General features: G+C 36.4%; 2 protein-coding genes and 1 long non-coding RNA gene across 6 annotated transcripts; 2 read left to right on the top strand and 1 right to left on the bottom strand.

The window, feature by feature from the left end:
• Window positions 1-14,663: 14,663 nt before the first annotated feature.
• LOC105042143 (probable DNA primase large subunit) lies at window positions 14,664-33,083 on the bottom strand. The gene is made up of 20 exons (XM_019849014.3): window positions 32,908-33,083; window positions 32,668-32,729; window positions 32,461-32,564; window positions 32,288-32,369; window positions 32,144-32,203; window positions 31,958-32,012; window positions 31,164-31,183; window positions 30,990-31,073; window positions 30,845-30,909; window positions 27,646-27,694; window positions 27,480-27,527; window positions 27,296-27,385; window positions 27,141-27,200; window positions 19,140-19,199; window positions 18,026-18,100; window positions 17,860-17,945; window positions 16,284-16,377; window positions 16,073-16,180; window positions 15,845-15,910; window positions 14,664-15,059 (listed from the first exon to the last, which is right to left on the bottom strand). The coding sequence occupies exons 1-19, from the start codon at window positions 33,035-33,037 to the stop codon at window positions 15,893-15,895; spliced, it is 1,350 nt and encodes a 449-aa protein (XP_019704573.1). The 5' UTR covers window positions 33,038-33,083; the 3' UTR covers window positions 14,664-15,059; window positions 15,845-15,892.
• A 910-nt stretch (window positions 33,084-33,993) lies between these two features.
• LOC105042142 (SUMO-activating enzyme subunit 1B-1) lies at window positions 33,994-49,277 on the top strand. Of its 4 annotated transcripts, XM_073243161.1 has the most exons (12): window positions 33,994-34,042; window positions 34,132-34,227; window positions 34,348-34,399; window positions 35,334-35,529; window positions 36,531-36,610; window positions 36,824-36,940; window positions 37,841-37,924; window positions 38,884-38,934; window positions 40,405-40,471; window positions 42,352-42,455; window positions 42,548-42,655; window positions 48,957-49,277. In XM_073243161.1, exons 2-12 carry the CDS (start codon window positions 34,145-34,147, stop codon window positions 49,068-49,070), a joined length of 1,056 nt encoding a protein of 351 aa, XP_073099262.1. In that variant the 5' UTR covers window positions 33,994-34,042; window positions 34,132-34,144; the 3' UTR covers window positions 49,071-49,277. The 4 variants fall into 4 exon arrangements, with proteins under 4 accessions (XP_073099262.1, XP_073099263.1, XP_010917552.1 ...); XM_073243162.1 differs by lacking the exon at window positions 37,841-37,924 and having other exon boundaries at window positions 33,998-34,042; XM_010919250.3 differs by lacking the exon at window positions 37,841-37,924 and having other exon boundaries at window positions 34,009-34,227.
• LOC140851540 (uncharacterized) lies at window positions 42,663-45,393 on the top strand. Its single transcript, XR_012134258.1, has 2 exons — window positions 42,663-43,087; window positions 43,183-45,393. It is a non-coding gene; the product is annotated as an uncharacterized lncRNA (long non-coding RNA).
• Window positions 49,278-56,460: the final 7,183 nt, after the last annotated feature.

Genomic DNA, 56,460 nt, shown 5'->3' with positions numbered 1-56,460 from the left:
AATAAAAATATTCTTTACTCATATTGAATGAATCACCGATAAGAAAGAAATAAAAATGGAAAGAGTTGTCGTGAAGGAAGAGAGTGGGATCACGGAGGTCGGCGTAGAAGGAGAGAACGGCATCAAAAGTCTCGTAGGCAAGATTAGAGAAAGAGGAAGAGAAGAAAGAGAAGGGATTAGGAGGAAGAGGAGAGGGAAGGAGGGAGAGCACTCATTGATGGATTTAGAGGAAAAAGAAGGTGATGAGGAAAAGTGAGTGAGGAGGAAAGAATAGAAGGAGAAAGAAGAGCTACCGATAAGAAAGGATAAAGGTGAAGAGAGCCACCATAAGGAGGAGGGATTAGAGCAGGCTTGGAAGAAGAGAAGGAAGAGAAGTAGATAAAGAGAAAGAGGAGGGAGAAGGAGGGGTCGTGGTGAGCTTGGAAGAAGAGGAGGACAATGAGGGAAAAAATGTGGATGAGGAGAAAGAGTGGAGAGAATAAGAGGTCACTGTAAAGAAGGGACAGAGGTGGCAAAAGCCATTGTGAAGATAGACATAGGTGGGCTTAGAAGACGAGAAGAAGTGGGAGAGAAGGAGGGGAGGAAAGAGGATTTATCAGCAAGGTTGGTGGAGGTAGAGGGAGCCACTATGAAGAGAGAAGGCTTACAAGTAGGCTTGAACGAGGAGGAAGAAAAATAGATGAGGAGAAAAAAAAAAAGGAGAGAAAATACAAGATTACTGACGAAGAATGGGCGTAGGTAGATGGAGTAACTATGGAGGAAGAAGGTTTATAGGCAGACTTTGAGAAAGAGGATGATGAGTAGAAGAAGGGGATGAGAAGGAGAAGGAGAATGGAGAAGGAGGAAGGAGAGACATCGTCATCGAAGGTAGAGAAGAAGAGCAATCATAGAGGAATGAGGAGGAAGGAGATGGAGATAATGATAGTTTGGTCATTCTATAAAATAATAGTATCATTTCGTTAACGAAAATAAATGATAGGATTATATGGGAATATCTCAAAAATTTGAAGACTAGGTTGATATATTTTAAAGTCGAGAAGGTGTAAATAAAATTAGGCTAAAATTGAAGATGTGTTCTTTTAATTTATCCATAAAAAATTACATAAATCCTACTAGAATGATTGTGTATATCTATAACCTTGTCTAATATCCACCAACAAATAAAGAATACTTGACTTTCACATGTACTGAATCCTAATGTTTATAAAGTTAGAAGTAGACCGAGGAATGACTCTTCCATTGAATTTTGATAGCATTGTTTTAGAGCAATGCTATCTTTTTGTCTTATTTTTTTTCTCTTCTTTTGCACCATGAAAAATATCTTCAACCTACGCACCAATTGCAAAATGCAAATTAGGAGTAAATAGGCTAGCTAGCTTCTAATTATCTTGATTTCAAAATAAATGACTTTAGTACTTCACCATCTAGAATAGAGTAACTTATTCTAGATTTTTTTTTTTTTAAATCTTACTTACTCTGCAAAAAAAAAAAAAAAAAAAAACATTCCAAGTGTAATAATAACTTGTCATTCAACCTTTTTAGTTCTTGAACCAGAGGATAACTGCCTAAGGGAAAAGGATTTTATGTGACTGCATGCTACACATCAATATTCCTTTTTTCTTTTCACACATTATACATAAATCACTTCTAAGCATGCACACCAACTAAATCCCCTGAATCTACAACCTTCTTCACAATGATTTAGGCATAATGATTCACACATCATTATGCATAAACCATTGCTCAATTCTTGGAAGAGTAGTTAGCAGGGGCACCAATTCTTGCTCATTTGCCAAGGTAAAAATGGTATGATATCTACCTTTGCAATCCATTTATCGTTCGAACTTTATGCTCTTCATTTTCAATAAAAAGGAGATTTTGCATGCGGCGACCATTTAAATTTGCATGAACTAATTAAAGTTCATAATACTGTGCCTAACTGTTGTCTTATAAGAGAAAAATTGCCACCTTGTTTAGGGCTGAGATTTTCCATGTCATAATTGGAGATGTGTTAATTAATGTAAGAGATCTTGCAATTAAGTAAAAGATGTGCCTTGTACTTTCAACTTTATTAACAAGTAGTGTTACAAATTGCCTTTTACCTAAATGTTAAAGAGATGTATATCTATCAAATGTTCTCCAAATCATCCCCATGGATGAGATCATAAAGTTCTTCCCAACACTTCTACCTGTTGAATAGACTGCCAATGCTACTCATAAACTGAAGTCTTTCTAACAAGATTGAGCCGATCAAATCATAACCACCCATGCTTCTCTCCAAATGCATTAAATGCCTCGAATTATAGCATACCATTAATCAATCAAAGTGAATCTTCTGAGTCTTGACCCACAAAATGTTTGTTGGACTTCGGAGCCACATCTTTTGCATGATGCCATTATTTTATGAAGTCTCGAGCTAAGGGGCTCCAATCATCATCTCGGGATTTCTATGGTGTGTGTTTTGCAATGCAGAGGGCTGTACATCAAGGATCTCGATCGTTACCACATCATCCTATCATGGAGATAGATAGCTTTTAAATATCAAAGATATTTCTCGCCATGCATCATATTTGGCATGCAACGTGCCGACCCATGCTTGATGCGATTCTTTGAGGTGATAAGATGATGTTGCAGCGATTGAGGAGGCTTATACAGCTGTCCCTGGCCTTAAGAAGATCCAAATTCTTAGTTGTTAAACTGGACCCATTCAAGCATTATTCAGTAGAAATGTGTCGCATTCTAAAGTAGTTTTTGTAGCATAAATGTTTTGGTGTTAGTTGGGCTCCTGCCTTGAGAATTTTAGGAAGAAACCAACAAGCACTAATTAGCAATGAACAAGGCCAAGAAGTCGAGTGGACCATGCTGGGACCATCTTTGCTTCTTATTTACAACAAAGAAGCATGTGCTTCGGCATTTGTTAGGTATGATGATGGTGATGGAAATCGAGATAAAAACAAAGATTACTCTCTTATAGATGACAAAGGAAGAAACAAGGACAAAAATTGGGGCGAGAGAGAGAGCAGGTTATCAAATTTTAACATCCTATTTGATTGGAGGTAATCTAACATGAAAAAATAAATATCATATCAGATTATCATGTTTAACATGAAAATTGGACGGGAAAGATAATAAAATAGATTATGGGCCTAGTGGTATTTATTTTATTACACTAGATTACTGAGCAGAGATAATCTAAAAATATCATTTCTCGATGGAAATACCCTAGATCAATATTGTATTGATTATATTATATAATTAGTATTAATTATATTAATATATTATAAATATATTAATACATTGATTAATAATATTTATAAATAATATAAATAATATATTTATTAATAAATATTAATTATTAATAAATAATTAAAAATATTTATTAATTATCAATAGATCTAATATAGGATTTACTAATAATTAATATATTTATTTATATACCAAAACATATTAAGGGCTCATTTGGTTCGTAGGAAGTAAAGGAAGGTGGCAATTCCTCATAAGTAGAGAAGAGTCCTCTTATTTGGTTGGAGTTTTAAGAGGAGAGTAAATAAAAAGGTTCTTTCCATAGGAAGATAATTTTTATATTTCATTGAAAGTAAAACATATAGGGAAGATGGATTTTGAAATTTTTCATGAGATAGAAATTAATGATCTTTTTTTTTCAAAAATATCCTTTTAAGATTATAAATCAAAAATAATAATAATGATGATGATTTTACAAATATGTAATTATGGGGCATAAAAGTTATTAAAAATATCACTTAAATGTTATCCTTAAAAATATTAATATAATATTATCTTAATATTTAAATTAATATAATATAATATTTATATTAATATAAATATAATAATATTTATAATATATTAATATTATTTTAATATTTATATTAATATAATATTTTTTACTAATATTTATATAGTATTTATATGAATACGTTAATATTATATTTAATATATATCTTTATTAATAAATTTATTTTATTAAAATATTGATATTATATTAATATAATATTAATATGTATGTATTAATATTATATTAATATAATAAATTATCGGATCTATATTATATTATAGTATATTAATATTATATTTATATTAATATAAATATAATATTATTATTATTTATAAAGTTTTGGAGCAAAAATGTATGGTCTTATATCTATCTAGGGTATAATAGAGTTACTTTTTAGGAAGAAAATTTTTTTTCTGTAAACAAAATGATTCCTAAAATTATTGTAATACGAAATATATTTTCTAATATATGTATAATTAATTTAAAAATATGTATTGACTTATATAAATATATTTCAATATTTAAAATAGTCAATATTGAGAATGTTTATAGAACTAGATCATAAATGGCCAACAAATGAATTGAGAAAAGTTATTATCTAAATTATATATTTAAGGGTATCATTGGAAATTTAATAATATTCACATATAAGATTAGCACCAACCAAATATAGTAATTCTTTTCCCATGTTCATTTTTAGAGTAACTTTTTCACTAGCCAAATATGATAAAATTTATTTTTTTCTGAATCATTTTTTCAAATGAATGATTCTCATAAATCTTCCGTTATCCTATAACCTAACATATCTCAACCAAACGATCTTTAAGAGGAAAAGAAGCCCTGGTTTGGTGTTAATTAATCTTACAGATGATTGGGGGAATGAATGAAAAGATAGAAGCAAATTATGTTGTTGGTAAGCTAATCATGAGATAACATGAGATTACCTCATCTTATTAACCCTACAAACTATAAGTAGGCAAATCAATGGCAAATTTTTAAAGGTGGATGGCAAAACTGAATATAAGATTGGTAAATGGAATGTACATGCTCCAAATCCGACAAGGATTATTGGATACCACCATGCATGCCCCAACAAGCTGGGTGAGGATATTGGGCATTGTTTTTTGTTATTTAAAATTGGTGCCATAAAAAATTTGGATTTATGGGGCAGGTTCAGCCAATTCTGTCACTGTTCTCTTGATGCTCATCTTGGGTCCAAGGAAAGAATATTAAAATCCTTTAAAACATGTATCATGCCATTCCAAGTTTCCCATTTGAAAGGTGTAGTTCCAATGTGCATCAAATATTATTAATGGCAACATCATATTACAAAATCAAAAATGTATTCAATCGTTCTTAGAATCCATATCCTCTCATCACATTTTTTTTTTTTTTGATGCAATATCCTCTCATCACATTTTGTTTTTTATATGGCCAACGTGCCAGTCAAGTCAATGAGTTGCCAGGTTCTGGTTCCATTGGCATCTCCTTAGTGCATGCACTAGAAAAAGGCTACATGTTTGGATACAAAATGCTTTCTGCTCTCACCATTATTCCCATATCATATTCATCACTTGAAATATTATACTAATTAATCCATTGTTTTGCCACTTTAGCCTAATAAAAAATGGATCAACAATATATATATCAGACTTAACACATCATAAGAAATAAGAAAAAGAAAAAAAAAAAAAAGGTCGATATAGTTAATATATTATTATTTGGAGTCACGCCATTCCATTTTTCACACCTTATGTGCTTGTATTACTTATTTTATTTTATTCTTTTATTCTAAGGGAACAATAAGCCTAACTCCACTTAACTTTCTAACATTATATACTAAATTAAATGCAATTGCGAAGCTTCTAGAAGGCATACTGCAATATAAATAGCTAGTCCTAGCCAATGGGGGCACTAGGCAAGATTTCTCTTGTCACAAGCTGGTGAGGTGACTAATGGGTCCCTATGAAGGTATGCTTAACTTTCAAAGCAAGTTTCTTGGGCACCATTGTGCCCAAAGATCTTATTATCTAGGTTTTTTTATTAGGTTTCTTCTTAAGTTTATGGAATAAGGTCCAAGTTTCCTTAGTTAAGACCAAGAATCAATCAATTGCCACTACCAACGATCCCTATGATGTCCTCCAAAACTAAAAGCAAGCAACCTACAATATAGTTTTGCAAATAGGAGAACATGTGGCAACATTTTGTCTAAAGATGATTACTTAGGTCTTCAGTAGGTCTTACATAGGATTCACTCTAATCAAAAAGAGAAATATTGGAAAACTGGAGCTGCACTCTCTCTAGCTTCTCTTTGGCAAAAGCTATTGTCACAATCTGTGGTGGGTACTGGCAGCTTCTTTTAAGCAACAAAACTGCACTCTCATCCACCAAATATATAATCATACTTTTTAAATTAGAAATCCACATCTACCCCATACCTCTCTTTTCCCCCAAAGACATGGAATGAAAGACACAAGTGGTCACTTGTGCTCTTGCCAAGATCCCTTCCCTTTTCAGAGCTTATCTTTCTCGTGAGCAGGGGATAGGGATGGTCTTATATGGTGGTTCCCTACTTGCCTTTTAACAGCCTTTCATGCGTCCTTCCTTACCATGCTTTTCACTTCTTTTTTTTTTCTAATTCTCTCTTTGCTTTTGGTTGGTGAGAAATGGTAGTTGGCATCTCCAAGAAAGGAGCCCCTACCTTGTTTTCACCTTCTTCCCATGTTTTACTTTTGGGACTCGTCTAATTTGCAGCAAGAGAAGTGGGAAAAGTGTGGTCAATCTCTCTTATTTGGATGAAGTTTTTAAAGAAAAGAGATTGAAAAATACCATTCCCGTGGGAATAAAAATTTTCATGTTTCATGAAAAAAAACTCATGTGGGACATGAGATTTTTGCTTTCCCATGGACTGAAAATTAAAGTTTTTTTTTTCCAAAAGTACCCTTAAAGTAATGAATAGAATGAGCTAAGATTTTTTTCTTTTGTGAAGAATATAGTAGATATTTTATATAATTTTTTTATAAAAGTAGATGCTTACAAATATAAGTTATTGTAGAATGTGCCACTTTCTTCCGGTCAAATCAAACATCCCAAAATCACCTTCCCACACATCATATTTTCAAGAATCTACTTTCTAGGTAAATATTTCAGTGAAAAAATATTTTTTCTATGAACTAAATGAGTCTTTGAAGTAGGAAGATAGTATAGTATAGAGAGCAATCGGATTCGAGTGAGTTACTTATGCCGTGACATTATAAAAGATTTTAGTAGGAGTTTGCTATCTTGTTTTTAGTACTTTAATTTTAGCTAGGCTACCATAGAATAGCATTAGTCTCAAAGTCCAAAATCACATTATTTAACTAAAAATGAATAAATAGAAGTGAGGGTAATTATTCTTTTATCTTTTTCCCATCAATGTCCATAAATATGTGATACCTCTATTTATGCTAGCAAGATTCCTTTTTCAAAATCTACATTAGATAAAACATTTCTAAAAAAGAAAAATTTACATTGAGATAAAATTCATTTTGGAGCTAAATTCATCTTCTATGTCAACTTTGTTTCCTATATTATCATATAATTCCTTACAATTGGAAACTATTGGTTTTATAAATTTCATTTCACACTTGAGTTTTGGATGTGATGTATATTCCTTCTGAACTCCATCCAACCCTACTAAGTGGTCAAATTGGTCTGTAATAAGTTTGTGATCCTCTCAAATTAGGGCTCTCTTTGTTTAGGGAATTTAACACCTTCAAACTAAAATTGAATATAGGAGAATTCCTGCTTTCCCATATAAATTTTGAGTACTTGTAGACCGATTCTTTTCTCTACTATCATTATCTTTAGATACAAGAGTACCAAGTGCTAAAGCCAAAAGCATTAATAAAGTCTTCGATTCTAGTAAATCATGCAATATTCTACTTAAGTTGAGTGAAACATTATTTCACATCATCATTTGGTGAGATAGAAGCTATTGTTGTCTTCCTCCTTGATTCAGGAGAATCATTAGATTTGATATGGACTGTTGCCACTACGAATATTCAAAAGGATCATCAGACTTGAAACAGATCACTTTAGTCACTACAAGTATCCAAAAAAATCATCGAACTCGATGTGGATTACTTTGGCCATCAAGAGACAAGACTAGATAGGGTCCACAAGCAAGATCTATCGCATTAAGAAATCAAATCACATGCCAAATTCTAGTAAACTATAACTTGGTCATACTACGTTTGATTGGTCATACTACAACTTTGGGCTAATCTCCCCAAATTAAAGGTTGACTCAAGTCAAGATTTCATCTATTGGACTCCAAAATGGGCTGGTCAATTAGAATTTTTCTTTTTGAAAAAACTTTGACATAATGTATCAGTGAAAAATTAGGTAGAGTGATGAAGATACAATTAATGTAGAAGTCAAGATCTACCTTTTATAAAATTTTTATATTTTTTCATTATTATTTTTGTTAGTTATATTTATTTTACGATACTTGGTTCTATTCGAATAGGAGATGAATTCAATCTAAATTTTATAAGGGAGGATCTCACTACTATTATAAAAAGGGCTATATATCTCAATTTATCATGTATGGAGAATTACTAAAAGAATAGGAGCCTTAAGCCCTACTTTCGAGATTCTTCTTTCTTCTTCTAGTTTACTTTTGCGAGATTCAAATTAAGCAGGTTAAAAAAAATCTTCCTTCTTCCTAATCAGATCACTCCTTTGATATACTTTAAACATAAATCTTTTCTCCCATCTGGTTATCCTGATAGTTGGTTTGGATTATTAACCAAGATCTTAATTGATGAGAGGTCCAAAGCTTTGATATCAGTCTAATCTGATTAGAGAGAAAGGGAGCGATTCTCTTAATCTGCTGAACATGAATCACTAAGAATAACATAATAGAGAATATGATGTACTCAAGAGACTCCATACCTATCATATATCTGAACCAAAATTGCAACCTAAGACAAAAGGAGCTCAAATACCTAGAAAGAGGTCTTCTAGAAAGTTTTAAAAAAAGAAAAAGAAAAAAAAAAATCAAGACCATCAAAGTTCAAAAGGATATAATGCCTACACTGAAAGTTATGCTTGGACAAGCTTGTAGGCCAATTCTTTTTTTTTCTTTCTTTTTTTTGGTACATGGAGGCCAATTCTTTAAGAACCATGACAAGAACTAATTGTGAGACGAAATGTGCACTCCAAAGCCATCAAACCACCATTGTGACTTTATGCAAAGTTACAAAGTAACACTGGACTCTCAAATATCCAATAAATATAAATTCTAATTTTTGTATGAAACCATTCTAGAAGATCAATCCACACACATCAGTCTAAGATAAAGCTTCATCAGCATCAACATTAATGAAATTTATATAAAGAGCCACTTGCACTACATCGGATTGAGTTATCTTTTTTTGCAATCTCGAATCACCTAAAATGGAGATTGGATTAGGACTATGAGAGACCAATTCATCAAATATATGTAAGTGTTAACAAAGTTCCCAATATTTTCAAAAATACTATTCTATTGCTTAAAAAATCATCAATAATTTTTCCTTTATTTTTTACTCCAATTATCTTTTTTCTTTCTTCTAGAAACTAATATTAGATAAGCTGGAGATTCACAAAATCTTAAAAGATATATTTTTTTATTGTTTTTTGACATTATCGCTTCATTTTTAGAGAATTTCTCCTATAAACATGTCCAACAGTAAATCCTAGAACATTCCAATAAAGGCTTTTTGTTTTTGAGATTTCTCTCAAATTTTATATGTTGTAAGGTTGTTTAAGAGGTAATGATGCAACATTCGAGTAGAGATGCTAGTGATAGGCCGGGATTGCTCTGCTGAGGCCATGTGAAGACCTAAGGTGCAAGGCTGAAGGATTAAAAGGAAGGAAACAAGCAAAGCTTTAATTGTCCCCAGATCTAGTTTAGGTTCTGATTCTAAAATTTCTCTCAGTTCTAATTTCTAGTTTTTTCATAATTTTTGCCTCCAACTTAATCATATGTACTTGGAGTTTGTGCTTAATTTGTGCTCCGCTACTTTAATTTCATGTGAACTAAAGATTCCATTGCATTCTTTATCTGCATTAGAATATTAAGAACTTTTGAAAACAGAGTCTTAAATCCATTAGTTTCTTTAGAGATCATAATATCATTACACAAGTCCTTTGTTTATCATTTTTTTTTTTAACAGACTGTATATAATTTTCTCAAGCTTCTTTAATTTTTAATATTCAACAACCTCTTTTACTTCTCTTTTCTCAATCTCATACAACTTATTATCAAGCGTTTCTTATCCTAAAGAGAGTTATCTAAATAAAACTTAAGATATATATATATATATGCTCTAAGAATAGGTAAAAAATTATCAAGAAGCTTCTTTGTTGTGAAACTTAAGAACAAGATTTGTTATTATTGGTTTAGGGCCATGGGAGCATCATTGTCTTTAAAGAACAAGACATGTGTGGGCCAAAAGTCCACGGATTTCCAATCATGGGAGCATCGAGATCTCCATCTTTCAAACCAAATCTAAGGACTTTGTCCTCTGACAGACAAGGCTGATGGGGCACCGGAATCCATGGTAGTGCTGCGCTCCCAGAGGGGGGATAAAGAGAAGAGATCCTGGTACAACATGGGATGCTTTAGAGACGAGAAGCTTGTTGGCTTCTTTTCTGACGTAAGGGGACAAGTGAGAAGTTGGCAGCCACGAGGAACCTTACATGCAGAAATCTCAGCATGGGGTCCTTCCGGGATTCACCATGGATGTTATCTCTCTCTCTCTCTGAAAAGTTACACCCGTCAAAGAAAATGACCAATATGCACTTAAGACCTCTAAGCATCATGGAAGAGGCATGGAGGTTTTCCCTATAGTACTCCGAAGGTCCTTTATGTCCTTTTATCTTGGCACATCTCTGGCCATTCGATTTAGTATGGACGGTTTCGATCTATCCACCGACAACCGTTCATATTTACACCTACAACATGAATTGCATGTAATATCCTCAATCAAGGTAAAAAGTAATATGGTGTTTACCTAAAATGATCTCATGCATGTGTAATATTTTCTCTAAAAAAAAAAAAAAAAAGCCTATATATAATTGGAAGGGTGTCGTTTCCACCTACTAAGCCTTGAACAGGTTTAATAGTCTTTAGCATGTTAATCAGCAAATTTGGTGATTTTTTTTACTAGCTTGCTTGCTTGTGTTAACTAATGTCTTCTTGGAGAGACTTGTTCTTCTTTGCATGAGAATAATATGTGATATGGAACTATTCAAGATGACAAAGAAAGCATATAAGGTGGTATATTGTTTATACAAAAAAATGAGACAAAAGTACCTGTGTGATGTTGATACTCCAAAAGGTGATTTACCCAAAAAAAGGACCACCTTGGAAAGTAAAAAATAAAACAAAGTAAGTGCACATTATAGGTTTCACTCTAGGTAAACTTTAAAGAGACAAGCTTTTTTTTTTTTTTTTTATAATTTACTGAAGTAATTGAGTGTAATTGTCTAAGACCACTTTGATCAAGATGGCTGTCACACCAGCAGCTTTGAGCTTTCTTGTTACATCTAAATTTTTATTCACTTGTATCCAAAATGTCAAGTAGTAGACAGTCAAATTTATGCAAACAAATATGACCCAGTTTCAAAGTTGTTACTGTTGATGATGGAGGCAGGAGTAGAAAAGCTGTCCAACTCCTCCATTGATTGGTGGCAATGACATTGCAGTTTCAACGTGATAACTACTTGTGGTCATGAAAGGTAAAGAGTAGCATCTTTTACTTGCCACAAAAAGCTGCAAGCCAAACTCGACATGGTTTTTAACGGGGAGTAGGTGGGATAGATTTAGTGCATCATTACTGTGGTAGATACACGGGAATTGACGGCGCGAGTGACCACGTTATATGTGTCGTATGCTTACGTGGCCCACTGGGCTTCATATTGGAGGACTTCTTTTGTTGTTCGTCTTTTTCTTTTTAAAATTTAGGATGAGAGAAAGTTTAGTCCATATTACTGTTTAAGAAAAATTATAGTAACATCCATTCTTCTTCGATCCATTTTCACTCGCTCCCTCTCCCCTCTCCCTTTTAAAAATTTTTAATTGAGCCCTTTGAGTTACTGTACTGATTCAATCTGATTCACCCCCCAATGTCATTAGTGCACTATCTTGAAAGATGAAAATACCTGCTTCCTCTTCGGCCTTCTTCCCCTCAATTATCATATTCCAAAGAGAAATGCTTTGCGCACCGCAGGCGGTACCTTTTCAATCTTTTTCTCCTCAATTATCGTATTCCAAAGAGAAATATTTTGTGCATCATGGATGATGCAATACCGTGCGCATCATCCATGGTGATTGACTCACATGTAGGGTTAGAAAAAAAAAAAAATTGGATATCTTGTCTCGGTTCCGTACGTGAGCCAATCATCACAGACGGTGAATGCAGTGCATACCGCAATTGATCCTCCACTCATAAAATGAGATTGGGATGGTGGGTGCGTGCACCACCCGCGGTGCACAAAACACGTGCACTGCCTGCGGTGCATAAAACATCTACCTATTCTAAATTGATCCTCCGCTCATGAGATGGAATTGGGATGGTGGCATATTATCTGGTCCAGCCACTATGTGCTCTCAAGCCCACCTGAGTAAAATCCATCACCATCTTTAAGGCCATCACGATCTTTAAGGTCATCACTATTATTGCTTAATACCGGCAACCACAGGTCTCTCACTAATTAAGGTATGGATTGTGCTGCTTCTTTTCTTTATCCAATTGGAGCTATTGATCTAGTTATTAAGTGGAGGATAGTTTTTTTTTTTTTTTTTTTTTTTAAGTTTTGGAAGCATTGGATCCATGATGTTGATTTTTGATTTATAAATTTCTTTCATTCATATCTCCTCTATTGGAATTTTTGATTTATAAGCATCGGGTCTCTTAGGGCAATGTGAATATTTTCATCTTTCTTTGTGTTTTTCCAAAACATAGCCGATCTTAGATTGAGAAGAAAAGTGTTGCAATTGATTGTGAAAAATATTAATTATATGAAAGACTATAGGATATATACTTAGCTGTTAATTTTTTTTAGCTTTTTAAATTTTTTTTAGTTTAAGAAACATTGGATTTTTCTAAAGAAAAATATTTCTATTTGTCATTTTTATTATCGTTGAAAGTTTGGTTTGCCGTTTTATAAATATATATATATATATATTTGACTTTTAGTTTGTTTAACGATATATGTGTTATTAAGATTTAATTTTATATTTTTTATTTATTTGATTTATATACTAAAAAAATAGTTTGTTTTGCAGATTTACTCGTCTCATACCATCCTAGCGTCCACGTGCTAAGATACGTCTAGAGATGTCTCATCCCTCACCCATCCAACTCTGCTGGTCCTGCCCTACCTCAATGAGGTGGATGCATGCATGTAATTGTCCCACGGACATAGATAAAGACATGCCCGCCCCACATCCCATTTCATTGCCATCCCCGTTGCCTAAGTCAATTGGTATCCTCCAAGACTACTACTGTTTTAGCAGCCTCAATGCACCTGTGATTCATGGGAACATTAGTTGAGAGATGAAATTTTCTTCGGAAGAAAAATATCAACCTAGGGCAACAGCAACGAGAAGAAGAAGACGACAAGGGACGACACGTTTGGGACGTCAGTGTGAAATTTCTGACACAAAAATAGCTTCCTGGCAGGATGGTACAGTAGTAGTTGGCTTGGCACACTAGCTAAAAATCACCAACAGCCTTACTAAAGTTAGTACGATTAAGACATCCACCACCAAGCTTGTAGCCATTATTTGACATCAGCTTTGATTAGATGAGGCCAAGATTGTCGATGTCATTCCTCGTTTTTGTGAAATTTAAGGGATGACTTAACATGTGAGAAGTGATGGATCAACAAATTATTGGCAACCTCAGTTGTTGTCTCCTTTAATCGCTGCTTTGATCTGAATTCACTTTGCTCAATGGTAACAATTGATTTTTATTTTAAAAGAAACTAAGATTTTTTTTGTTATTTAAAACAAAGATGATGATGATGATGATTATTAAATTGTGTCCGACTAGGTGATTTATGTTGGATTCGTATCCCACAAAACTGGACTTTGGGACTCAGTTTTAAAACCATGCCCAACTCCACATTCTTCAGGAATGGATCAGATTTAAATCACAATAACGAGTCTAATCTAGTCATATCCACATTGACAGATCACAATTTGCTCACAGGGTGGTGGTTTTGGATCAGACTTCTTGGTCCATCCTGATATCAAACAGATCAATACAAGTTGGATCTTTGATCTACCTCAGCGTGGTTACGATTTTCGTCTTTGTTGTTTGCTTTATTTTTTTTTATATATATTTTTCGGAAAGGAAGATCCACACAAATTATTATTATAAAGGGTCAGATTCTCTCTCTCTCTCTCTCTTTGCTTGGAGATTCCAAGAATCAAATCCAACACCTCCAATTACCAAGGGGGTGCGACCACTGGAACTAGTCCAAATTTGCAGTCGTTCAGTTCCATTCAAAAGCAGATGGTAGGCAAGAGTCAGGTTGGATTAGGTCAAATTAACCATGCATGGTAGGAAAAAAGCCAGTTGGGTCATGCAAAATACATACAGGTCAGTTATCTTGATAGAATCAAGACATGGACAAGCAGATAGTAAGCATCACATCACAACTTTGCCATTTCTTAAACAATTCATTTGCTTTTAAAGCTCAAGCAACCAAAACAAAATCCTGACGTGTGACTTACGAATCATAGCAAATTGTAATCCACAATAGTTGTCATTACTGAGAAGACAAAACTATCACTCAAAATATTACAGCACATTCACTACATAAAGATTCATGAGAAGCAATGATAATCAGATTAAAAGCTGATGCAGTCATCATCTCGAAACATGGTAACTCTCAACTGTTGATACTCCACCATATAATAAATTTAAAGTTTTAAGTCCTAAACAAAGTATGCTAGGCGATCCCAAAAACAAAATAGACAATCAACTATTAAACATTGTGATGTTTCTTGCCGAAAATAATGTATTCAACATTCCTTCAATAACATGCTGGACCACAAAAAGCATATCAAATGAACGACAAGCAGTGGTTAATTGCATGTACGATATCACACTACAGCTTGGTGTCTGTTATACTCCTACTGACAGACAGATGTCATTTACATCAGCACTTGATCCCAACAGAATGATCGGCAGGATGAGTCCATATTTCTTCAAGATGCTGAGTACTGAAAAAACGAGGTGGAAAAGAATATTGAAGCATCCGTCTTCAGTTTAGCACATATACTTGATAGATAAAGAAGCAATTATACATTATGGGGGCACCGAGAAGGGTTTTGTTTTCATTGACCGAGTCAGAGGGAGTGATAAAATTGGGACCAGTCTGGGCAGCCAAGGCAGGTTGGTTTCCAAAGCAATCAAATTAACTTATTAATGCAGCAGAAACTTAAGCTGATGCATGCTGCAGCCAACTAAGTCTGGTGGGGTAGTGAGAAAACAACAATATTTATTAGCACACAGAGAATGATAGGTCCCCTCAACGCACATTCATAAAGCTCAGTAGTACGGTGACCATCATTACACAGCGAGCCAGTTCGAACAGAAGTTGAGCCCACCACCCATGTGATGAAACAAACAGATGGCGCCTTGCTGAGAGCAACTCATTAAAGCATTCATCAGCCTTTTGATGCATTTTATGAAGCCAGATCTTGCAGCAGAGGATTTCACTCTGTTTTATCCACTTGCAGTAATTTGTAAAACTCACAAGGTCAACTGACCGGCCGTGAAGTATGCAGTTACTTCTAAAGATTTTTGAGTTCAAGAATGGATTGACTGATTTGGCAATAGGCTTTTGATGAAATGCATGGCTTACAAAACATGCACTTGACATATGCAGCAATAAATTAACCAATTTGGCAAAACATTTTCAAGGGAAAGCATGGATCATAAAACATCAGCCTGACATATGCATGAAGGCTAGTAGCAAAAGGTTTTGAGGGCCCAGAATTAGAACCTGGAATATTATGACATTTACTCTTCCTTTATACCTGCAAGAGATAAATTAGGTTGTGGGCTGGATCTGCAAATCAAGGATTCAGAAACAAGAGGAAATAAGTTCAGCAGTTGCTAGCATGTATTAAATATTTAAACAAACGGTGCCAGTATGATGGGATGCACCACCGACTGCCTCTGTGAAAGTAACCATTACAAGGTTGAAAATGTAAAGTTGCTATGCACTTACCCTGGATTTCAGAATTTTTTGACTTTCACTGAAGTAGTGATTTGGATGGTTAATCCCAGTATCACATGAGGCCGCATGAATAGCTTCAAAGGTCAATGTGCAAGCTAGCTGGCAATTTTCTCATTATCATTTGATGTGAGAGGATGGTAATAAAATAAAAAAAATAAAGCAAGTTACAAAAAGAACATTACAAACGTATGAACATTTTTACCTGGTAGTGCCGATTCCTAACTTTATCCATTACATCATCCAATGCACGACTGCCAACCCCTATTTTACCCAGAGCAGCTCTCAGATTTTCCTCACTAAAAAAAAATAAAACACAATGAGAGACACCAATTTCAGTCTCTGTCAATTATTATTTTTGTGAAGACTCGCATTCTCACACTCATCGGGCATCCGTAAGTCAATGTACATCAATGAAGCTAGGTGGAGAACTCCAAGAACTAAAACAAAGTGAGCTTTGAATTGGACATTCTACCTTTTTCAGACTATTCACATTTTCACACTCCAACCATACCATTCTCTAATATATGCAGAATACATCTATGTGCATACATACATGTAAGATGCAAGAGATTATATGGCAATCTACTCTCCCCATTTTCTTCTTTTTCTTCTCATTATCATTACTTTTTAATCGGGATAGCTTTCCTCATTTCTGCTGATCAAGAAGACTTGATTGATAATAAATAACTGTTGTTTTCAGAAAACCAGTTATCCCTTTCCTCTATACTCCATTGTAGTTATCCACTTGCCACCATTTAAGGAATATGATATGCATTTAATATTTTTCATTCTGGATCAGGTCTGCTGTACAAAGCATTAATATGCCGAAAAATATATCAAATTCATTAATCTATCTTGCCAGCACATTATGAACTGCCATTGATTGATGTCGAATCCATCAAAAAATATGTCCACTTAATTAACCAAATGTCCTGCATTAAATAGTGAAATCTGGAAAGAAAATGGATAGAATGTCTCATGACAAACTGTTGTTCAACCAACACTTGAAGCATAGCATAGGAAGGATCAACACTATCATGCACAATGTCTATCAAGATTTTGTTGCTCAGAAACATATAGCACAGGAAATGATTTCCCACTAACGGCAAGCACTACATTTGACAACACAGGCAGCAAATTTTCTAAACTAATTATTATAACATCTGTCAATTTTAACTGTAATTGAATTTCAACTTAATCAATTTTTTGAAACAAATGGAACAATATCGGTCAAGAAGGTTAGAAAATTGAACACCTAAAAACTAGATTTTCACAACATATTGACTGTTCTTACCACCAAAATCCAACATATTAAAAACACATAGTCAAGTTCCATCAAAAACTAGCAAAGAAGATCGGCAGTCCATTGTTACTGCTTATCAGCTGTTTGTCTGACAAAGCATGTCATCCTTGATTGCTGGTCAAAAAAAGAATGCTAAGCATCATCATCATCCGAACCAACAATGTCTGAGTAGACACAGAAGTATTAGGAACTCAAATGCCCGACAATGCACAAAGAAAATATACTCGTGCCATTAATGCGGACATTGGGAATATAGATGATGCAAGAATGACAAATAATTGATAACAGCAGCCTCCTAAAGGAATTAACGAGACAATAAAACCTACTTAACAAAATCAGATATCATACATTATCATTATATTGTTCTCATATCTAATGATCAAAATTTCCAAAACAAAACATATTTATGATGATAATATGAAGATATTTCCGCATGTTCTGCCAATAGATTAAACAAACTGAGCATGAGATGAACCTGAAATGTCGATAAGGGCAGCCATGGTGATCACCAACACCAGGAGTTGAAGAAATAATCTTGTGACATGAGTAGGGTGTATAATCCTAGAAAGGCCAGGTTAAATGGCAATCAGATATACCGTTTAAACCACATACAATAACACTTATTGAGCAAGGGGGCTTACAGTCCTCTTTCCTTCTTTTCCATAGTTATGGCGTATGGTGTATGCATATTCTTTGTCGAACCGCTCAGTGCCAACCTAAGCCACGTTTTATCCAGTCATGATGAATGAATGGGAAAAGAAAAATGAATAAATATAAAATCTTCTGAACCTAACATCTACGAGGCACACATCTTGGCATAATTAAAAAAACTCTTGGGTGTTTAAACTAGCTGTTGCTGTTGCAAATATATTCATGAGCAGATGGCTCCTCCATTATTCTTGCATGTTTGATCAGCAAACAATGACTAAACAGAATGAAAGTTCACTTCCACAACATGTTTTTTCTTGTGTTTGTTAAGGCTTGACATGACCTCTTCCACATAGCTTAAGCTTTTGCAGTCTCATAGTAAGTTAACATGGTATCAGAGCTGGAGATCATGGGTTCAAATCCCCCTTCAGATCAATTTTAATTTACTTCACCTTGATAAGTTCCTTTTTTTTTTCCAAGTAATTCTTGACCTGTTTATGAGTTCATGTGCATGGTCTAGGCCATACATCTGGGTAGGGGGAGGGGGTGTTAATGCCTAACATCCGTTGTTGACCGCTTCCCTGAGAGCATAAGGTTTTTGGGTCTAGTTAACAGTATTGCTGTTTTTTCCTTCCCATAGACAACAATCAATGAGAAGGATTCATAACCCCAGCACTCAAGAGGTAATACTGTTTGTTTGATTTGCGAAACCTGGGATTTGCCAACCCTTGGTAGCCCATTCTGTACATTCTACAGTTATTTTTTTGTAGTCCGGAAGGACATGATAATTAAGAGCATGCTGCCCCAATAACACCAGTCCATTTTATGGTTAATTTTTGAAAACAATCATTGCTAGAAATCTCCTCTATCTAAGTGAGTTTTCATCCTTGTAAGTCTGATATTGCTATTCATTAATACATAAACCCTTCTTTTTATCTCAAGGAGTCCACAAATTTTAGATGCATGCTGTTAAAAATGTGATTACCAGAGTTTCTTTATTTCAAGACTTTTCATCATCATAAAGATCCAGTCATAAATGTAAAATGCAAGGAAAGGTAATCAAACAGAACAAAGTGCATATTTCTAAGACAGTTAAATGCAATAAACCTTCTGAGAGAACTCCATTTTCCAGAATGCAAGAGCATCATCTAATTTTAGTCCCACACCCTGCAAAGAATAACAGATTTGTAAGAGAACGATTGAGATTAGAACAATAGACTTCCTGAAATGGATAAATAACAAATTGCAATGTCTATTATAGTTCCTACAATATGGAATACAATATCAAGGCATCAGTTAGCAAACTTCAGGGAAAAAAACCTATAGCATCTCCTCTTCATTGACAGATGAACCCTAATATACATGACTTGGGAAGACTTCAAAAAGTGCTCATAACTTAGTGTATTTTTTATAATCAACCAGTAAAAAGTAAAAACATTACTAGGGAATAAAACATATGAATTTCATAAAAATATAAAAGCAAGCAAGCATAAATCAGTGGCCACAAGTCACTCTTGAATTTGAATGTAAAGGATTGCAAATTTTTGTGGATATGCACAAAAAAAAAAGCAAGGCGTCAGTCAAATTTGATAGCAAGAGAAGTTAGGGTGATTATATTCATAATGTCCAGTGAGTTATGCAGAAACACTAAAATATGTATGAGCACATTTCCCTTGGAATTAACATGGCATAATTCAAGTGAAAACATGGAATAAGAGTTAACATGTGAGTTAACAAGGCATAATTCCAGTGAAAACTGGAATATTAAGATTTGACATCTGATTAACCATGACCCTTTTTAATCATGTGCTGTTGGCATAGGAATATTTGAGATTGGCTAAAACCTCACATGTGATTAACCAATAGCTATCAGATTATTCTAGGATGTATTGACATTTGTTGTACTTAGAAGCAGCCTAAGAAATGTGGACAAAGGCAATGCTAGGGTGCTATCTTAGATGATCTCCCGTGACTTAAAATACAATGGCTTCCAATAATTCAAAGTATCCTCATTGTCCTCTTACATCCATTACTGGTGACCAATGTTTTAAATCACGATACTAGAGCCACTACCTTGACAGTATGGGTTGGTATGTTAGAGTAGGTCCCTATACTGATGAATGGCATGTTGTTGGAGTCAGCAACACCCATAACGGACATTGGTACAGGGGTGTACGAACTGCCATACTGTACCGGCATCATACCAGATTGGTACAGTATGCTCCTTAGTGGCTAGTATGGGTTAGCATTTAAAAATCCTGCCCTACACACACACACACACGACCCATTCTATTCATTTTGAATAGCTAAACTATCAAAAATTGCATTATGGTGACCAATTGGAGCTAAAAATAATGACTTATCCAAGTCAAGAGCTTTTAGCCATTAAGAGGCTCTCTGCAGAAGATTTGCAATTTCAAACTGAGCACAAATGTGTTTAATATTGACCCTTGATAATATAAGCTGCAAATATCACCTCATATCCACATAGGTGGCACATGGAAGTGCAATAACCAGAAAGAACAAAGCCAAGTGAAAAAAAATAGAAAAATATACAGCAATAAATACAAGAGACTAAAGATTGTCGTTTGAGCCATTAATTTCACTGGAAATTTATGGTCATAGGTTTATTTCTTCTACTCACCTCTTACCAACTAAGACAACAGTCAAATTCAACTTGCCTAAGGCATCCAAGAGGTTTGAGTACAAGTCGATATGAGTTGGGGACACAGCTAGTCATCCTTTTTTTCATTTTATTGTTTAGGCTTCGACAAATCCATTTGATGCAAAATTGAGCACGTTTTGAACCTACATGTGTCGTTGCCTTCAAAATTCGAGCACCTTGCTTGATGATGGGCTCGCACCCATTACCCCTAGTTGAGTCCATCCATATTCAATGAATGTGACCAGATCCATTGTTGTTGGGATTTGTTTCAAGTTGTTATTTTGAACTTGTTTAGTTGTTTTAAGATATCTTAGAATTTGTTTAGTTGTGATCTAGTTAGTTTCATAAATTTGTTAAGCTAATAGTCTATAAACAAGGATGCATTGTATTCATGAAAAGAAGAAAAAAAAGAAAATTTTCCTTTTAAATGTTTGCCTTCGCACTTTGCGTCGAATGGTGTGAGGCCGTATGGAAGTGATTCCTAAATTCCTTTCAACTATTCTGTTCACTTCATTCTCCCCTCAGCCAAGTTGCAACTACCACCCAACCCGACGCTGACCTACTGCTGCGCCATCCCGATCATAGCGCAATAACTTTTGCCGTGCCAACTTCTCCGATTCTAATCACCAACTCCAGAAATATTGAACCCTCCCACCTTCAGATTTGACATCTAATGGAAAAATGGAGGCTTGAACCTTACAAGAATTTAAGTAAACTCCATATTTGAGCAGAATTGACAATAATCCTTGCGAGCCTCAGTAAATTTTCAGCCTTTTCAATTCTTTTCCCATTTAATTCTATTTCTCTGGTTCTTGCTATTAGTGTTTTTATAAGATTGCATTGTTAAGATTAACCTGCGTCAAATTCAGATTTCAATTTTGCATTTGTGCATTTAGGATTTGTATTGCACTAGTTCTAATTTTAGATCTATCATCCCTAGGCTTTTACCTTGCATCAGGTTTGGTATCAGAGCCCAGTTTCAATTATGACAACTAGAGCGGGAACAAAGTTTAGATATGACACTCCTAAAGATCCCGAAGATCCATTTAGTAAAATTTTGTTAAAATTGAATGAATTATCTACCGATGTACAAGACATCAAAGATAGGGTCACCATTCTAGAAGCAACTCAGGAATGCGAAAATAAACTGACCTTAAATAACGTAGCGTAAGGAATTGCCAATAGGGCCATAGGTCATAATGAAAATAATTTTAGGGGACAACTTATGCGAACTCCTCCATGAAATAACCCACTCTTCCAAGAAAATTTAGGCCCTCGAGATGACATCATGAATAAGGTTAAAATAGATGCACCTACTTTTGATGGAAAATTAGATCCCAAAATTTTTACCAATTGGCTCGTTGACATGGACCAATTTTTTGATTGGTATGAAATGTTCGACGAATGCAAGTTCGATTCACGAAAAGGAAATTAATCGATACCGCCAAGCACTTTGGGATTGGCATCAAACGGCATTTAGAGCGAATTGGTCAAGAGCCCATCACCTTGTGGGCTGAAATGAAGACAAAACTAAGAGAAAAGTACTTTTTCCCAACTTATAAACAAAATCTGTTTGATCAACTTGCAATGCGAAATTGCACCACATAGGGCTGAGAACGTCGAGCAGGCTTTCCAACTTGCGCTGAAATACGAAAAAATTTTCCGAACACATGCTAGAAGGTCCACTTCGCAAATTAGGGAGTTGAATCCCAAGAAATGGTCTGATAGGGACATAAGAAATTTGGGCACCACACAAACTAAATCAAACACGGACTTTAAAGGGAAGGGGGTAGCCTTTGATAAACAAGAAAATATACCGAGCAAATGCTACAAATGTCATCGAGTAGGACATTATGCTTACGAGTGTCCTAAATAGAACCTTGTAGTTCAACAAGACGTTGAGGATGCTGAAAACATAGAAGCAGTTGAACACACGGCAGTAGATGTCCCTAGTGACGAAGAGGCATTCGATCAGGTCGATCAAGTTGCACATATGCTATTAGGACGACCTTGGCTCTATGATCAGTCTGTCACGCACTATGGTCGACCAAACATGTATGTTTTCATCCATCAGGATAAAAAGGTTATTTTGAATCCTACCAAATCAATTTCATCAAAATCAGCACCCTGAGCTCCAACTAACCCGAGTTCAAGCTCATAAAAAACATTCAGAACCGTGTTGAAAGCACCAAATCATTGCATATTTTAAATAAAAAAAATTATAGAAATTGACACTGATGTTGTTTACACCTTAGGAGCTAGGGAGGTACCTATTTTCCCTGATTTGACTGAGCCGCCTTTAGCTATTAAGAACCTACTCTCCAAATTTGATGACCTGACATCTGAAGAATTACCTGATGAACTCCCATCTCTTAGAGATGTACAACATGTGATTGACCTTATCCCTGATTTGTCCTTACCTAATTTACCACATTATAAGATGAATCTGAAGGAACATGCAGAGTTAAAGTGTCAAGTTGAGGATTTGATTAGAAAAGAGTTTGTGAGAGAAAGCATAAGCCCTTGTGCGGTCCCGGCACTTCTCACTCCCAAAAAGGATGGTAGTTGGCACATGTGCATTGACAGTCATGTAATTAACAAAATCACAATGAAGTATCAATTTCCCATTCCATGCTTAGATGACATGCTAGACATGATGTCCGGGTCATCCATCTTCACAAAAATTGACCTTCGTAGCGATTACCATCAAGTTCAGCTTAGGCTTGGGGATAAGTGGAAAACTGCTTTCAAAACAGAAGAAGAATTATACGAATGGCTAGTCATGCCTTTTGGCGTGATGAATGCCCCAAGCACCTTCATGAGGGTCATGAACTAGGTCTTTCAATCCTTCATTGGAAAATTCTTGGTTGCCTATTTCGACAACATTTTGACTTATAATCGTGCCAAAGAGTAACACATTGACCACATTAGGCAAGTTTTCAAAATTTCGAGAAAAGAAAAATTTTTCATCCATTTAAAGAAATGCACTTTTACGCAACCCCAAGTCATCTGTCTAGGATTCGTTGTGTCCGTGGATGGTATTTCGACAGACCCAGAAAAAGTGAGAGCCATTAAGGAATGGCCTAACCCCAAGGATATCCATGAAATTAGGAGCTTTCATGGCCTAGCTACGTTTTATCATAGGTTGATTAAAGGATTTAGCACCATGATGGCTCCAATAAAAAATTGTTTAATAAAAGGAGAATTCAAGTGGTCAAATCTGCGATCAAGGCTTTTAAAGACATAAAAGAAAAGATGACAGAAGCACCAGTTTTAAAATTGCCTGATTTTGAAAAAACTTTTGAAGTTTCATACGATGCTTCGAATGAAGGAATAGGTGGAGTCTTAAGTCAAAAAAATCATCCAGTAGCCTATTTTAGTGAAAATTGAATGAAACTAGACAAAAATATTCCATCTATGATAAAGAATGATATGCGATAGTTCAGACATTAAAATATTGGCAACATTACTTACTACCTAAAAAGTTTATTTCATTTTCTGATCACAAGCTCTTAAGTACCTGAACTCATAGAAAAAATTGAACCTTAGGCACACGAAGTGGGTCAAATTCCTTCAAGAATACACTTTCGTGTTAAAACAAAAAGTGGGGATAGAAAACAGAGCCACTGATGCCTTAAGTCAAGTTGTGGCCACCTTAAACGATGTAGGCATTAGTGTAGTTGGATTTGAACAGGTTAAGGACAAGTACTCTACTTGCCCAAATTTTAGTGAAACTCATTCTTCTATTTTAGAAGGCAAACCTACAAACGTAGATTATTTAATTCAGGATGGTTTTCTTTTTAAAGGCAGTCGATTGTGTATTCTGCAAGGGTCAATGTGGGATCTGATTATTTAGAAACTTCACTCTGAAGGGTTAGCGAGACATTTTGGGTGAGACAAAACTGTATCAATGGTTGAGGATCGTTTCTTTTGGATGAACCTAAGAAGGGACATCACATATTGTTGCCTGATGTGGGACATGCCAACGGGCAAAAGGGACCAAATGAACACCGATTTGTACACACCTCTTCCTGTGCCATATGCACCGTGGGAAGACCTTAGTATGAATTTTGTTTTGGATCTCCCAAAGACTCTTAGGAAACACGACTCCATCCTTGTTGTCGACCGATTTTCAAAAATGGCTCATTTTATTTCTCGTCGAAAAACTTTCGATGCTACACATATAACCAAAATTTTTGTGTTTAAAATTGTTAGGCTCCATGGTTTTCCAAAAACGATAGTGACCGATAGAGACATTCAATTCATTAGCTATTTTTGGAAAACTTTGAGGAAAATCATGGGCACAAAATTGCTTTTCTCATCTTCACACCACCCCCCAACCAATGGGCAAACTGAAGTTGTAAATAGGAGTTTGGAGAATCTATTGAGATGTCTTGTCGGTGAACATATAAATACTTAGGACATTATCCTGCCACATGCAGAATTTGCTTATAATAGTTCAGTAAATCAAACAACTAGGATGAGCCCATTTGAGATTGTGACAGGATATAATCCCAGAAAACCGATTGATTTTAGTAAAAGTTCCACTAGAACATAGAATTAGTGAGCATGCATCATCTTTCACACAACATATGCAAAATCTGCATCATGAAATTCGACGTAAGATAATTTTAAACAATAAAAATTATAAAAGGACTGCAGATGAACACCGACGTGAAAAAGAATTTGGAGAGGGAGAAATGGTGATGGTGAGGATTAAACCGGAAAGGCTTCTACAAGAAGCCGTTCAAAAATTACATGCACGAAATATAGGTCCGTTTAAGGTCCTTAAAAGGATCGAGTCTAATGCTTATCTTTTAGATTTGCTATCTGACATGCAAATTAGCCCCATTTTTAATGTTGAGGACCTAATACTATATTACCCTGACATAGAAAACCTAGTTTCTTCTTTGCCACCTTGACCTCTTGTCCTTAGAACTTCCTTATAGAAGAAGAAAGATGACATTGAGGTGATTTTGGATGATCAGGTTGTATCAACCAGAGACAGCAGGGAATGAAGTTTTCTGGTGAAATGCTTGTATTGACTTGAAGAAAATGCAACTTGGATAACACAAACCGAGCTTTAGCAACTTAGTCCAGAGCTTCATGAGCAGTATATTTCGATTCATTCGTCGAAGCCGAATTTTTCGAAGCCTGTGAGAGTTCATGCAAAATCGAGCACATTTCAAACCTACGTGCATCATCGCCATCGAAATTCGAATATCTGGCTTGATGACGGGCTCGCACCCATTACCCCTGGTTGAGTCCGTCCTCATTCGATGAATGTGACCAGATCCATTAGTTGTTGGGATTTGTTTCAAGTTGTTATTTTTGGATATTTTGTTAGAAATTTATTTCAAGTTGTTATTTTTGGATTTATTTAGTTGTTTTAAGATATCTTAGAATTTGTTTAGTTGTTATCTAGCTAGTTTCATAAATTTGTTAAGCTAATGGTTTATAAATAAGGGTGCATTGCATTCATGAAAAGGAGAAAAGGAAAAAAAAATTCCCTCTTAAATGTTTGCCTTCGCACTTTGCGTCGAACGATGTGAGGCCGTATGGGAGTGATTCCCAAATTTATTTCAACTATTCTGTTCACTTCATTCTCCCCTCAGCCAAGTTGCAACTACCACCAATCCTGATGCCGACCTACCACCGCACCATCCCGATCATAGCTCAACAACTTTTGCCATGCTAACTTCTCCGATTCTGTTCACCAACTCCAAAAACATTAAACCCTCCCACCTTCAGATCCGACATCTAATGGAAAAGCGGAGGCTTCAACCTCGCAGGAATTTAAACGAACTCCATATTTGAGCAAAATTGACAACAATCCTTGAAAAACTCAATAAATTTTTGGCCTTTCCAATTCTTTTCTCGTTTAATTCTATTTCTCTAGTTCCTGCTATTAGTGTTTTTATAAGATTTCATTGTTAAGATTAACTTACATCGAATTCAGATTTCAATTTTGCATTTATGCATTTAGGATTTGTATTGCACTAGTTTTGATTTTAGATCTATCATCCCTAGACTTTTACCTTGCATCACCATTTTTTTGACGTCATCTCCATCTATTTCACCTTGTACTGCACCTCTTGCCTACATCAATAGGTTGACAGTTTGAGACACCCTGAAAATTCATTTCCTATTTTAGCAACATTTTTATGGTATTTTTAAAAGAATAGTGTGGAATACTTAATCATCAAGTTTTCTTTTAATACTACTTTGATAAATGATATACTAGTCTTGAAGGTCCTATCCCTTTAGAACTCCAAAAATGACGATGGCAGCAAAAAAGAAAAACATTCTTAAAATAGGCAGATCATCACTAGATAGCAACAGCAGAAATTTCAGATGATATATGCAGCAGACTGTTTTTCATGAATGTGCAAACAGAGGCACTAAGAAACAAAAATCCTCAATAGCATATTTAGAAAAAGTACCTTAAGGAAGAGACCAAGTTGCATCCTTCCTCCATGCCTCAAATGGTGGTCTTCTCTTAACTAACTCAGATGACAACATAAGCTCATGTGGTTGTAAAGATTTATGTAAAATTAAGATAAAAAGAAACAAAAACAAATTTGCGGAATGCTTTTACCTTTTCAAATAAATGACGCATGCAAAGGGGAAAAGAATTACTAGCCAGTTGATCAATGTCCTTCAAAGATATCTCAGCAAATTCCTTTGGCTGCAAGAAGTAGTCCAGTGATCAGAAACAAGAAAGAAAATAAATTTATGGAAGTTGGAGGAGGAATCAGAGAAAAAGTTAATCAAACTGATACCTGAGAGTAATCAGGACCCAAATAACTGTTGCTTAGTGCTTCAACAATCTGAAATAAAAAAGAGATTAGTAAGCATGAAACTAGCTTTTGCTTTTCTGCTCAAATTTACAGCCAAACATGTAAAATGAAAATAAATATTTTTTAAAAAAACAGCCAGTGGACTCACAGGAGTCAATCTCTCCTTCTCTTGCTCCCTAATGGTAGATGTCCATTTTCTGCTTAGAGAGGTCACATCATGATTAATTAAAAATCAGAACATTTTCGCTATGCTCAAACTGGAAACAATAAGATCTAACTGTTGGTACAGAATAAGACTTAAAGTAATCAATGATAATAGATCTCTCACTGTAGTAATTAGAATTAGAAAGGTCATACCATGACTATTGAAAAATCTAAACCATTTTCTATGTGCCCTAATTGGAAAAATTAAATCTAATTGCCATTCATTGTATCTAGACTTTGGACCATCACTGAAACATTGAACCACACTTGCAGAAACAAATGAATAGATTGTATTTGACATGACCGCAAATACTGCAAAGTGGAAAGTGATACATAATAAATCTTTCGAAATGAATTAGTCATTATTTGCAGCATTTGAATCATATACATGTATAACATTAACAGCCTTTGATAGATTGATTGATAGACCATAAAACCACAAGGGCCTTTTGACATCCTGTGGAAATGATCGCAATGGTTGTCAAAACTTTTATTTGGACTTTGCTTGCCCCCATAGTGGGCAAGAATATACAACTCAGATAGCAACAAAAACCCTAAAAACAGTGGCTAACTCAAGACTGGGAAAAGAGCAAAAACCGAAGAGCAGGACACCACTGGATGCACATGGTTTACACCAAAGAGACTAAAAAGGAAATCCTAGAACCAAAAGGAAAATGTCTACTAGTAAGGTATCACTTCAGGTACATAAGCATATAAGAAGTACCAGAGCCCAGAAGGTGGACTGATTTAACTTGAATGGTCAATGCTGCAGCATGGTTGTACTGATGTTGAGCAAGGTAGGTCCCATTAAGCAACATTTGGATCCACAAGAACCTGGGAACCTACTCAAAAAATTGGCCATTCATCCATATATGGTGAACTAGATTATGTGTAAGAGCAACAGGCTTTGATTAGTGCTCAGAATGTAACACCAATGTGCATGACAAAAATGAGCAAGGTGATGGACCCCACATGAGGACCTTGTACATGCAAAACAACAAAAACTGACTGGTGTTTTTCAGAAATCTAGGAAGACCTTCAACAACTGAGCAAGCCCCACGTAAGATCATCCACACACACACACACAGAGACAATTAAAATTAATATAAAAGGAGGCTTAAAAGTGATAAGAGTGAGACTGCATTTTAAAGTCTTGACCGTACACCTAATCAGAGTTTAGAGGGGTCAGATTACAGCCGGTGAGGTTTGAATTTTCATGTGCAATGTACTGCTTATAAACACTATGTTACACATGATAACAACAGAGCAAGATACACATAAGGTCATCCACACACACACACACAAAAGTACTTAAAACTAATACATAAGGAGGCCTAAAAGTTATAAGACTGAAACTACATTTTAAAGTCCTGACTGTAGGCCAATCAGAGCTTAGAAGTGTCAGATTACAGTTAGTGGGAGGCTAAATTTTTCGTGTGCAATGCACTGCTTATGAACACTAAAACTGTCCAGCCAAACTTTCCAGACACCATGATCCTCAAAAAGGTAGAAATGATAGGATTCAAGAAGGCTCACTAAAGCAACAAAGAACAGGCAGAGCTATTTTCTAAATCCTCTAGATGCATCAAGTTCGACTGAGGCTGGTTGCAATCTGAACAGGCTGCAGAATTTCCAAGAGTAGGACATCGGAATTACATATAGAATGTTCAGTGGTGCCATCCAACCAACACAAAGTTTATCCACCCATAAAAAAAAATAGAGACATACTATTAATAGTTAGCATGAGAAAAAGTGTCAGTCAGTATGAGTAGTATATATGTAACTTGCCAGTGCCTTGGTACCGGCCACAAACCAATGCTCTGCATGCTGCCATGCAAATGCGTGCCAAGCACTGACATAGCAAAGTACATACCATGCCAATTGCCAAGTCAGCACAGCATAGGATTCACCATGGCAATACCATGCCAGCAGGGCACCACCACACTCTATTTTGATCCTCAATGATTAGCATTTTCTGAGAAGCATGCCAAGCCCAGGCATAGCAAAATAATACCATGCCAATGCCCAGTAAGCAAGGCATAGCATTCACCATGCAATACAAGGCCAGCATGGCACCAGCTATATTTTAATCATCAACAATTAGTGTCTTTGAGCAGTTTTTACCAATACAAGTATCTACTTATTCTGATAGCAGTTTGTTGAACAAATTATTCTAACATTACCAATATGAAGAGGTAATAAAACCCAAAGGCTTTAGGTAATCCAACAAAATTGCCTTTGGCTAGCTTGCAGTAGAATGTCAGAATCCAACAACAATCTGGCTGGCTTCCATCCACAAAGACATGATGCTGTTTGGATTGTCATCCTAATTCAGTCCATGATAATGAGGATTGAATCTTTTATAGATAATATTGATAATCCCAAGATGATCCCAGTCTGAGAAGTCAAGCCGTGCAAGATTTGACAATTGATACCATGGAACTTTAGAAGCAAGTGTAACTGTGTAAGAAGGAACACTATTTTAGGGAATGAAACAAACATATTCAGTTACATGACTTTGTACCAACCGAAGCCAGACACCAGATAAGGGTAGCAAACTTGCAATGCATGCTTACCAACCATAGACAGACTCACGCAAAAAATTTAAAGAATATATGTATTGTAACATGCCAATCATTATGCACAGAAATCCACACATGAATACATGCCCAAGGTAGCTATAATCAAAAAAGCTATACCATATAAGTATAGAAATTTATTTATAAAAGAATGAACAATGGCCCGTCAAAACAAAGATTTGCCATAAAGAAATAGAAGGAAGCAAAATTAATGCTTTTCTACATAAAATCTAAGGTAAGATATTGTGCATTGTGAAATTAAAAGGATGTGATCTAGGAAGAGTTTATAACATCACACAAATGCATAGCATGGAACCTCCATAGCTGAATCATTATATTAATATTAATATTTAACAGAGCAGCAGTAGATGTCATTTAGCAGTGGCAGCCAGTAGATAACAAAAGGAACCCCATTAAAGCAATAAAAACACAACTAGCAATGTGATTCTTGATTTTTTTTTTTTTTTTTTGAGAGTAATATGATTCTTGAAAATTAGAATTATATCATGTACCACATCTTAGGACAACAGCTGGACAACAGAAACCCAAGATAATTAATGATACCTGTTTGTTAACACAAGTGCCTTGGAAAGGTTGCTGCGGAATTGAGTGACAACAAGTGACACCACCTAACAAGAGATTGAAAGAACTTTAGAATAGCACTGACAGCCATTTCTAGCCTGAGTTAATGATGGGGTTTAGGATGCACCTGATTCATCGCAACGTATGCATAACCTTTAAGCAGGAATACTCTGCGGCTGGCAACAAGTTCTGGAACTTCTTCAAAAGGTACCTTCATACATAAAATTCAGATAAGGTATTATCAGAATCCTCATAGTGCAAGAAATTACTGAAAACACAATGACATCAATGGGTTATATACCTTGAAGAAGATCGTTTCAGCTGCAAAATAAGAAACCAACATGTCAGATCATTTTGTAAAATAGAAGATTCTTTAAAAATTAAAATGGCTCAACCATTAAATCAGATAATTGGGCCACAGAAAAAAGGATTAAGCTTGATTGACCTTTAGGATGTTCTCCGAACTCCTACTCAAACTTTAGATCTGAAAGATACTAGGAATTGCCCTAAAGCACCCAGCCAATGATGTGATCCATGTTTCCTTCCTAATTTGGTTAAGGAACATAATCTATCCCAATTTGCCCTAAAAAAGAAACAGAAGGATCTAAATGCAGGCATGATAAGCTGGGACTGACCTTGACATACACAAAGGGAAAAAAAAAAGAAAAATCTAGGAAATATTTCCTTAATAAGAAAACTTATGACCTTTAACTTAAGCAGTTAAGTTGGATGATATTGTTCCTGGGAAGCTGGGATGTTTTGTCTCGTGATGTATCAGGTGCCTATGATTTAAGGAGGTAACTTTGGCCCTCATGGCTGTTTTCCTTTTTTACAGTATTAAAAATAAAAAATAAAAAACTTAAGCAGTTAAACCTTAACGACCAACTGAACTCTCTAAGCCTTGATCAACATCAAAGAGGGAGGGGGGGCTGCAGATTGGACATTCATTACTACCACAGAATGAATAAATTATATATTTTTTGAAAGACCATGCACAATGCAGCATATGATTTCAGATAGCAATTATTAAATTTATCTATTTTCATACCTACTAGTTATAGAATACCACAGACTTAATGATTAATCGGGTCATACCATTTGAAGATTGACCGATGGAGCGTGCAACCTGGCCCAACTTATCCTTCACGGTCTATGCAAGAAAAGAAAATACAAGAAGAAATAGTCATTTGACAAAAAGCAGCAAACAGCACATACGCATACTTTACCTTTAAAAAAACAAAAGCATAATAATTCTGTCAGCTTCATGATATGAAAATATACCTCAAACTCTGCATTACTGAGCGCTTTATATGGAAGCTGGAACTCAGCCATGAGCATCCTCTGCAAAGTAAGAATTAATCAGACCACAATTGAAAAAATGCGTCTTTAACTATGTTCTACTTCTCATCGGACAGAACAACCCACCTGGGATTCTGGGCTTTCAAGGCGGAAGCGATAGCGGAAAAGTGTGGTCTCCATGGAGAGAAACCACTTCCTTAAATCCTCCCTGAATTTTTATCAAATAAGAAAAAAATCAGAACCATTTGAAAACAATATCCCAAACCACTGAAGCAAACAGACAATAACAGGAAACATACGTTCTACAGTAAACAAGACGAAGCACAAAGTGCGAGATCATATCCTTATTCGTCACCTCTGACGCATCTTGATGCCTCATATTTGCCCTCCATAGCTCACTGACCTGATCACTTACAAAAATAAATTTACATCCCTCGGATCCAACTAATATACATAAATGGCATTAACGAATTGCCGAATTCAGCTCAGGTGACATAGTAAATTACCAATTTTTCCATCTCTTCGGGTTTCTTCCCACGGGATATACCATCTGAGATTCCTTTTAGGACTACAACAAAAGATTCGAGAAGTGATCAATTTCAAGGCAAACCCTAGTGAACATGGAAGCATAAACTGATCTGGTACCCAAAACGAAAAGAACAGACGATTAGATCTGCACACCAACAAAACCCTAGAAACCTTAATCGGAGAGGAAATGGGGAGAGAAGGAGGAGGTGGCAAGGTACCACGGAGGCGATCGATGGCGTAGAGCTCGAAATCTTCCAGCCGGACCTCGAGAGATGGGGCGGAGCGGTAGAGAGAGAGGCTCGGGGGGCCGTCGGCGGTGAGATTCCTCTGAGATCGGACGATCTCCATGGTCTTCGAGCTTGGAAAGCTTGGAGGCGAGAGGAGGGTTCGGAGATAGAGGGGGCGCGGTTCGAAGATTTTATAGCTCAAGGTGAGGTTTGGCGGGAAACGCCTCGTAACGGGTCGACTCGGACCGACACGTAAAACGGTGTGAGCTGAGTCGGTTCGAAGTCCTGATGAAACCAGGCCCGACACAAATTGGTTTCGCTTGCGTGAGATTTAGGTTTCGGTTCGGCCCAGACTCAGGTGACATTCCGAGTCAATTGAGCTATTAAGGTTAGATCTGGCCAAATTGGGCTTGTGGAGGTGAGTTCAGGTTGTACTTTTGGCACAAAAGAATGATTCACCTTTTATCGCATTACCTGTCATTGGATTGTACAATGGCCGCCGTCAAATCTATGCAGCAGATGAAAGAGAAAATTTAGAATGATTCGAGATCCGCACATGATATGGTCGAAAAAGATCAAACATAAAAGATACAATCCAAATTTGGGTTTGCACCCACTTGGAGCTCTTTAAGAAGCAAAACAATATCTTTGTTCTTGGAGGAAAATAAAGAAAAAAAAAATAGTGCAATTCCTAAAAATTATTCATCTCAACTAGGATTCTTATGTAACGCGGTTGATTGGGACGCTTTTTATGTCGCAGAGCTTCTTATGTAACGGAGCGCTAGGAAGACACTGTGTACTTTAAAATAAAAATTAAAAAAAAAAAAAAAAAAAAACATCCTAACCCAGATATACTCACAAACGTCAACTTTTCCTCTCACGTACAGCACACACGAGCTAAAATCTAATCACAAGTGTTAGATTGGGCCAACTTTCGGCTGAGATGAGCCCAGTTCGGCCAGGCCCCGGCTGGGCCATGCTGCTCCATATGCGGCCCGAATAGTTCTTTGATCGGCTTTTAATTCGCCCTATTAAATACAGCTCGGTGGTGTTTCAGTTCTCATCGAAGGGGCAAAAGTCCTGAGTGGTTAGCTCACCGAAGGTGGCTGGAATCTCGAGATCGAGGGCAAGGACAAAAGCCCTGTTTCCCCTTCTCGTCCCCTTCTCTTTGGATTTCCTAGGGTTTCGTTCCAACTGTTGAGATTTTGGTAGCAGGCAGCGGATTGAGATGGATGGAGAGGAGCTGACGGAAGAGGAAACAGCTCTCTACGATCGGCAGATTCGAGTGTGGGGCGTCGATGCGCAGAAGAGGTAATCGATTCATCTCTTGGACCCCCTTCTCGTTGCTCCGAATGATTTCGCATTCCTTTTTGTCCTGAACTCGGGGTTTTTCCGTTGAATGTTTCAATTATGGGTGCCCGCTTTGTTTAGGTTAAGCAAGGCTCATATACTGGTCAGGGGTTTAAATGGCACGGCAGTTGAGGTAATTTCGGTTTTTTACCTGGTTTTTCGGCCCTTTTTTTTTTAACACTCTATCATTATTATGTAGAGGTAAAGATTTTGTAGGAAAGATTGATTTTTGTGCCCATTACACTCGAGTATATCATGAAGATGCTACATTTAGATGGTTGATTATGTTCTTCCTACTTGACTTCACTTTAAATGATATCTAATATAGGTTTTGATCCATTGTTCATTTGGTTTATGACGAGACTTAGAGGTTCAGACTATTTCTTTTTGTCTCACAAACGAATCTAAGGTTTACATTGGAAAGATGGATATGATTACATCAGGTGTTGTTTGAGTAGGGTTTTCACCATTGCTTTACTTGATTGTAATGGAATTGTGAGTTCTTGATTTTCTTACATGATGGTAAAGAGAAAACATTGAGAAAACCTTGCTGTTTGTTCTTACACATACGAACAATCCCTAGGTTCAAGTTTTCAGGTAAGTGGCAGTTGCAGCAGCTGTTGGGATTCAACTAATTTCAGATTTTTGAATGGTGTTTTAGGAATTCAATAAGAAAAAGCAACTGGGGAATACAAAATGAAGCAGTAAAAGTAACTAGTGGGAGAAATTTATTAGAAATATAGGTAAAGGAAGGTTTAGCTTTGTGTAGTGTTTTTTCTGCATGTAAAGGACAATACTTAATCCCTACAATAAGAGCACTTTGTAGAGGGAGGAGCAACAAGAAAGTTCCAAATCACTCCATGACTGTTGCTAAACTTGTTCTGTTGGACTACCATCTCTTACTCACTTTTTCTCCCGTATAAAGTTGTAATAATTTGTGGATTGCAAGGATACTTTCCATATATTGTTCGACTATATGTCAAAGTTTTGTAAGTAGTTCTTGATGGAGATTTAGTTGGAAGTAGCCTTCTAAATTGCTCATACAAATTCTTTTGCTCTTTTGGTAGTTCTGCAAAAATATGGTGCTAGCAGGAATTGGGAGTTTGACGCTGATGGATGATCGTTCAGTCACAGAGGATGTTCTTCAATCAAACTTCCTGATTCCTCCTGATGAAGCTTACTATAGTGGCAGATCCCTGGATGAACTTTGTTGCGAGTCTTTAAAAGATTTCAATCCAATGGTCCGTGTTTCAGTGGAAAAAGGTGAATTTCATTGTACATAGTTGTTTATTTCTTAGCTGTAATTTGCTTGGGGCAATTTGATAGCATCTTCCATGGCAATTTCTGCCCCCTTGTTAATCATGATAAATAACTTGCATTGCCAAACTAAACCTGCTTATTTAAGTGTGCTGGCCTGCTTTTGGTCTTTTGTAAATGTTGCTGGTTGTTGACTTTATAGTATGTTTGCTAATTGGTTGTTTTATGTTGGCAAATTTGTGAGTTTATAGATATGGCTAAGACAGGGATTGTTCTCCAAATTTAATGCATTTTTATCAACTTACACTGTAAAAGCAAGTATTTAATACATTTATTTTGTGGAAGATTGTTTCAGGAAAGTTTCATCTGGTCTTTTTGGGTTTTCAGTCAACTTAATTTTGTAGATATACTATATGCTATGATTGTATATGTATGATAACTTGTTCTGTTGCAGTTTGGCATTACTATTTGCATGAGGTATAAAACAATTTCAAGAGGAGGTTTGTGTAAAATGAAAATGGAGCATACTCACCATTGTTGTGTTCCTAGTCACAATGGACCATGTCAAAATTGCCCATTATCCTTATTATTTGTCATAGATAAGTGGATTTTTGATATGGGAAGGAGCTTTTGCATTGTTTATCAAATATTTGATGATTTGAGTACCTTAAGAGTAGGGGTAGCTTTTGACATGGAATTTGTCAAGCTATTAATCAAGAAGAACAGAGTTTGAAGGTGCGGTGTTATTGGAACTACAGAGGATAATGATGCTCAATACATATTGTTGATGTAGTGATACATATCTGGATCCTTAATGCAAAAGAACAAGTTAATATATGAAGATGTCTTTACGTAATTAGAGCATTATTGGTAAAGCAGAGGAGGGGCATCTGAACTCTTTAATGCGTCATTTGGCTTTTGGAAGCTTTGGATGTTACTGTTTCTGCAACAACGAGTTTGCCAAAAATTGATTGTCATAACTAACGAATTTCCATTGTTTTTTACAGGTGATTTGTCACAGTTTGACGGAGAGTTTTTTGACAAGTTTGATGCAGTGGTTCTCAGCTGTTGCTCTCTTAAAACTAAGGCACGACATATCTCTTCTTATTGAACAATCAAATTAGGACTGGTCTTCTGACAATTTAATGAATGTTCACTTTCTCATTGTTTCCTAAATAAATTATTTATATAACAATCTGAAAATATAACGTATTTGAGTTTATTTGCGTACAAGCTGTGTGCTTATGGTGGTTCATATTGGCATTTTGATCTCTGATTTGTATGTGTGCAACTCCCTCAGAAAGCAATCAATGAAAAGTGTCGAAGGAGACCAAGGCGTGTTGCCTTTTATGCAATCGAGTGTAGAGACTCATGTGGCGAGATTTTTGTTGATCTGCAAAAGTACACCTACATCCAGGTGCTCTATTATTTTTTTCTTGCTGACTACTTTTTATTGTTGGCTTTGATCATATGAAGTTGACTGAAGAATTCAATGTCAGTCTGCTTGTGTCCTGCCATATGAAAAAGTTCTTTCTACTTCCCAGTCACTTAAGCCCTTTGTTCAAGCAGGGACTAGGGTGGAATGATGCTTAATAAGCCATGACTCTGCATGACCGATTTTAGTCTAATCATATTAGGCTGCATCTCTCCATCTGGTAAAATATTTATTGTCTTCTCGGTGAATAAACCACAGGACACATACTTCCTTTTTATGTATTGTTTTATATGTACCATTTATCAATTAATTTTCAAGATGTTTCATTCCTCTGATTCTTTTTATTAGCAGCACCCAAGCTAATTTAGGAACAGTCATAGCCAGCTTTTATGAACCATATCTAATTTCATGTGCTATTTGACTAATCATGTTAGTTAAGTGTAATGTTTGATGCAAAGATCTCTTTCCTTGTGAGGTATGTTTTAAATTGCAGTAATTATTCAAGAACTTTGTTTCAGAGTTTGTATCAAAGAGGCTGTGATATGTCCTAAATTTTTAACTGTTAAATAAAGTACCAGAGGCATCGGGACATGTAGGACATATGTCTACATGTCTAAGCAGCATGTTTTTGGTTACCTGTGCAGAAAGATCCTTATGCAATAAACATGGCCTTTTGACAAACTGGCAAGAGAATATTAGTAAATATCGAGAATATATAAATGTACTGTGAACAGTTACTGTTAAGTTTGTTTTCATTATCCTAAAGTGGAGATGACCAGATTGTCATCAGCACTATTCTCTCATTTGATTTTCTGTCACTGTCATGCCCCAAATCATTAAGTAACACCTTTTGATTGTTTGGTTAAATAACTCTCTATGTAGGTAATGAGTTCGTATGTGGCTCCTTGCCTTGACTACATATTAGATTGCTATAAACATGGATGCTTGGATACAAGTGATGCCTCGGTAAGATGAATATAGGTTCCTGAAATTCCTGTCAGATGCTTTGCTTACTTCAACATGGAAACCAGTGGCCACCAAATTGTAGGCTCCTACAAGATGGCATCTAATTTTTGCCTCCATATCTCTTTGGTCATGTCCAACCTGAGGAATCAAGATCCTTTATGATTAGATTTTTTTTTTTTTTTGATTTTTTTTAATTCTTACTTCCATTTCTGTAATTGTAATATCCTGAATCTATTTGCTAGACCATTCAGCTTTGACATGATATGCTTTTCTGCACAGTTTTGATGTGCTACCTACTAAGTAGTATGTTTGTCAACTTGTACCGTTGCAGTTTTCTCTTACTGATTGGATCTATCGTGTTACTTTTTTCTCGAACGAATTTGCAGAATTGTTGAATGTGAACATTTTTATTTTCTTGCAGTCCTTTCATAATCAAGTTATTGTTTGAGCCTGTACATAAGAAAATTGCCTGTTAAGATTGCTTTTCGGTTGTTTATTTGAAATAATATTTTAGGTTTTAAAGTCTCTGTAATTACCATTGTTGATGCATTAAAGGAAATCAGGAAAAAAAAAAAAAAGTGTGTACCATTATGAAGGCAGCGAGCTGTTTCAAACAGGTAGCACTTTATAATGTGCTTCTCAATAAAGCTTGCCATAAAAGATTTCTATTCTGTGAACCATTTCTGTGTTGCATATGTACATTGTTTTAAACATCTTTTTCAGTAATGGTATTTCGTCTGGATGTTTGTGTCACAAACCTCCCTTTGATCTGAAAAGGAGCTGTTACATTGTTTCTGTCATACTTTGGTTGTGCATGTATCACATTTTGTTTATTTATTTTGCTCATAGTTGTTGATCTTTTGCTTTGCTTGGTGAACCTAATTTTTTTGCATGGTGAACCTATTAGCATAAAGAAATTCATGTAAGGTAATTAATCTCCATCATTATTGTTTTGGCAGAAAAAGTCTGATGGTACTGCCGAATGCCAACTAAACTATCCAAGTCTTGAGGTATATCTCTAATATTTGATTTTACTGCCTGCAGTTTGAAATGTTCTATGCCAATTGTCCAATACCACCCTGTTTTCAGATTTTTGGTACCTAAAATGATGCTTAGTGCTTTAATATTAGTTGTTCAATGGCTCTTCTCTTTGTCCCTTCTCAATTAATATCCTCCAAACCAGTAAGCAATGCCCTCAAGTGTGATACAGTGTGATGCTAAATATTCATGTAGCAGGTTCATAGGTTATTTTGGTTCTGGAAACTACCATTAAACTCAACTTTTGGAGCTGATTGGGCTTAAGGTATTGTGCTTCTGATATGGCTTGCATCAAATGAGGCATCCTTGAGATTAGCATCAATTTTTTGCAAATGAAAAACAGCGCGGAATTTCTGTTCCAAAGAAAGCCGGCTTTTGCTAGGTTATTGAACTCTGTGAATGATTTCAAATGCCTTATAATTGAGATCATATATTCATATCTGTTAATCGGTTTTTCCCTTTCCCCTTATTCTGGATCCATTTTGTTCTGGGGTTGATGAAAACCCTCCAAGGAGCACTTCTCTAGACACTTAATGACTGAATCTTGTGGAGGCAAATAATCTGATATTTTTAGTGATTTCATTGTTTGTGCTGTTTGAATACTTGTGGCTTTTCAACATCGCATGCTTTTACTATCAATTTATTTACAATTTGGAATAATTAAGGTTTTTTTAGTTTCACAATTGCACATAATATCATGAAGGTAATTTTTTAAAAAAAAATTGAAATGGTCTATTGTAAATGCTTTGGCTGAAGTTGCGCTGCTACTGAATGAACCTAACCTTTGAACCTGCTACTCTTCCTGATCAAACCTTTTTACAGTGAGGTCCTGGTCATACTCTTAGTCTTATCACTTGCCCAGGAAGTCTCAGTTAGCAATTCAATGTTTTTTCACTTAATGATCCTTGAGTTTAGCTTCCAGTTTGATCTTCTCGTCATATTTATAGATCCAAGTTAAGGCACTCTTGTATACTTTTTAAAACATGCCATCGATGGAAAGGAAATCTTGAAGGAGTTCCAGTTTAGTAATTCTCATGATTGCTTGCATTAAATATAAGGTTGTCAACATATTGGAAATGATTTGTAGTCTGACCCCTGTTGACCTTTGAATCCTTAGCTCCACAACTTTGTCCTGACAATTAATTTATTGAAGATCTGCTTCTGCTTACTGAGCTTTGCAGAAATGGGAGATAAGTCTTCCCTTCCAATGGCTTTTACTAAATTCGGGAAATTTTCAGGGGACTAGTTAACTGATATCAAATTTGTTGTAATGTGGTATCCAGCTAACATATTACTGACCAAAATCTCTTTATTAAAGATCTTCATTATTGTTGTACTCAATTGCAGGAAGTTATGCTTCAGATTTAATTAATACATCCACTTTGAGCATAAAAGTTGGCCATAATGTAAATTTCCTTAATAATTTTTATTTCTCCTTGCAGGAAGCTATTTCAATAGCCTGGAGGGATCTTCCAAGGAAAGTGAGCAAAGTGTACTTTGCCATGAGAGGTCTGTAATTATGTCTTATTGGAGCATTTGTGAATTGCAATGCCATTGTAGGACAGTCCTAACTTTGGTGGTGTTTAAAAGAGAGCTAGAAACTTGGGAATGTCTATCTTTCCTTAAAATCTTATTCTTCACACTGTTTTTGCTTGCCTCTTCCGATATCTTCTAGTAAGCTGATACTGAAGGCTTGCTTACTCTTAAGAAGCAAGTTGGAATACCAAGTGCTCATTTTAGTGTATGATCTGTAGCTCATAAGTTGTATTGCTTAAGAAATAGTGATGCCATAGGAGTTTGCTATGGTACCCAGCAGCTTGTGTCACACTGCACTATCTCTACATTAATGCTTTACAAGCTATCACCAGCCAATGTTAATGCTATAACATGTGAAGTTTAGTGTGAATTTGAATTCCAGTTCTTTTGTTGGAATTTTCCATCAATTTTCATTATTTGGGCATTGTCCGTTCATGTGCAGGGTGTATTACAACTTGTCATTTGGAACTTAAAAAAGAAAATTTAAACTGTCTTGCTGTCTGAACTTACATAATTAATTAATCCAATCATTTGGTAGTTCCAGTCTACTAATCAGCAACACCAGACATTTTAAAATGGGAAATTGAGGTCCTTAGCATGTTGTTCTTTGTGGGAACAACATTTTCAATGCCAGAATGAGATTTGATGCATACACGGTAGGGTGATCTAATGGGAAAATATCACTGCCTATATCAATATCTCCTTAAAAGAAAATCTATTGGAGAGTGGGGTGGTCTATGAAATCTGAAACTTGCCTTGTAGTTTATCTGATAGTATCATTTGCATTACATCATTATACATAACAAGCCTTATCCCCTTTTTGAGCAGACACGTCATATAATATACATATGTGTCTGCGTGCATCCATGCATGCATATGCCTTGTGCCTCCTGTCAGAGTTTAGAAACTCCAGTTCCTTATTTGGCACTTCTTATGGTTAAGATTTGTAGTGTCAATGGTTACAATAGATTGGCTTTCGATAGGGCAAAACAAAAGTCTAGGCTGAATGTTTATGCTCGAACATGAATAGGACTATAAAGTGCAAAGGACCTTATGCTGTAATGTCTCATTCACGTGTCTTAAAGTGCAGGCACTTAGAACCTGAATGTCCAACTGTCACAAGGTTCTAAGTTCATCTTTCACCATTTTATCTTACTACTGACCTAATATTAATACTCAAATTCATTTCCTTATCTTTTGTTTTTAAGACGATCTGATTACGAAGGTCGGACGGTTCTTATTCTTCTCAGTGATGACTTTTGGATAACATACCTCTTTTTTTAAGTTGGGTTTTGATAAATGTTGATAAATAAAGCAACTAAATAAAGGCTTGTATGCCAGGAAAAATGGAAGAGATCTAAAATCTTGAGGTGAAGCAACATCCTAAACCCTGATCTAAACCCTACCTCTAAGACTCCATACCTCTCCTCCACCACCTTCTATTAGTGTTCATTTTTTGTAAGAAAGGCATGCCATGTGTATTAAAATTTCTTTGTAATGGCCAGTGACAAATCACACCTCTAATATGGTTTGCAACACTCTGGTGATTGTCTAAGTGGATGTGACTCTCACTTTATCAGGTTTAGGGAGAGCCACTTTGGTGAGGGAACCTTTTCATCTAAGTCTCTAAATTCTTTCTTTTATGTGTTACTTGATAATTTTAGATCATCCATTGTTGTATTTGACTACTCATTTATGAGCATCAAACTTAATGCTGCAAGTAAATTGGGGGTAACAATGGTATAGATGCCCTCTGTTAATGCTGATGCCTGGCATTATTTGATCTCTTTCACGTTAAATGAGTTTGAGTTGCAGTAAGAGGTCAATGAATGCTGCTATATGTTTTCATGCAGTGATTGAAAGGTTTGAATTGTCTGAAGGACGCAATCCTGGAGAAACTTCTATTTCTGATCTTCCTTTAATTTTGAAGATGAGGAAGGAACTGTGTGATGCTCAGGTAACATGGTTTCATTTTCCTTATTTTTTTAAATAGATAGTATATCAAACAGCACTATGTAATTTTGACATCAAACTGCTAATCATTGACAGTCTTTGGGTGAGTCTTATATCCCAACCAGCCTTTTGGAACGAATACTAGCAGCTGGAGGGAAAGAGCATCCCCCTGTTTGTGCAATTTTGGGGGGAGTTCTTGGCCAGGTGTGCTTGAATTCTTTTTTTTGCAGTACTTTTATTTCTGTTTACAATCTCTTCTTTTGTGGTTTTCCCTGAAACTGTATGCATATCATTGTTCTTGGTTAACAAATAGTAGCATGTTCGATCTGTTCTGTTTACACCATTTGTATATTATGTAGCATTGTTAGTCATTTCCTTGCCAATATAGAGATCTCTATAGGTGCCTGCATGTGATTATCCAAATTAGAGATCGTATATTATTTGTAATTGTGGTCAAGTCACTCAACTACTCAAGATATAGATTTGATGGGATCTGACCATGAAAGCCAGCAAAAACTTCCAAACTAGCAGTGACTTGCTGAGATTAACCTTTTACCTGTTTGAAACCTGGCTTTGTTTTGTTCTCAATCAATAAAGTTGCTCAGATCACACGCCGATACCGCTGTCTTGGTCAAGGTGTGCCCTGTTTTTTTTTTCCTTTGGCTCGTCACTGGAAGGAGGATTGAGTCATGCTGACCTTTTTCTTTTTGCCGCTGATGCATCGGCATCAGCATTGTTGCCGGGAGGGGGGAGGAGGAAGCTCGATTCAGCAGCATCATGGACCACTCGGGAGGAAGGTGGGTACGGCCCTTTTTTCCCCTCCAAACACTTGCGATTGCAATGGAGTCTTTTGGTTTATCATCCTGAACCCATTGCGATGAGTCCACATCGTCTGCGAAACACGCCCCACACAGCTCTCAAAGCAATCCAAACTTATTGATCGGTCTACACAGATTTCATGGTGATGATTACACAGTCCATCAGTGAATTCACGTGAAAGAATAGGGTAGGATGGCAGATTCAAGGAATGGGGAAGAGTTTTTAACCAAAAAAAAAAAAAAAAATGGAACCAGCAAGAGTGGATGTAGATAGGGAGTTGTGAAGCATCTGATGGAGATTGGACGGCGGTGATTATTATGTTTAAAGAGTAGTAAAACTTTGAGATAAATTTAAAAAATAAAAAATAAATATAAAAAAGGGCATCCAAGGCATGTACCTAGATGCTCAATTGGGACGGCCACTGGGATGGGTAGGACATGAGGCGTCCCATTCTATGGGAAAATTGGGATGCTCCTATCCCATGGGACTTAAAATCTTGCCACTAATAATAGATTGCTATATCATATCGTTTCATTTTGCTACACTATTCAATATCATGTTACATATGTAATATAATAATATTTTAATATGTAATAATATATAATATTATATTGTATTATACTCCAGTGTATGATATTATGCAATATTCTTTGTCTTTATTGTAACATACCAAATGCTTTTTCTCATTTTGTTTACCATACATGTGTTAAAGTTCATAGCACTTTAGAAATATAGGCGCAAAACAGCAAATAGCTTTTTAGAAAAACTTACTTCTAAAAGCCCTACTTCTCGAAAGCTCTATTTCCAAAAGCTTTGCCACTAACAGCAATCCCAAATAGGGTCATATTATCTTCCCTTAGTTTTTCACAAATCTAGTGCTAGTCTGATGGCATTACATATGTGCATAAACTTCTTGGAAAGTGTGTAACTTTCTAGTTTTGTGGTCCTTGTATCATGATAAAATTTAACAAGCAAATGCTCACATTGAACTAAATATCCTATTTGTTAAAACTTTCTTATTGATATATTTATGATTCATAGGGCACTATCATGTAAAAATAGATTTGCTAGTGTAACTCTAGATTTGCAATGATTGGAGTCCTTTATTTGATGATAATGCATCTGATTAGGCTTTTCAGATCAAGTATATCATTTTGATGGGAATACTCTTGTTGATTCTGAATCTACTGAATATTTACTTTATATGGTTGATCATCACATTAAAAATTGGCAGGCACTTTGCTTGAAAATTTCTATGGCAAGGTAGACTCTGTGCTGCTTTTTGAGTGTAAACACATCATCTATTTTGCCATCCTCACTTGTGCTTGTGTCCTTGTTAACCATGCCATAAATTATGAGATTTATGTAAAATTAATCCTTATGTGCCTTAATAAATCCAAACTCAAAATTCTACAAAGATAGTTTTCTTTAAGATTTAGTCCTTCATTAAGGATTGGAATTTCTTGTGATGAAGAATGGGTTGTAGTTTTTGTTAGGGTTGGAGGTTGCAGTCTCCCATGTTTTTCCTGTTGTAATAGCAACCTTTCTCTTTCTCTTCTTCTCTCTTTGAAGTTCTTTCTTTTGCTCTCAATAAATTCAGTGGTACCAAAAGGAAAAAAGCAATGGTTGATCCCTAATAATTTAAGCAAGTCATAACCAAGGGCATGGTAGTCTTGAAGTTTATGACCAAGTTGCGAGAACCCATTTTTATTTTAGTGTCAAAAGTAAGGTTAGAGATGGGCCAGGCCGGGCTAGGCCACACCCCTGCCTGAGCCCAGTCTGAAATTTTTTGAGGCTTTGGGCCGAGCTCAAGCCCAAAGGTTTTTGAAAAACTCAGGTCCGAGCCCAAACCCGATTGGGCCAGCCAAATCAGATTTTCCTTGAAAAAAAAAAAAAAAAACCTAAGCCTTATACTTCTCGGTCTGTGGTTCATTTCCTAATCTCCACAGTTCCACTCCTCTCTCCCTTCATTTTATTGTCTCTCGCGGCTCGTCTCTTCTTCTTCCCCTTCTAGCTTCTCTTCTCCGCCGAAGCCTAACCCTAATTTCCTGTGGAAAACCCTAGCAAACATGGCAATCCGGAAGCTCCTCACCCTCGACTACCGCCCCCTTCCCCTCCACCCCTCCAGATCTGCCTCCCCCACCGCCATCGCCTCCTCTGCCACCGTCCTGTCCACCGGCACCCTCGTCATCCACTACGATGTCTTCGCCTGCGCCGTCAGTGTCAAAATCAAGCACCTCAACGACCCAGACCCTCACCTCCTCTGCTATGCATTCCCCCCCCTCTCACCGACCCAAGTTGGGAGAGAGGACTCGATCGGGCTCTTGCGGGCAACCTGAAAACCCCTCACCCTCGGCCGCCGCCGCCTCCGCTTCAACCCTCCAGATCCGCCTCCACCTCCCCCGCCGCCGTCGCCCTTCCATTGGCACCTCCGTTATGCACTACGACGTCCTCACCTGCGCCGTCAATGTCAAGATCAAGCACCTCGACGACCCAGACCCCCGCTTCCTCTGCTACACATCTCCCCACCCCGCTCTCGCTGACCTAGGCTAGAAGAGGGGACTCAACTGGGCTCTTGCAGGCTCAATTTTAGGCTCGAGCCTGGCCTGGGTCAAAGATATATCTGAGCCCGACCCGAAAGATAAATGGACTCTATAATTAGGCTCACGTCCGGTCTGAATTATTTCGGTTCTAGTCCAAAGCCCGGTCTGATGCGCCTCAGCTGGTCCAAGCCCAGCTCCAGCCCTAATCAAAAGCTATAAGAGACTAGAATTCATTTATCTTTTCACTTGCTATGGTAAAATATGATTCGGTACTGATACATAGTATGGGGGACATATTGACACTACCCTGAACTAGCCCTATACTATCATAATAATAGGTTGGCACCAGTATAGGGCCCTGTACCGAGATGCAAACCCTAGCTACAAGTACTTAATGCACTACTTGAAAAGCAACGGTAACATACTATGTTTTGTCATTTGTACTAGAACATTATAGGTCACCTTGTCATTTTTCTGCCTAGTGGACAGCTATGAGGATCATGCACCGCATGTGCAGCTAACCATGAAGCATGGATATAGATAAAACACAATACATATATGCGGATGGGATAAATCTTGAAAAAGAGGGATGTACACGCTATTATGTATGTGGGTTATCAAAATAATATAATATGTGTGTAAGCATAATGGTTATATTAGTAGACTGTAATTCATATGTCAACATAACAAAATTTAAGATAAATTATTCATCAACAGAAGGCCAACATTCGTAAAAAAAAGGAAAGAAAGCCCTTTCCCTCATTCCTAGAAACATCTTGGAAGTAGCTAATGTGCGTTTGCAAAGTATCATAGGCATATCCAGGAAGTGTCTGAAGCTTTATATACATTATATATATATATATATTGTAAAATAGGATACTCGAACAACGCAGCTGACACATATTCTAGAAATATTCAGTAAATATCAGTAGTTGATATGGTATTATATACAGATTATAGATATGGCATGCAATTTGAAGTAGCCATGCTTTCATGGTGCACGAAGAATTGGGGCTAGCTGCTGGCCCTACCTGAAAATCAATCATGCAGAGGCAAAGATCAACAAGATCAATCAAGTGGAAGGATAATTGGTACAAGGATTTTTTTTTTGGTGGGGGGGGGGGGGGGGGGAAGGAATTTGTACAATTATTGAATATTCTTTCATGCTACCGCTTTCAAATTTTTTGCTTGATGGTCAAGTAAATTATTTTCATGATTTTTCCCCCTAAACTGATATTTAACTTCCGAAGTAATGGTTTTAGAATAAAAATGTGATAGTTTTTCCTTTTGTTTATGGCCTTGTATTTCCTACTTTGATATGCCTCAGTTAAAAAGAAAGCATGATTTTTAAACAAAAGTTGGATTCCCATCACACCCATCCACAGAATGTTAGCTGTTGTCACTCAGAGTGCGTGATTTTTAAACAAAAGTTGGATTCCCATCACACCCATCCACAGAATGTTAGCTGTTGTCACTCAGAGTTTTTTTAAAAAAAAAAAAAAAACAAAGCAATCTGTTAATGAGGCTCATGAAATGCTGACTATGAGCAGCAATACTTCAGGACCAGTGCTTCACAGCCTCACAGACATTGCATTTGCAAATCAGCCTGCATAAGTATTCTTTTATTTTATTCTAAAATTGGGTGGCCATGTCACAGCCTCAAGGAGTTTGTTTTCTCTAGTAGAAATATCTTGTAAACTGGTTGTGTGAATGATTTTAGTTGCTTGTTCCGACAAAAAAAAAAAGCAGAAGAAAGATTATAGTTTCCATCTCTGTTGCACATTTTCAAAGTGAAATGCTTGTGCAACTTTTACTAGTACAAACAATTTAATATATGAACAGTTTAACTCATCTTTTTATATATATACTGCAACATCCATGCCCCAATGGAATTTCGAATATCTTAGTTGATTTATCAATTTGTTTTGGTTGGCAGAAACCAACTTTGATAAACCTGTTTGCATGATCATCTCCTATAAAATGACTATGGTGATCCATTTATTGAAATACAGCCAGTGTGACAAGTGGACCATTTCTTTATTGGTTAGCAAGTGGCCTCTATGCAAAATATTTGGTGAAAGGAAAGGCTTACTGAAACTCGTTCCTGTTTGTCTTCATCGACCTAGTTCTTTATTTTCCTTTGTAAAGATTTGAATGTTTTGAACTAGCAAGTTCTAAGTAGCAACGAAACACTTTCCTCAAACTGTACACCTAGAGTTGTAAAATATCACAATGGTAATATTGGATTGGAGATGAGTTATAGAGGGTAGGGAGCAAGGAGATTAGGAGATTGAAGCTAGCATGGTGACTGATAATTGGATTACTGAGAAGATATATAGTGGTCAAGAAACTATTGGTATAAGATTCACTTCAAAGTGAGAGGCTAGCATTCATAATTTAGTCGAATTGCATTTATTTTAAGGCCTCTTGGCTTGTCAGTTGAGCAAAATTTAGATCAAGTCCCATTCCTTTGTGTTCTTATATATTCTATTTTATCATGTTTTCCCAATAAATCTGATATTTTTGTTTAGTTATAAATTTGAATCAAAGTGGAATGGTTGCAAATGCTGTTTGATTGGATACAATAATTGATAAAGGATGACTTTTTTGAAAATTGAGATGAATGAAGCCTCTCCAATGACATGAATAAAGTTATTCGGCTGCCCCCTGCCAAATAGTTTTGTTCATGTTACAACAGTTATGCATCCACTGAGTTGATAAAACTGTGGGCTGAATAAAAATAATTGTCATTTGGCTGAATAAACCCCTTATTCAGCATTTTTTTCGGGTTTAATCATGAACCAAACAGGGTCTAATAGCATGGAGCTAGCTTATGAGTTGTGTAGATGCTGTCCAAATGTCATATAATGATGGAGCTCATGTGCATACTTCTGCAACAGTCCTGGTGCCATGCCTGTATGAAATTGCAAATCACCTGCAAGTCTTGGCTGGCATTCTGATTTACTTTTTTGTCACCATGGCATTAGCAAGGGTATGGTGAATCCTTGATCTGGATTCACCTAACAGTCAGTAGAGCTGTACAAAGATATAGTTTCATTTGCATTGCCAGTTGTCTATCATATGCACATTTTTTTCATTCTTACATTGCTTGTAAACTGACTAGTTGCTGATGGAATTATTAGGAAGTGATTAAAGCAATCTCCGGTAAGGGCGACCCGCTGAAGAACTTTTTCTACTTTGATACGGCTGATGGAAAAGGCATAATAGAGGACATGTCCAACTCTTCTACAAGCTGATTTTTATAGTGTGATGAGGCGATGCCGATGCATACTGGTCTAGCTGAATGTCTAAATTATATTAGCAATCAACTATTTATTCAGCATTGATTTCAGGAAGTGGATTACTTATTTGTATAATTGTAACAAGTTATATGTACCCAGCTGCTTACGATAGATTCTACATCAATCTACATCTTGGAATGGGAAGTGCTGTTACCTTGATAAGTTACCGACCTGAATTTTTCCATTGCTCTAATGAAATATGAACTGCAATCGTCGGTTACAGACCGCTTTTCCAACAAAGCAAGTGTTCTTAATGCGAGGACTATAAGCTGCCGAAAATAGAAAATTAAGTCCTCATGTTCTCAACCCAAACATGTAAAATCTTGTCTTCAGGGGTCCTGATGCACTCTGTGGTGCTTCTTGATCCGAGTAGTGGTGTCTACTTGCAATTTAAACAAAGAACGAAATGATTTGTGGTCACTTCATGGAGTCACTTTGTGGTTGGTTTTAGGTTTTTTTTGTTAATTATGATGAGTTTCTTTCTGAAGTTATCTGCCTTTTCGGCTGTCTCAAACAGTTGGTACAAATGAGGTTATTCACTCTAGCATTTGTTTGAACAGCATAAGCTCTATTGTTCCACTGAATTGTGTCTTGTTGCACCACAGCTAATGTTCAACGGGGAACAATCTCACAGAAAATTAACCACAACCCTCAATAAAGAAAGCTGCCTGAACTCCAAGCCCACCATCCCTAAAGGCAAATTCAATATATATATATATATATATATATATATATATATATATCAGTTTCTTTTGATCTCTTCATTTTTCTTGTTTTCCGTGATGATCCTTGAATCACGATCCAATCAAGACGTACAAGATTTACTTGTAACTTCTTCTCAACCAGAAAATGCAGCATGTACGCATGAACCATCATGCATCCGAAAGAAATGGAACGAGTCTCCAAAGCCTCATAACTGAAACAAAACAAACCAATCCAAAGGAGATCCAACTAAACACACCATTTTAAACTTCGAACGTGGGGTTAACGGTAAGTTTAAGGTTTCCACTATTTCCCTCCCCCACATACCTCCATCCTTGCCCACCTCACCATTCCATACCCCGCCTTCCCTTTTTTACTGCAGACAAAACGCTCCCAAAAACCAAAGCCATGACAAGATCACAGGGGGAAAGAGAAGTTGAAGTAGACCAACTAGAAAAAAAGTTCCAAAACCTCGAAGATGACTGGAATTCCTATAAGCACTCCAACCCTGGCCATCGCCGCAGCTGTTCGGCGACCGACATCACCTCGGCCGTTAGCTCTGATTTATTTAAATTCCTACATGACTCACCCAAGAAGCTGGTCTTGTCCCTCCAGCAAAGCCAGCCTCCTTCAGAGGTTTCAAAGCCCAAATTTGGCGACCGACGTGTCGAGGGTGCCATGACTCAGAGGGGAGCAGCTATGAAGAGTGGCAAGCCAAAGAGGAGGAAGCTGTTGGAAGCCTTGGAAGGTGCAAAGGAGGAAGTGACTGGCTTGCATGGAAGGGAGGAGATATGCAGTGTTTGCTCTTCTGTGTTGATCCAAGGTTGTGATGCCAACTCTTCATGTTCTTGCTGCTCATCACTGCTTGACATGCATGACTACAACCATGGGAAGGTTTATCTTTCTTCATCATCTTCTTCTGCAACAACTTTTTCTAGGGAGAATGGGGAGAGGGAGGGGGACGTTGGTGTTGCAAAAATGGGTGGGTTTGTTGGGGGTGGTGGGGAGAGATGGATGTGGAGGATGTGTTGGCTTTCCATTGTTCTTCTGTTCTTGGCTCTGGGTCTCATCTCGTTGAGGGAGTTTGGTATGGAAGAGTATGATGAGTATATGATTCCAACATGAAGTGTTAAGATCTTTGAACTGTTCCTTTGTCATTTTTTATGACTTTAGTGATATGGTCATATTATGAGCCTAGTTTTTTATCTTTCTTTTTTTTTTTTCTTTTAATGTGGGAATACATTTTGTTTGAACTTTTTCCCCCTGTTTTCTCTTCCGGGTTTAATGATTGTTACATTTGAATATAACTGAGTTAAAGGGCTCATGGTTTTTGTTTTTTCAGTAAACCAGTTTTATTAATTAATTTAAAATAAATATATCTATGAGAATCAAAAAATAAAATATTAAAAAATTTAATAAAAATATCTGTCGATGATGTTCATAAAGTAGATCCAGTATAATCAATTATGTATCTCATTATCCAATCTGCAACACTGTTGGTCCCTCTATAAACACTAATATGGGTCATGTTTAAAGATTGTTTACATTGCGATAATTTTAAAAAAAAAAATTTGTTTATTGCATGGTACACGTAATAATTCATCAACTCGTGTGAACGCAAAGAGGATATAAGGCCGGCTTAACCACCGCCCTAGAGAGGTACGGCCCATGACGACTTCCCTGAATCCCTCCTGCCCTTCAATGAGTGGACTCCGCCCAAAAAAAATTCTTAATTGTGCCCTTAAATGAGTTGATGTGACACAGAAAGGAAGGTGCCTACCCCTATATCATTATAAAAGTTATCATTAATTGGATTCTCCAAGAATCTTATGATCGGCTTCCAAAGCTTGTTCCAGGTTGTTGGTTGTCCTTATTTTAGTTTGTGGAGCACACCTATAGGTTTTAGGCTTAGCTTTGAGAGCATGTGCATCAACTGCTGCCATGGTTTATTTATGGGGATTGTGAGCCTTTTATTCTCCATGCAGGCAAGAATATCCCACCTTTATGATATCTCTGACTTCTCCCATTGGGCTGTAAGTCTTAGTAGTACACATGAAGAATATGACTACATGAGTGGTTGTGTTAGTATAAGTAAGGTGTGTTATATTCCATTGGCTAGGCTTTTACTTATTTGGATTTTGAACTTTGTGGAAATTTGGATATGTTCAACAAGGATCCAGCCTATTAACAATCCTAAATTCGATGAAAGGTTGTTAGGTTTTGCTTAATTAATGACTCGACGATCGGTGACCAACCAGACATAGTCAAAGGGATAGGGTTGGATTGATCAAATTGAACTCAGTCAATGTTGTTGAATAACCAATTAACTCTGAAAATTTAAGTTGATAGAAAAAGGTTTGACAATATATATGAGGCATAACACTCCACCTCATGTACAGCATGAAGCATGCATGTAGAGGGATAATCTAACAAATAATTTGAAATAGTTAAAAAAATAATTACATATTGAATTGGAGGGATCCAAACTCATGAATATCATATTTAGTAACTAATTGACCCCAAAAACTTGAGTTAACTGGGAAAGGGCTAATAATATATCAGGCTTAACATAAATATATGTAGTCTAATTTTACTAGACCACCTACTATCAATTAGTATGAAGAATAATGCATGTGAGACCAACAAACCTCTAAATGATTGGTAATATGGCATATAAATCATCCTCCCTATCATTGATGGACATGTGGCATGCAATCCTGTAAAAGTTTGAATTCTTGATAGTTAAATCTTTACAATTAAGAGAAATCCAGAAATATAAGGATGATTAGGGCAGATTTAAATCCAAAAAAAAAAAAGAGAAAATAATGGCTCATAAGGATGGAGTTATATCTCATTCCTTGATTTCCACCTCCAAATATAACGGATACTTGCTCCGCACCTATATAAATAGAGCAAAGCGACCCCAACAAAGGAGCGGGGCTTTTAAAAGAAGAAAATCCCATAACTCAAAATTCTCATGGTGAGAAACTCTCAAACCCTCATCTATCATTTTATTTTTCTTTCTTTTTGCTAGTCCACAGGTCTATGAGCATGCAAAGCTGAGGATGAGGCCGAGGCCAAGGTCGAGCTCATTAGAAAGCCGAGCTCCTAAAGGCCCAACTCATCAAAAGGATGAGAATTTCAGAAGGCCGAGCTCATCAAAAAATTGAGGATATCAGAAAGCCAATCAGAGAAGTCAATGTCATCAAAAGACCGACCAAAGCATATTGATCTCGTCAGAAGGTCGAAAACATCATAAAACTGATCAGAGAAAATTGAGGTCATCAGAAGGCTGACTAAAATAGATTGAGCTCATCAGAAGGCCAAGGATACTAGAAAATCAACCTCCAAAGACTAAACTCCAGAAGTCGACCTCCCAAAATCAAGCTCCTGAAGGTCGAGCTCTCGAAGCTAACCTTCCAAAAGCCAACCTCCAAGATTGACCTCTCAAAGTTGAGCTCTTGAAGGTTGAGGTCATAAAAAGACAGATCTCTAAAGGCCGACCTCCTGAAGCCAAGCTCTTGAAGCCTGAGGTTATGAGAAGATCGACCTTTAAAGACTAACCTCCTAAAAATTGAGCTCCTGAAATCAAGCTCCCAAAGCCGACCTTACAAAAGCCGACCTTCAAAGGTCATTCTCTTGAAGCCGAGCTCTTGAAGGCCAAAGTGAAAAGATTGACCTGACAAAGCCAACCTAAGAAGGCCGACTAGAAGCAAACTAACTAGACCAGGGACTCTGATCATCTATTAATTTTTTTATTATTATTTCAAGGCCTAACCTAATTTAGGCATCAAAAGATTCAGTCGGAGCCAATCCAGCGAGTTTTTTTTATTCTTTTTGTATGCAAATCCACCACTCCAATACAAATCATTTTCCACAATCATGGATCTAATAACACCCTGCTGATAGTCCTAGCTAGATCAGATTATGATAGCAACAATTGGCATATCCTATAAGATTTAGTGGATATTTTGAATATAAATAGGAGATGTAACGCACACTTATATGCATGGTATCATATCTATGAAATATCTAGTGTAAGAAAAAAGATGTGCTCGTAAGGATATAGGGCATTGGCTATGGTTCAAGTCTACTGTCTGGTATGGAGTGACATGATGCGTGATAAACTTTAATATTTAAAAAAAATTGAAGGATGAAGTTTGATATTCAAATTTAGTGGGTGATTATTTTGAATATGGTAACCAACATGGATCCTTCTTTGAACCGTCTACTAAATACAATCCCAAACTTGTTTTTCATCAAATCATGCCCAGCTATCATATCTGTGAAATATCTTGTACACGAAAGAAGATACACTTGGACTGACATGCATGTGATGCATTGGTTATGGTTCAAATCTTTTGGTATGGAGTGGCATATGACGCATGAACAACTTTAACATTTTTTTTGGGATAAAATATGACATCCAAATTTGGTGGATGGTTACTTTGAATATGGATAAAACAACATGGATCCCTCTCTGCACCATCCATCCATTAAATACATTCTCAAAGTTGGGCATGCATCACATCAAACCTCCATGGAAACCTTTTGCTTCCAGTATAAACCAGGCTTTAGCTGCACCATGTTGAGCTGGTAGTCTATTTCTTCAATTTGGTGGATGATCGCTTTGAATATGAATTAACCACCATGGATCCCTCTTTGCACCATCCATCCACTAAATATGATCTCAAAGTTTGTCTTGCATCACGTCATGCCTCCATGGTATCCTTTTTGTTTCCAGTATGAAGTGGGCCTTAGCTGCACAACATTGAGTTGGCAATCTATTCAAAGTTGGTGGATGATCACTTTGAATAAAGATTAACCAACATGCATCCCTCTTTGCACCATCCACTAAATACAATCTCAAAGTTTGTCTTGCATCACATCATGCCTCCCTGGGAATCTTTTGTTTCCAGTGTGAACAGGGGCTTAGCTTCATCATGTTGAGTTGGTAGTCGATTCAAATTTGGTTTGATGATCACTTTGAATAAGGATTAACCAACATGGATCCTTCTTTCCACCATCCACTAAATACAATCTACAAGTTTGTCTTGCATCACATCATGCCTCCTACCTTTTTGTCTCATGGGTGTGAACTGAGCCTTAGCTGCACAGCATTGAGTTGGTAATATCTAACAAAATCCATAATTAAGAAATGCAATTCATTTAATTTTAAGTTTGAGAAATCTTTGTAACCGTATGCTAGCCAATTAACTTATCTCAAAAACTCTATGTGAGAAGGAAAATATCAATCATATATAGGAGGCAGCACTTATAAGTTCTTAACCTTTAGTTCCAGATAAATAGAGACTTCAAATTATACTTCTCACCATGTATCGGAAATTATATGAAATGAGCTGGTAATTGTAGATTAATCCAAAATTCCATTTGTCATTGGATAAGTTCCATTGAGCAGTTAAATGAACTCCAATATGGTAGCAATAGCTGCGTCTCTAGCAACCAATTTGGCAACAGCTATCAGGCGCCCTACGTATGGTTAGGGCATTTTTTATGATTCCCAAGCAATGCCAGCATAAGAATTTTCTTATGATATTGGATAGGAACACCGCCAACAATATTTAGTTATAAAAGACTTATTTTTAAGTGGTGTTACCGTCAAGAATTCGAGCAAGCTCAAGTCACTAAGCTGGAGTCGGAAAAAAGAGAGGTTGTAAGATAACCAATTGAGACCTTCAGGTCAGATATTGGTGTAGGTATCTTTTAAAGGACAAAACCATAAGATCCTATGCTATTGACCAAAAACTGAAGCAAACAAAACCTCATGCATTGTAGTGCATGTAGGTCCCCTTCCCTTTCTCCTAAAGAGAAAACTGAAATATCGGCAAATGTTTCAATACCCAGTCTTATGAACATAAAGTTAAAAACATTTATTACAAATAACATTTATAAAGTTGTTCAACGACTGTTATGTTGGCTTAATCCTTTGCATGCTCTTTTAGACTGCCCTTTTGAACTTTATTCTCTATTTTCTCTTATTTTATTCCCCTGATTCAACTCACAGCAAACTAGTTTCATTGCTTTTTATGCTATGCTTCTTTTTTATCCTCATTACGTTGTGTCTTTTCTAGGCGACTGGCGTGCATGTTCTTTACATGAGGTACGGATTGTATCTTTCACGCGAAAAAAAAAATGATGTATCTTCTTCTCGTGATATGTACTGTTCAATCACACAATATTTACTATAAGATCCATGCAAGCATCTGAAAGAGAGTTCCGATTGCTTTGAGCTAAATGCAAAACAAGATCTAACAGTATATATCGCGATAAAAAATTAATTATTCTTTTTATAAAAAATGCAACCCAAATATCTTTGCATGTATTATTCTCTGGATTGCATCTGTTTCGTGTTCTTATGAGAATTTAAGTTGGACCCAATCCATCACTAAGCTAGTGGACCAATCCACTCGCAAAGCAACATGCACAAATGTGTATGTGTCATGCTCCCTTTTTTTTTTTTTTTTTCGTACGTGTGTGTGTGAGAGTAAGAGAGAAACATGCCTTCTGTGCGTGAAATTTTAAGTTGGATCAGATCCATCATTAAATCAGTGGACCTGCAAAGCAACATGCACAAATGTACACGTATCATGCTTTTTTTTTAAAAAAAAAATCCGTACGTGTG

Source organism: Elaeis guineensis, chromosome 9, assembly GCF_000442705.2.
Source record: "Elaeis guineensis isolate ETL-2024a chromosome 9, EG11, whole genome shotgun sequence".
Classification (NCBI taxonomy): Eukaryota; Viridiplantae; Streptophyta; class Magnoliopsida; order Arecales; family Arecaceae; genus Elaeis; species Elaeis guineensis.
The sequence above is the reverse complement of the archived record's forward strand: the minus strand, read 5'-3'. Positions and strand labels throughout refer to the sequence as shown.

What these genes read in the sequence shown, in the direction of transcription:
- LOC105042143 (XM_019849014.3), bottom strand. Translation starts at nt 33,037, where the DNA reads ATGGAGATCGTCCGATCTCAGAGGAATCTCACCGCCGACGGCCCCCCG. An exon ending in GAAAAGAAGGAAAGAGGACT is followed by an intron (nt 17,946 to 18,025) that starts GTAAGCCCCCTT and finishes TGGCCTTTCTAG; the next exon opens with GATTATACACCCTACTCATG. An exon ending in TTAGGAATCGGCACTACCAG is followed by an intron (nt 16,181 to 16,283) that starts GTAAAAATGTTC and finishes GAAAATTGCCAG; the next exon opens with CTAGCTTGCACATTGACCTT.
- LOC105042142 (XM_073243161.1), top strand. Translation starts at nt 34,145, where the DNA reads ATGGATGGAGAGGAGCTGACGGAAGAGGAAACAGCTCTCTACGATCGG. An exon ending in GTTGCTCTCTTAAAACTAAG is followed by an intron (nt 36,611 to 36,823) that starts GCACGACATATC and finishes CAACTCCCTCAG; the next exon opens with AAAGCAATCAATGAAAAGTG. An exon ending in TAAACTATCCAAGTCTTGAG is followed by an intron (nt 38,935 to 40,404) that starts GTATATCTCTAA and finishes TTCTCCTTGCAG; the next exon opens with GAAGCTATTTCAATAGCCTG.